The 72,089-nt window shown below is 38.1% G+C and overlaps 4 protein-coding genes across 4 annotated transcripts in view; 3 read left to right on the plus strand and 1 right to left on the minus strand.

The window, feature by feature from the left end:
* LOC149831341 (putative pectinesterase/pectinesterase inhibitor 16) overlaps window positions 1-1,195 on the plus strand; it is a 3,869-nt gene extending 2,674 nt beyond the window's left edge. Inside the window, exon 2 of the mRNA XM_090012034.1 lies at window positions 301-1,195. Within this exon, the coding sequence (XP_089868160.1) occupies window positions 301-989 (689 nt within the window). The 3' untranslated portion in view covers window positions 990-1,195. The remainder of the gene's footprint in view (window positions 1-300) is intronic.
* A 12,123-nt stretch (window positions 1,196-13,318) lies between these two features.
* On the plus strand, window positions 13,319-22,282 carry LOC149831342 (alanine aminotransferase 2-like). The gene is made up of 15 exons (XM_090012035.1): window positions 13,319-13,360; window positions 15,455-15,505; window positions 15,906-15,956; window positions 16,647-16,712; window positions 16,788-16,849; window positions 17,726-17,804; window positions 17,901-18,005; window positions 18,108-18,218; window positions 18,847-18,984; window positions 19,430-19,504; window positions 19,662-19,782; window positions 20,517-20,671; window positions 20,768-20,842; window positions 21,178-21,381; window positions 22,160-22,282. Exons 1-15 carry the CDS (start codon window positions 13,319-13,321, stop codon window positions 22,274-22,276), a joined length of 1,452 nt encoding a protein of 483 aa, XP_089868161.1. The 3' UTR covers window positions 22,277-22,282.
* Window positions 22,283-33,414: 11,132 nt separating this feature from the next.
* LOC149831343 (alanine aminotransferase 2-like) lies at window positions 33,415-45,916 on the plus strand. The gene is made up of 15 exons (XM_090013832.1): window positions 33,415-33,658; window positions 36,708-36,758; window positions 37,098-37,148; window positions 37,754-37,819; window positions 37,912-37,973; window positions 39,155-39,233; window positions 39,338-39,442; window positions 39,558-39,668; window positions 40,520-40,657; window positions 41,849-41,923; window positions 42,063-42,183; window positions 42,661-42,815; window positions 42,886-42,960; window positions 43,952-44,155; window positions 45,631-45,916. Exons 1-15 carry the CDS (start codon window positions 33,509-33,511, stop codon window positions 45,745-45,747), a joined length of 1,560 nt encoding a protein of 519 aa, XP_089869958.1. The 5' UTR covers window positions 33,415-33,508; the 3' UTR covers window positions 45,748-45,916.
* Window positions 45,917-47,186: 1,270 nt separating this feature from the next.
* On the minus strand, window positions 47,187-58,992 carry LOC149831344 (proteasome subunit alpha type-5-like). The gene is made up of 10 exons (XM_090013833.1): window positions 58,949-58,992; window positions 58,779-58,827; window positions 58,566-58,647; window positions 58,083-58,163; window positions 55,343-55,456; window positions 55,139-55,240; window positions 54,320-54,378; window positions 48,042-48,144; window positions 47,657-47,722; window positions 47,187-47,500 (listed from the first exon to the last, which is right to left on the minus strand). The coding sequence occupies exons 2-10, from the start codon at window positions 58,790-58,792 to the stop codon at window positions 47,408-47,410; spliced, it is 714 nt and encodes a 237-aa protein (XP_089869959.1). The 5' UTR covers window positions 58,793-58,827; window positions 58,949-58,992; the 3' UTR covers window positions 47,187-47,407.
* Between the last annotated feature and the right edge of the window lie 13,097 nt (window positions 58,993-72,089).

Raw genomic sequence — 72,089 nt, forward strand, 5'->3', positions numbered from 1 at the left:
GTATTATTATCAGAATGAGTGAGGTATTATTAGTCAGGATTCTGGAATACTTTTTTTTTTGTATATACTACTTAAAGACAAATTAGGGAGCATTGGTGTAAAAATTTTTCTTTATAAAGTTTAAAAAAAAAATAGAGGCTATGTTAGGTTAAAAAATCTTTTTTAAATTTGTCAAGCTCTATAAATATTGGAAGGCACTCATGCTATTTCTGAAACTTGAGGGACTAGACTGATTATATTACATAGAAGAAAGGATGTTTCTGATATTGCTTTTTTCTTATTTTCTTCGATTTTTCATAGCGGTTTCGGGTAGTGGATTCATAGCCCGAGACATCACCTTCGCCAACGATGCTGGACCCGAGAACCAGCAAGCCGTGGCACTCCAGGTTAGCTCCGACAGGTCTGCCATTTTCCGGTGCAGCATCATCGGCTACCAAGACAGCCTTTATGCCCACACCAGTCGACAGTTCTACCGCGAAACCGATATCCATGGATCCATAGATTTCATCTTCGGCAATGCAGCTGCTGTCTTCCAAAACTGTGACATTCTCTCCAAGAAGCCCCTCTCGGCTCATAAAGTCACCATCACTGCCCAAGGCAGGAGCGACCCGAACCAGAATACCGGTTTCTCGATCCAAAATTGCCGGATCGTTCCGGACCCAGGTCCAGGTAAGGGGAGTTATCCAGCATTTCTTGGACGGCCTTGGAAGGAGTACTCGCGGACGGTGGTGATGCAATCGACCCTGGACGGCTTCATAGACCCATCGGGTTGGCTCGAGTGGTCCGGAAGCTTTGCCCTAAAAACTCTGTTCTACGCCGAGTACATGAATTCTGGACCCGGGGCGGGGACCTCTGGCCGGGTCCGTTGGCCAGGGTACCATGAGAGCCTGAGTGTGAGTGAAGCTACAAAGTACACCGTGAGTCAGTTTCTCGCAGGAACCACTTGGTTGCCAAGAACTGAGGTTACATATGACCCTGGCCTGGTTTGATGACTCCCTCAGGCACGTGTGATATGGTTCTTTTGCACCTGCAGATTTATTGTAATACCCAAATTGCACCTTGGTAGGTTTGTGGATTGAATTGAGGGTGGATCTTAGTACTTGGTCCAGGATTTGTTGCCATAATAATGGTGTAGTGGGTATGGATCATGCCTCTTTCATATTGGATATAATAATGTGGTTTGGTGTTGGTTTTATTTCATGCCTCTTAAACAACAAATGGTGGGTCTGGTGGTTTATTGACTCCATTAAACAGTCAGTTTTGGGATATCAATACTTTCCAAAAGTCTGACATCAAAATAAGATTTTCAAAGACTTACCAACATATTACAAAGAGCTAATCCTGTTGATACTGATCCAATCGATACTTGAATATATCCCCTTTCCTATTAACCGAATACAATCTCCTTGTTGGTATGGTAACATTGGCAAGCCATCTACGAACACTTGATGAATGATTTTGGGCAACAACAAATTGGGTTCAGCCCCAAGATGGGTTGGATAGTGGGGTGGGGCCTTTCCCGCTAGACGAGTGGCCAAGGTTTGATTCTCATGAGCATCCCTTATGTGCAATCCAACGCCCAGAAACTGAGGTTTTTCTATCTAAAACTTCCGGATCGCTCCAGATCCGGACCCAGATCCAGGGAAAGGGAGTTATTCGGCATTTCTCGGTTGGGCTTGGAGGGAGTACTCGAAGATGGTGGTGATGCAGTTGGCCCTGGACGGCTTCATCGACCCATTAGGTTGGCTTGAGTGGTCCGGAAGCTTTGCCCTCAAAACTTTGTTCTATGCCGAGTACATGAATTCTGGACCCGGGGCTTGGACCTCTGGCCGGGTATCTTGAAGGAACCACTTGGTTGCCAAACACTGAGGTTAGATATGACCCTGGCCTGGTTTGATAGCTCCCTCAGGCACGTGTGGTGTGGTTCTCTTGCACGTGCCAATGTATTTTAATACGGGAATTGCACCTTGGTAGGTTGGGGATTGAATTGTGAGAGGATCTTAGGACTTGTCCAGGATTTGTTGCCACAATAATGGTGTAGTATAGCACTGTGGTCACAGTCATGTCGCCTTGGGGAGAAGGCAGTGGATTTGGATCGTGCCTCTCTCATATTGGATATAATAATGTGGTTTTTTTTTTTTGGCTTTTAAACAACAAATGGTGGGGTTATGTGTCAAGTTGAATGTCCAGGACTGAATCTCGTTGGTGCATGGGGCCTGCCATTGCTTTATCACGGTTGGGGCCAGTAAGGCTAGGTGTAGCATAGCACTGCATGTCGCCTTAGAGAATACTCAAGTGGATTTAGATCGTGCCTCTTTCATATTGGATATAATAATTTGGTTTGACGTTGGTTTTGTTTTTTGGCTTTTAAACTACAAATGGTGGGGTTCTGTGTCAAGTTGAAGGTCCATGACCAAATCTCATTGGTGCACTCGCTTCGCCTCTGTACGCCTCTCACAACATGAGATGATTTCAATATTTTTAATATAAGTTTATTTTTTACACTTCTTCGGTTTTTTTTTCTCGTAGGGTATGGGCCGATAAAATATTGAAGCGTACGCTTACCTGATTTCAATATTTTTAATATATGGTTATTTTTTACACAGTACCTGATTTCAGGTATTTACCTCAGGCGCATCACTGCAACGCGTGCGCTTCGCCTCTGAAGCGTACGCTTCAGGTAATGAGGCGTACGCCTCTCACAACACTGATGGGGCCTGCCATTGCTTTATCACGGTTGGGCACATGAGGCTAGGTCATAGCAATAATTGAAATTAACTAAAAAATAATAATTTCAATATTTTCATAAACTTTGAACTGTCCATTCTTTATATGGCTTTCATCATTTTAAAGATAAGGTCTCTCGAATCACAATCTAAGTAAAGTACCTAATTTGGTTGTCACGCACCAGAATTTTTAAACCAAAAATTAGTCAAAATTTTTAACTTTTTTTTTTTTTTTGAAATAACATAATTCATTTCAAACGAGGGGATCCTTAAGTAGTAAAAATCATTTTGGTTTTGAATTAGACAACTTTGGGTGAGTTAGGCAAACTACACTAAAGTCTATTCTTTTTCTATTTAGATTTGGATCCAAGTCCTCATACCAAATAATTTTATTAGAAAATCTGACTCCACATAAAATAAGAACCAGAAGTACTATCATTTCAAGCATTAATCATAATGTAACAATATTTCAAACTATATAGTATCATGTTCAAAATGTAAGGAGTCAAAAGTCTCAGTTTAACTGAGATCTAAAATTCTTAGGATCGACCATTGATAGGTTATGGTTCACTGGCCTTGCCACTTTGCTTCATAGCACAACAGCTCAATTGATAATTGAAATCCCTTAAAAAGGTCAAACTTGTGAAAGCTTGATAAGGTATACACCAAACACATAAAGATTGTACAAGCTAAAATATACAACACATTCATGTATATCATATGTATGTGCATCACTTTCATGGAATCATAATTCAATAAATAACATGTCCATGATATGAATTTAAATAAGATAAATATCAAACATGTATCACAACATTTAAGAACAATTCCAATTCACTTTGGCAGTTCTCATTAACAAGACATGTTTTCATTTCAAATTTGTGCAAGTAAGCAAATTATTGTTTCTCTTAATTACAGTTTCCTCAGATACTTGGCGACACGTAACACAACAAAAGAGAGCATTTCAAGCATTTATTATTGTATGTATTTTAATTTTTCAAAGGTTTAACTATCCGGTGTCCAACAACGGGTTTGTCCATGACCGAGAGGAAGCTCCCGCAGAAATAAACAAGAATTTGAATGCATCTGATATTAACTGCAGTAGTTAGAGACTGTAGATATTAAAATTTTTATGATGCTTGATTTCTGATATCTTTTGAAACAAGTGTTTGCAAGTACCCAACAAGAATCGAATACCCCTCAAAACTAGTACATCAGAAAAGACCTTTGTCCGTTGTAGGATGGCAGAATGGACCGTCATCCGGTATTGGGGATGGCAAAATGAGAGTGTCATCCACTATGGGATAGCATAGCCGCTTCACTGTCTATTGCACCGAATGTGTAGATAAGCCATTTGGCTTGTCCTTATCTCTTTCCAACCACCTTACACGTTTTTCAGGATGGGAGGTCTCCTCTTGGATGAGCCTTTATCCGAGAAGACTCTCTTGGATGAATATTATCTCCATCTGAAGATAAACTCAGATCCACTAAGACTGGATCCAGATCCTATAACCCGAATCTCATTCTGAGTCCTATAAATAGTGGTCGACATAGGACCCAATCATCTGAAAATTAGATACCGAAGTGTTGGCCTTGCAGAACAAGCCTACTTAAGCCCTTTTAGCACTCAGTCTCAACGCCATTGAAGAACCCTCAAACCTACGTGGAGGTGTTGATAGACCAAAATGAGCTTAAAAGCTAAACAGACCCCCGAGTCTTAAAAAGGTATTTTTCAAATCATTAATTCCTTTATTTCTATTTCATTTAATCTTTTGATTGGTACTTATACACTTTTTTATATTTGTTTGCATACTTGAAATTGCGGTGGCATGATTCGAGCTATGGAGATCAAAAAACTTGTTTTGACTTTACCTTTCTCTCAAGCAAGGGATGGTCAAGACTTACAAATTGCGTGCGCACACATCTTTCAAAGGATTTTGTGTAATTTGGGTAAGTCAATCTTTTCCAATTTTAAATTTTTATCAACAATTTTTAGCAATCCATCTTTTTATTTTTCCAATTTATCGTAGCTAGACTTGCATTATCAGAAGAGTTTTGAGTTGTAGCTCAAAAAAAAAACTCAGTTTTCGGGTCTTTTCCTTATCGGACAAAGAAACATGTTTTATCGTCCCCTAATTTTGTCATCCGATGTTGTGTCATGTGGTAGATCGATCGCCTGCAGAGCGTTCTTTCTGTCAGATCCATCATCCGTCAAGCTTTTGCCATTTGCAGACAGTGTTGATTGCTCTGTCTGTAGCATCGACGGAAATTAAGTGCTTCTGTGTCCACAAACAGTGCATCCGCAGACAGTGTCGTCTGCTCTGTCTGCAGCATCAGTGAAAAGTATTTTTGTGCCTGCAGATAGTATCATCCGCCAACAATGTCGTTCACCCTGCCTACAGTCTCAGTCAATTCTGTCATCTGTAGATTATGACATTTGACAAATTAGTCATCTGGTAGGTTTTGCTGTCTAGACTTTGTCGTTCATATAGTGTGGTGTAGATCACACTGTTGCTTGCCTTTGTTTCTATAAGTTATTTTGCATTAGACTTATGCATAAATATTAGGTTTAGGTTTTTATCACAAATTTAGAAACCCTTGTTGGAGAAAATACATGTTATATAGAAAGTAGGAAAAATACAACCTCTAACAAGTTAGGATTTGTTTGGGGTTTTTTTCTCTTTGTCCTTTAGATCAATGCTTTCGATGCAGAAGACCTTCGGCGAGACCAGTTCTATCTCGAGGAGGATGACTCGGTGGTGCTCTTTCAAGCCTGGGAGGGGAAGAACTGGACCTTTCGATCACTCGGTGGTCGGAGGCCGCAGAAGCCAGTATAGTCTCAATTTTGGAAATTGGAGTGGCCGAAATTAAGGGTGAGGCATCGTTGGGAGCAACCCTTGATCGTTTCTGCCCTCTGCAGATTGCTCACCCTCTCCACCCACTCCCTTTCTTCTTGCTTTGGCAGCCTATAGGAATCGGCCAGAACGTCGAGTTCAGACCATGGGTTTCCAGAATCCGTCGTCGAAGGGTCACTCTCCTCTTGGACCGTCACATCGCCAACGGCCTTTCCGGCATTAGCGGGAGCAGCAAGGGCATCAGGGTAAAGTGAGAGTGTGTTCTTCATTTGTTTCATTAGTTTACGTCTCTGCCAATTGCGGTTCATTTATATTTGGGAAAATTTTCAATTACGGGCAACCTTTTACCTTAATCAGAACTGGATCGTTATACCACACCACAAACTGAGTACACCAAGCAGGATCTGCTCCAATATGTACCTGAAAAACTAGAACATTCTTTCCAAACCAACAATAGTCATTGACTGCATCTTTTTGAATATCTTGATCAAATGTATCAAATGGATCGAATGGATCTAAGACTGGTTTGATCCAATCTGAAGTAGTCCACGAACAAACAATATGGATCTCTGACTCCTTCATCTCATGTTCTACATGTTGATGTTGTACCTTAAACAGGCTTAGGTTCTAAGGCAGGCTTGGTTTAGGTGAGTTGGATACGGATGAAGTTTGGGTCTGGATAAGCGGTGATAAATGGATTGGTTATTTTGGGACTAGGTCAAATGAACTCAGGTTTAGTTTCACGATAAGGTTTTTGGATATGGGGCTATGGGAGACCAAGATGAGTTTAGAAAAATACAATAAAATGAATTTAGAATTGTCACATGATTTTGGATCAAAATCTTCTTTAATTGGATCTAGGCTTGGGATGGGCTCTGGACCAGGTTTCAGTTCTGCTTCAATATCCAAGGCACCTTAAAAAGCTTGTTCTAAGGTTGTGAAGAAGATTTTATATAGTTTTAAAAAAAGGCAACCACGAAGTCCAGCAATAAACTTAACAATTTACTTGTCAAGGGTCTCACAATTCTAATTATGAAGTACATACCTTTCTATGAAACTCTTTTATGTATTCTTCCACCAACATTGAACCTTGAAATATAAACTCGGATCGAAGCTTATTTTGAGTGGGCAGTGGTTTGGAGAGTTATAAAGATGGGTGTGAGTATGGTTCAGGTGGTTTGGATAATGGGTTTGGCTAAAATCCAGTTGGATTGTGATAGGATTGGGTACATGATGAGTCGTCAGACCCGAATTAGGGTAAGACAGAGCCTGGATCAGGTTTAGGGGATAATAGGTCTGGCCTAGACTCGATCCAAGTCCAAAAATGGTTGGGTCTAATTTTGACCTGGTCCAAAATCAAACCAGAGCTCTGTTTGGGACCGATTAGGCCAAGTATGGGTCATTTCTACGTGAACAAGACCAAAATATTGAGTTTGGGCCAAATTTGGATGAAAAAATAGACCAAACTCAGAATTTTGGAGTTTAAAATGAGTCAAAATTGGGCCCAAACCCATTTGAACCGGGTCGGGAACCCAGCAACCGCCTTGCAGTGGTTGTGGGCGATGGAATTTATTCGAGAATGAACCGGTTTTACCACCTGTTTCTGTGGGTGGGACTCCCGACCCGATGCCTCCCCACCCGTGTTAGGGCACATATATGGCTCCCCCACTGGGCTTGTTAGGGCTCGAGGGGGTGTTGCGACTGGCGGCTAGGCCTCCCACCAGCAGCCAGCTGACGGTCTGGCTATCGTGCCACCCACTGTTTGGAAAGGGAAACCGTCGGTGTCTTGGTCTCCACCACCGGTTGTTTCTGCTGCATTTTCAGCATCCAAGGCATGCCGCTACACACTGTAGATGATGGCAAGAAGCTGACAGCAGCGGTACCATGTGGTGGTGGTAAGGCCGTCTAGTCGATGCCATCTTGTAAGAAGGGACAAACAAAAATGGGGCAGCCACGGCAACCGACTGTGGCTCTCCCATCGATGATGGGTCACTGGTTGTACATGGCCGATGATGGGTCACTGGTTGTACATGGCCGACGATGGGTCACCGGTTAGGTATTGTCCGGCGGCTATGGCTATAAGACATGAACGAAGAGGGATAGAGAGAGGGTGAGACAGAGGGACTGTCGGTGGGTTTCGCCCCATGGGCCAGCGGCGGCTAACCGGGTATGTTATTGGTCTGGGTTGGTCGGCGACTACCTTTCAGCACCGTCGAAGGAAAGAGATGGGTTGGCCCTTAGCAATAGGTCCCGCCAATGGCCAGGGTTGGCTAGTTGTTGTTGAAAAGAAGAGGAAAATAAGGAGGAAAGCTAAGGGAGCGGTGGTGGTGGTGGTGGTGGTGGTGGTGAGAAAGAAGAAGAAGGCCAAGGAGAGGTGACAATGGTGGGAGATGTTGGAGGGGTTCTGGCAGGGATGCAGATTGGGTAGGACATAGAAAACGGAGGTGGGTATGTAATATAAGTGGGGTTAGGGTTTGGATAATCGGCTGGTCTAATCGACGATGGTGAACATCCCTGGTTTGAGAAATTAGACGAGAAGCTATGAACCACCTCATGTGTAGGATAATTGTACCTCGAATGGAATGACATGTATCCAATGTTGCTCCTCGAGTTGAACGTCTAGCGCCCCTTAAAATTAACAAGATCTTCCCTCAATTGCAATCCAGGCGAAAAACACAATTTTGATACCAAATTGATGTAAATTGAGAGGGGATTAATTTATAAGAAAACTACCCACACTACAAATTATCCAGAAAAGACAAGAAAAATGCTGGAAAATAATAAAAAATTACAGAAACTTAATAAAAACTAAAAATAACTGGAATTAACTGAAAAATAACAATTTTAATATTTTTATAAACTCTAAACTAATCATTCTACGCAGGGCTTTCATCTTTTTATAAAGGAGGTCTCTCAATTCCCAATTGAAGTAAACTACCTAATTTGTTAAACTCCTAAAAAGATCAAACTTATCTTAACTAAGATATAGATCAAGCATAAAGATCCAATATCCATTACAAAATGACCTAAATATAAAAAATGATCTAAATGATAAGAATATCAAAAAACATTGAAATGAATCCTTATGAACATAGGTCTTCTGTTTCGCTCCTGCATCATGAGCCAATCAAGTGACCCAGTTCTCCATGAAGGTTTTCCTTGGTCATCAAAAAAATGGTGAGTCTGATATTTGATTAACTCTCTTATGTTAATAGTCCAAAAATCTGACATCAAAATAAGAGTTTCAAAGATTTATCGACATATTATAGAGAGACAATCCTTTGATACTAATCCAATCAATACTTGAATATATCCCCTTACCAATTAACCGAATATAATCTCATTGTTGGTATAGATTTTTCTATTTCTTGTATTTTTTCATATTGAGATGGATAGTTCATTACACACCAGAAATTTTAAATATTTTTAGCTGACAATTAATAAAATAAATGAAAACCATAAATCATATTACACGGCTTTTTCTTTTATAAGTAATTAACTTAGGGGATGGCAGTGTGATTGGAGACCCTATGATATAAAACTTGTGAACTTTAGACGCCATTCGTGTTGGATAGGAAAATCACCTAATTCCTGGTTTCCAAACATAGTATTTTAGTAAGTTTGTGTTAATGGTGGGAATTATGAAGCACTGGAACGTGCTTTCCAACGTCCATGACTTCAGATTCAAGTGTTTTTGGGACCACTAAAGAAGTAAAAGGAAAACTCCAAAACTTTGGATTTAGATTTCTCTAAGTCTTTTTTGGATTTCAATTTCTGAAGAAAATAAGAACGCATTGAAATGTGATTGACTGGGGCTTGTAGACCCAAAGCTTTGCTAATTCATTTTCCTTTTTTTTTTATTTAGCGTGGAGAAATTGCAGCCATGGTTTGGATATCCCACCACCAAGGGCTGAGAAGTATCTCGTTGTCCATGGACCCGACTGGTGTCCACAATATAAAACTCACAAGTACTCGCCAGGAATAGTTTTCCATTAATGACTTTGGGCCTTTGCGGCAAAGGATGCATACACCAGGTATGAAACTCTCGACCTCCTTCAACTTGAAAGCTTTAATTAAGCACACCCACCTAGATGAATCTTGATCGGGTGCAATATGATTGCACAAAAAATTGTGCATTAAGCACCCCCATCACCCTCCATTAGGTCTTGGGTCCTACACCTGACAAGCCCTGTCCCCAAGGTGGAGGGTGAATAGGTACTTAATGCACAAATATTTGTGCAATCATATTGCACCTGATCTTAGACGGGTGTGCAGAGCCCTTGTGAGAAGGAGTGCATACCGAACCGAGCTGGCTCAGGCTCGACTCGAGCTTGGCTCGGGTTTGTCCGCTTCGTAAATAAGCCTAGCTTGAACCGGTGTATAAAGCTCGAATGAGCTATCAAGCCGAGCTTGAACGACCTATCAAGATCAAGCCGAGCTCGATAAGGCTTGGTTCATTGAGTAAGGTGTTAGTATTTATTAAGAACATGTTGGGTTTGAATCTCGCATTTTGCTTTTTTTTTTAGCTCAGAATTTTTAGTATGTATAGAATGTTTTCAATAATAATATTCAAAACACATGTTTTGGCTTAATGGTAGGCCCCTTGGTTAACGTTAACCAGGTTAGGGAATTAAATCCCTCTGCAAAAACAAATTTTAATAAATCTTGTTTAAGCTCGGCTCGGCTTGGCTCGGCTCGAGCTCGAAACCAAGCCAAGTTCGAAGGAACAACGCCTTACAAGCTCAAGCCGAGCTTAGACAAAGTGATTTTAAACCGAGCCGAGTTTGAACAGCCCAGGCTCGGCTCGGGTGCATCCCTACTTATGGGTTTGGTGTACCATATTCTTCAGTCTACAAATGAACCGTGGTAGACAATATTGAGGGAGGATCAGGTGCAATGTAATTGCACACTTACAGTATGCAGCTGTGCCTAATCACCCTCTGTCATTGCTTGGGCCCACAGCTGACAGATTATATCTCTAAGATGGAGGGTGATCAGGTACAGCAGCATACTAAAAGTGTGTGCACCTTATCCTCCCTCAACAATATTCAACCCCGGCCACTTGATACAGCTTCCAGGTCAAGTAAGCATGCTGGTTACCAACAGGATGGAGGGCTCTGTCTGTTTGGTAGGAGCAGCTTGTGCAAGTCACCATGTGATGAGACGTTGTAAGTTCGAACCCCACTGAAATGGGTGGTTGAATAACTGCCTGGTCATATAGCCACTAGTAGGGATTGCCTACTAGAAAGGAGGGGGGGGGGCCTTAATCACCCAGCTTGATCATCGAAGATAAAAAAAGTAAGTGTGCTGGTTTGGACATTGGTGACTTGTCCAAAACTCTGATTAGAATTAAATTTGTTTTTCTTTTATTACATTGCCACTTTTTTTTTCTTTGATTACATTGCCACTTGCTATACGTATTGGATGAGATCATGGCATTGACAGTTTGATCTTAAATTTTTTACGGAAGCGTGGACTATACTTGTAGCCTACAAAATTATTTTAAGTAAATTTGCAAACAAACTTCCAATGTAATGACTCATGCCCCTTTTGGTTGGTTGTCATGCAAACATGGCCTAAATCCAGATCTTGAGCCTGCCCCATATCCTTAACCGTTTTTATAGCATCTGAGTTCATGATCCTGATCGTGTTTCTCATGAAATAGTTTCTGTTTCGAAACCAAATGTTCATAACAAGCAGTAATATAGTAACAGACATACATCCTTGTACATTTAAGAGGACAGATCCCAATTCAAAACCCAACAAACTTATATAGTAACATTGGGAAGCCATCTACAAACACTTGATGAATGATTATGGGGTCTGGTTTATGTAATTTTCATCAGAATTGGGTATGGTTTTCTTATAAAAAATCCCATCAGATCTTAATCTGAATCTGAATCCGATAATGATACCTTCTAGTCAGATCCGGGTCTAGATGGGGTCCGATCCGTTGACACCCCTAACAACAACAAATTGGGTTCAAGCCAATAAAAGAAACGCATCCACGAAAGGAAGAAGGGTGAATATTCATTCATTGACCTTCAGCAATACGATCTACCAGCAATATATCCGACTAAACAAAGCACTTATGGACGTCATTCAAGACGTGCATCAACTAATAAATTAAAGGTTCATGAAGCGATTTGTATTCTTTCTTTTTTGGGGTTGACAGGTGCTAAACTAAAACCACATATGTCACCTTTCATTTTTTTTCCCTAAGAACTATGAACTAGGGATGGCAGTGGACCGGGGAAACGGGCCCCCGCCCCGCCTTGCCCCGTTTGGACCGGGGATGGAGGACATGAAACATGGATGGAAGTTAAAATCAAAACCCGTGTAGGGATGGACTTATGCTTTTCTCTGCCCCGCCCCGATCCTCGCCTTGCCCCACCCCGTTCCGTCCTCAATCTTTTTTTAAGGATGACAATGGACCGAGGAAAAACTGGGTCTCGCCCCGCATCACCCCGTTTGGACTGGGGATGAAGGTTAAAATCCAAACCCGTGAGGGGATGGAAGTTAGGATTTTGATATGGGGCGGGGGTGGAGACCTTGTCCCCTGCCCGGGTCCGCTGCCATCCCTACTTCTATTTGAAAACTCAGCTTTGAATCTTATTGCTCATATATCTTGATGCAAATTGGAGTCTATGTCACAGGGACACGCTGTGGTGTGTCCCCCATGATACAAGCGGGCAATGTCGGACATGTGGGCATGGACACTGACATGTATAACTAATATATTAATATTTATGTAATAATTTTAAGTATTATTTCCATAAAAATCTATTTTTTAATATTAAAATATCAAAAGATTAATTTTTTATTTATTAAAATTTGAACAATTTCATGTCTTCATGTCATATTTTTTTAAAAATCTGAACTTACGTGTCGAATCTGTGTCACCCATCATCGTGTCCACGTGTCTTTGTGACATAGATCGGAGTTGATTAGGAGATTTATGCAACTTGTGCACGGCATTTTTTATTTTATTTTTATTTATTAAACTCTGGTTTAATAGATCTAACCCTACATGTTACCAGACACCCAAAAATATTCCATCTGGCCAAATAAGTCTACCCCACTTACAGGGGGCATCACCATCTTATGAAAATAAAATATAGCCTTTGATGACTTCATGCACATGAATTTGTTTCATACCAAAGGTAGTTGATGCGGCTAATAGGCCAAGTTATATATATATATATATATATATATATATATATATATATATATATAAAGAGTAAAGTCAATGCCAAGATTCTGTGGATCAGACTTTGTTTTTCTATATTGAGTGTCAAAACTCAGACAAGCCTTGAACCAGGCCGGCCAAGTTTGAGCTTGGCTTGGTTGTTAGTGAGCTTCATATCTCACTGGAAATCAGATTTAAGTTCATTGGTGAATAATGGTTCGATAAGAGAAGATGGGGAATGGGCTACACATAAATTTTGCCTACACAGTTTGGATCCTACCGGGTATCGAGCCAAAACCCGCCCCAGGGGATTTATGAGTAACTTGCTTAAATGTAATGGGCAAATTATGGGTACTCCCAATCTTTCCTTGCAGCCGACCGTTGACAAAGAGAAATTCCCTCCAAATTCCAGTGGTCTCTCTCTCTCTCTCTCTCTCTCTCTCTCAATTTGGAGGGTGGGAGGGATATAAAAAGCAGTAAGAGGGTGGTTGGTTTTATTGCAAAGGTCTCTACCTTCATCATCTTCGTTCTTTTCTGCTGCTGCTGTTATGGAGGGAACTAGAATTACAGTCGATACAATCAATCCCAAAGTAAACTTGTTATTCTTCCTCCTATTCTTATTTTCTTCTCTTTCTTCTCTTCTTCTTATTGAAATTTTGAATTAGATCCCGGTTGTTGGTGAAAAAGTTTGAAGCTTTTCATCAGGTGTTAGTTAGAGACAGAGATAGAGGAGGGTCTTATTCTACTGTTGAGTGGAGAGTTTTGTAAATGAGGAAGTCGGGATATTACATATTTGTTGTTTTAGATTAAAGGATTTCGACCCTTATGTTTTTGGCCTCCTGTCATGTTCTGGGATTTGCGTTCCTTGATGATTTATTTGTGATTTTTATATTTATCAAGTAATAATTTTTATGTTCTCTGGCGTATAGAAATTAAATTAACTTCTGCTGGAAGTAACTAAAGAAGTGCCTTTTTTTCTCCCTGTCGGTTTGTTTTTTTTTTCTTTTTTCTCCTTCTCTGTTTTGAGTCTTTAGTATTGGACTACATTGTTTGGAGTTGCAGTGAAAAGGTGGGTTTTGTCTTTCTTCTTTTATATCTGGGAATGATTGTTAATTTGTCGGGAATTTGAAAAAAGAAGTCCTGTTATTGTGCCTTGAGTTTCTGAAATTATCTTGACATGATTCCATGATTCGCTGGGATCTTCCTGAAATAACTATGGGAACTGTACAAACCAATTCCTACCTTTAAAATGGCAAAGCTGATTTGGAATTGAATAGAGGGGTCTGATCTTTAATGCATGAATCTATGAGAATGCTCGAAATTGAAGAGGCCATTTTTTGTCAATAATCTTCAGCAGTCATCCTTGTAGGACACCACGATGCATCCTAAAGACTCGTCAGTGCAGTGTGATTGCAAACTGGCTGAGATGATCACCTTCATGGCTGATGTTGGCATGGAGTCTTTTGGATCCAAACCTTGTGGTTAGGAGCAAAGAGCAAACATAAGGATTATGGTGTTCTACATAATGGTCTGCTGTGTTAATTAGCATAATTTTCTATTACTTGGAACAGCGGCATGTATTGGGAGGATTTCTTCATCACATATCTTATTTTGATCATCAAACGATTCAAGCTATTCATTGCTTCTTAACCCTGTCTTCTTGTATTATTTTTTATTCTGATATTCATTGTGCACACGGTATCATTCCTTATTAATCGAAGCTTCAGATTGTGAACTTGATGCGGAACTCATGGGACTTACACAAGACTCAAATCAGATATCAACCTAGGTTGCTTTCATCTATCTTTTGTATCATCACCACCAGGGTTATTAAGTCTACTCCTCCCAAGTTACTCAGTTGACTCGGTATCGGAAACTCCTTAGATGAACCCTATCGTGTAATTCCTCTCTTAAGCCAGCATGGCTGAATCAATTTCTTGCTGCTCCTGACTCAAACTTGTGTTTGAAAAGACCAATTTACCATGCCAGAAATTGATACATGTACTTCATGCTCCAGAGATTATTTGCTTTTCCGTGTGTCTGTAAGATTGGAGGTAGGCAATCATTTTGCATGACTAATTTTATTTTCTAAATCTGTGACTATATTTAACCTTTTCTTTTTGGTGGGTGTGTCTAACATACATATTTTTCTTTAGATTCTCGAATGGTTCTCACAGTTTGCATTGACAGTGGGTGCGATCAGGGGCGTAGCTAGGATTGATGTGAGCGGGGGGCAAACAGGGGTGTAGCAAAAAAAAATATTTGGTGTGATAGTCTGGGGTTCGGGGGCAGCGCCCCCGAAAAAATTTTTTTTGGGATAAAAAAAAATGGCTACAATTATTAATAAAAATCTATTTCATATGGACAAATCCAACTATTTGCTGCAGTCAGGACTGGGCTACAAAAATGGATAAAAATCTATTTAATATGGGATCAAGGCTGGGCTAGGACTGGGCTTTTAAAAAAAAAAAAAAATTAACTGGGCCGGGAGGCAGGACTGGGCTACAGCCCAGTACTGCGCCCGCCCCCCCCCCCCCCCCCCCCCCACACACACAGCTCCGCCTATGGGTGCGATCATCTGAAATTTCCTTGAATCTTTACATTTTCTTCACTTGTCTTGTACAATCAGATCCATTATTGCAAACAATATCTTTCTTGAACAAATAATGTTTTTTGTTTATCAGGTTGTTAAATGTCAGTATGCTGTACGTGGAGAGATCGTAGCCCATGCTCAGGTAAATATAATACTCTAGCAGGTCTTTTTCACAGCTTTTCCATGTGAAGAGTATTTTACTTAAACATGTGCTTCTTATTACCAATGACACTTAGCACAATAATTATCTTGAGAAGTGACTATGCAGTCAAAGTCTAGACAGTGTCATGATTTGCTAATTTTCTTTCTGGTTTTTATTGGATATTATAAGATTGCACTTTGTAGTTCTTGTGACTTAATTTGTAAAGGGAACTACTCTGAGTCTGAAATGAAGTACAGCAAGTTATGGCGTAGAGCTTTCGCTTGTTCAACTGCTTATCAGGAAACCAAATTTTGCTGAAATATTTGTACGCACTGTCTTCATATATCTAGTTTATGTTCAAATCTGCTTCATCTGATGTTGAATTTTTATTCTTTGTCAGCGTTTGCAACAGCAGCTAAAAGCAAACCCTGGTTCTCTTCCATTTGATGAGGTCTGTAATGTTTCTGGCATTCACCGATGAATTGTCTGGGTCATACAGTTTAGTATGTTCTTACTTTCTGTTTTACATATTTAGTTTTGAGATTTCCTTTACCTGTTGTCAGAAGGCATCCCTTCAAAGTGAAATCTGTCTATACAGGTTCTGTATTGGCTGAGATTCTATTTTTTACTATTTTATGATGAACGTTTTTCATGTGTAAACGTGTGTCATGCATTTACTTGATCATCGATACTATATGGTGTTCTGTTAATTAACTTAAAAGTTCAATACATTTGCTACTAAGAAGCTGTCACAAATGTGTCGAATAATTTTAAAATATTACAATATTCCCATGAGATTTCCAGAACAGAAAATAGTCAAATACCGATATTTTCAGAAGTTTTGTGAAGATTTTTTCTGATAAAAATAAAATTTTGAAAATCTATAGAGATAATCGCTTGCTGATGAAAACCAAAGAACGTCCGTGGTATAGTTATAACTTAAAACCAAATGCTTCAGTTAGTTCTGGCCCATCCCATGTGAACAACCAACATTTTCTGAAATGTTATATACTTTTTTTTTCAAGTTTGCCTCGATTGCAAAATTTTCAGTCTGCCGATGGTGCAATCTTTACACATAATGCTTTTGTTTTTTATACTTTCTAGTGACATAAAGTAGTTCTCACTTATATTTCTTTGGTAGATACTTCACTGCAATATCGGAAATCCACATTCCCTTGGACAGCAGCCAATCACCTTCTTCAGGGAGGTCTGTATTCTTCTGGATTTTTTTTTTTTGAAAAAGGATTTAATAAGCTCTATAACATACTTGTTTTTCTTGCAGGTTCTTGCTTTATGTGATTATCCATCTCTTCTAGACAAGGATGAAACTCATCGCTTATTCAGGTACCTGAATAATAATTAATGATTGATTTGAAAACCCTGTAAGTCTTTGTTTATTAGTTGAAATTTGTACAAATTATTTATCGGAAGGACTTAAAAGTTTAATTGATTCATTGACCAGTGTATATTAGATTAAACAATTCAATTTGATTTATCTAGCTTAATCACAACTAATCTTCAGCATTCCTAGAGTCCACCGCTGCAAGCTGTATATGTAAGCATTTTTGTGAAAACTGCCACTCAAGCAATATAAGCAACATACACCATATTCAAGTGAACCAGGTCTCTTCTCCTTAACATTTGACATATGCCATACCATATTCATGTGAACCAAGCCTCTTCTTGAGCATGATGGAACGATTCCACTATACTATGAACCTCATATTTATAGAGATCATGTGAGTGTCCTGGTTATTGGATATTACTGATCTCCTAGATGCATGCTGTGGGCATCACTAGAAACTTGCTTTGGCCATTTCTCAAACCTCATGATGGTCCATCCTACTGTTTAAATGTGAAGACTTTTTTCAAGGTTTCTCTGATAATGTTTGTCTCTAGTTTTGTTCTTTTGTTGATAGTTTTAGTAACTCAGACAACGGGATTGTTTCACTATTGGAGTAAATCCTACCATAAGTAGCTCAATTCCACTGCCAAGATGGACTTCAATTTCTGCAAATCATGCCAACTTAATGTGGCTTTTTGCAAGGCAACTTTGGTTTAAAGGGACATCATTTTGAAATTGATTATTTAAAAATAAATAAATATGGTTGATGGAATAATTACATTTCTCTCATAATTATTTTGTTTTCACATTTATATGCACTTCTTTGATCTCTGTATATTTAAATTATGCAATGACACCCTCTGTATGTGTTTCAGTTCTGATGCCATTTCTAGAGCTCGGGAAATTTTGGATCAGATTCCTGGAAGAGCTACTGGTGCATACAGTCACAGTCAGGTACTTAGCACATCTTAGCATGCATGCACGAATTCAAGAAAACCTCACGACAGGACACGTTGGAGACTAGAATCATATTTTCTCCATTGACCACAGGGAATTAAGGGACTGCGGGATACCATAGCAGCAGCAATAACTGCTCGTGATGGTTTTCCATCCAATCCAGATGACATCTTCCTGACAAATGGAGCTAGCCCCGCTGTATGGATTTCATTTCATTCCTTTGTGCTACCTGTATGGCATTACAATTTGTATACCAGTCTTCAGGAACTTCTAAGGTCATGCTTCTGCTTTTCTGATTAGGTTCACATGATGATGGACTTGCTTTTAAGCTCAGAGAAAGATGGAATTTTGTGCCCTATTCCGCAATACCCTCTATATTCTGCGTCTATTACTCTTCATGGTGGAACTCTTGTATGTTGCTCTCTCTCTCTCTCTCTCTCTCTCTCTCTCTCTCTCTCTCTCTCTCTCTCTCTCTCTCTCGTAATGAATCCATGATACGAGATGTTTCCAGACATGGCTTCCTCGCTAAATTTATGACACGAATAATTTAAGAAAACTGGAAGGCAAATGGGCCTTCTTTTACTCAAGGAATGGAGCTGATTTTTTCCCACATTAATGAGTAATGAGTCTAATGACTTTGGGGTGCCCCATGTTACAAAGAATCACTTGAAAAAGCTGTCTTGGCACCTTTCTTGCTCATTGCCTTTTTGTAAGCTTTTCCTGATGGTTGACTTCTTCCACTTTGACCTTTTAATGTTTCAGTGTTGATACATGGTTTTGCCTTGATTTCTGTCAGTAGATATATGATATTCCAAAATGCCAAAATAGATTGTCCACTTTTGGACGGGCTTTTAAACGCTTAGCATTTGGGTTTTGAAGAGGCATGATTCTATAGGACATTTTCCATGATTTTTCTAAAAAAATACGTTGGTAATTGAACAATTAAGATGAAATTATTATGTTGAGTCACTTTGATTTATCCTATGCAATTGAAGAGGATGCAAGGAACTATCTGATTTTAATTACAACTTTTTTTCAGGTTCCATACTACTTAGATGAAGCATCAGGGTGGGAGCTCGAGATTTCTGAGCTGCAGACGCAGTTGGAAGAGGCTAGATCAAAGGGAATAACAGTCAAGGCCTTGGTAGTAATAAATCCAGGAAACCCAACCGGTCAGGTGAGTGTCAGTATTTTCTTTATCCAAAGTTCTTTTAGAAAGCATGAACCTAATAAATGATTTTTTTGAACTATTTGTTAGTGTTATATTTTTTGTTTATTTCACTTAATGATGGAATGGACATATTTAAAGGTAAATATATTAGTTCAATGTCTATAAATATATATGCTGAGGACAATGGCTGTCTGTAAAAGCAGCTTGCAAAATGTCTCCGTCTTCAATGCTGAGTTAACCTTTACACATTTTTGGCCATTAATTTAGTGATCTCAATTGTGTATAGGCTTTTGGAGCACTGTGGTAATATTCATTCTTTGCCCTTTTGTTGACTAGTATGAGAAAAAGGAAGACTTAAATTATGTTGTTTGCTGGTGAGGTTAACAAGAAAGAAATTTGTTAATCCATCACTCTTGTCCTCACCTCTAGATTTATTTTACTGTGCTTATAGGTCCTTGCAGAGGAGAATCAGAAGGATATTGTTGAATTTTGTAGAAAGGAGGGTCTACTTCTTATGGCTGATGAGGTTGGTAACTTCTCTGATCACATGACATACTTTTACATACAAAATTTATTTATTGCATCAACCTTCTCTTTTATTGCTTTGGCTTTGTAAAATACATTGTGGTTCACACTATGCATTCTAATGGCCCATAATATTTTTGCTAAATTCATGAACGCAGGTATACCAGGAAGATGTTTATGTTAGCAATAAGAAGTTCAATTCTTTCAAGAAAATTTCAAGGTCTATGGGATATGGGGAGGGGGACATTTCTTTAGTTTCTTTGCAATCAATTTCTAAAGGTATTTATTTTTCATCAAGTATAATACTAGTGTTATCAAGGTGTTGTAATTTCCATCACTGGTAGTACCATGAGTACGCTGCAAAAGATAACCTTCAACATTTATTTTTTATTGAATTAAACATCAAACGTCCATATGTCCTCCCTCCAATGCATAGGCAAGGAGAGAGATATTGAAGAAGAGAAATATGAAAGAGAGCAGATAAAGAGAGAGATATAGGTGCACTCCATGGTGTCGAATAGAGCAAGAAAGAAAGGAGAATCTGGTGGCAGTTGAATGGAGCATTCAATATTTGCGTTTGGGTCATTTCTTCCTTTTATTAATAGCGATAAGGCTTGATTTATCCATTTTCCTTAATACAGATCTACCACTAGAACCTTTGCTATAACTTGAATTGCAACAAAGCATGAAAGGATTCAAAATTTTATATTTCTATATGTTTAGGAACCAAAATACCCTTGCACTGATAATTTTATCTGTTGCTCAAAAAACCGGTTTGCATCAGTTAGTTGCTTGCCTAAAGTCGCCCATATACTACAGCCACTCAGGTTGAGTTGCAAGCATCTAGGATATTATCACCAAGCATTCTACTTTATATTGTTTGATTTTGTCAGTATTCTTATTTATTTGGCACTTGAATTGCGAAAATAATATTTTACTTTGAAGAAGTTAGCATATGATGGTGTACTTCCTGTAAGCAATTGAGATAGCATGTGAGTGCTTCACCTTAACAGGCTATTATGGAGAATGCGGAAAAAGAGGAGGATACATGGAGGTCGCTGGTTTTAATGCCAGTGTCAGAGAGCAAATATATAAGATTGCATCTGTCAATTTGTGTTCAAATATATCCGGTCAAATTCTTACGAGCCTGGTTATGAGTCCTCCAAAGGTATTGACCATCATCATGATCATATGATCTTCTTCTTCTTCCCCCTCCTCCTCTAGTAACATTCACTTCATTGAAGTTATCCTGTTAATGGTGCAGGTTGGTGACGCATCTTTTAATTCTTACTCTGCTGAAAGAGATGGGATCCTTTCATCTCTTGGAAGACGTGCTAAGGTAAAAGCATGTTCTGCTGCTGCTGCTTCTCTGTCTCTCTCTCTCTCTCTCTTATATATATATACATGCCATCATTAACCTGTGACCATCAAATAGTTGTATTCTTCATAGTAAGAGTCAGTATTTGTATGAGAGGCCCCATGAGTAGCAAAATCTTAAAACTGTTTTTCACTTGGTCCCATACTTTTAATAGTTCTCAAATTTACTTGAGATCAATATGACTTGACCTGGCTCAGTCTGGGACCAAGTCTGGTTTCCATAGACCTGGACAGCTGCCTGAGTCTTATAGAAGGAGATGTAAAAACTTGATCCAAGTGGGTATATTGTGAATGCAGATGCTTGAAGAGGCATTCAACAATTTAGAAGGCTTCACCTGCAACAAAGTCGAGGGAGCAATGTATCTCTTCCCTCGTATTGACCTGCCACAGAGAGCAATTGAAGCTTCTCATGCAGAAAAAATTGTGCCTGATGTGTTCTATGCTCGTCGCCTTTTGGAAGCAACTGGAATTGTCGTTGTTCCCGGATCTGGCTTTGGTCAGGTGAGACTGCCTTTCAGAAATTAAATCATCTGGAAAGTTGGTTAAATAGTGAAAAAAAAGGAACCATAATGTTCCTTTTTCAGTTGACCACAATGCTTCCTTTGTGGCAATTTGCCAGTATCTGCCTGTTTCACAAGCAACAATATCTACCTTGAATGTCAAAAGCAGAGAAGATGCAAATCTCCTTATGAAACATCCTTAATACTGAGCATGATGGCACTACTTGAAGAGGGAGATGCTCCATTTTTGTGATATTCAGCACTGCTGCTCCATCTTTATCCATCCATCTTTGAAATGGATGGAGAAGACTGAAGCAGACGTGCACCATTAATGCATAGGGCTGGTAAACTAGCTGAACCAACAGAGCTTGAAGTGTTCAAGCTTGGCTCATTCTTGTGGTGAGCCAAGTCAAGTTTGAGCTCATAATGAGCCTGAGTTAAACGAGCTGAGTTCAAGCTAGCTTGTTCCTAGAAAAAAATACATTGTTTTAGAGCTGGGAGAAATAGGATCACAAAAACATACATGTAAAATATATTTCTTACTACGTAAGGAATGGCTCAGCTTGTTTGGCAGCCCTATTCATGCATGATCCATGAGCCAGGCAACTCTTGCTTTATGGACAGTAAACTGTAAATACAGTTTAACATCTTGAAATTCTCATCTTTTTTAATAGACAGTACAGAACTATGGATGCAGTTTGCTCTTTAAAATTAACATCCTGAGTGGATCTTTGCCGTTTTTTGTTTTTTACTGAAACTATGACTTGGTGCTTGCAAAGGTGCCTGGGACATGGCACTTCAGGTGTACGATACTTCCTCAGGAGAACAAGATTCCAATGGTTGTCTCAAGGTTGACTGAGTTCCACAAAGCATTCATGGCAGAGTTCCGCGATTAAATCTAAACCAAATCATGTCATCAATCTTTTCCAATTCTGTTGATGACATTCTTTGGAGATGGTATCTGAAGAGTGTGTAGTGAGGGTCCTTTTTTGCATGTAATAAATTATGTTGTGCGTTGGATAATGCTAATATTCGTTGAGTTGGACACTGATATTAAACACTTTTGCTGGATGGTGTCTCAAAACTGTGAAGATGAGCACCCCTTTTTGTCTGTTAAGAAATTATAATGTGCATTAATGGTAACGCTAATATTCGTTGAGTTTGATTAGCGTGTCACATGTCACAGATTGTTATGGAAGCCATGGCCATAGTTTTTGTAAATATCGATCTCTTGTCCTACAGGTAGGCCTGGTAAATGAGCCGAACCAACCGAACCGAGTGTGTTCAAGTCGGCTTGTCTCCTGCATCGAGCTGAGCTTGAGCTCATGAAGCGCCCGAGCTAAATGAGCTGAGCACGAGCTAGCTTATTCACCAAAGATATATTTTTCAGAGATGAAAATAATATAATTACAACCCTAAACCTACTGATTCAAGCTCGAACTGGAGCATTAACAAAATACTTTTCTGTATCGAACTTATAAGCAACAAGATTTGTAAGCCAAACACTTCAACCATCTACATGATATAAAATATGTGTAAAATATATTTATTATTAATGAGTCTATACAAGTTGAGCCAAGTCGAGTATTGGTTGTTGGTGTTTAGCTGGACAAGCATATTTCAACAGTTCAAATGAGCTCTTTATGAGGGAATATGAGCCGAGTCATGAGCAGCTCATCGTGTTTCTCAGCCCTATCTACAAGCATGTAATGCTGTGATTTTTTGGTTGTGCTGGATTGTTTTACTCTATTATAAGGTAGATAGTTGTGCACTTATATAATTGACGTTTTTGATGCATAAATTTTTCTTTTTTGATAGGCAAGCTGGGGATAAACTAGAGACGCAAACGGGTTGGGTCGGGTAAACGGGTTACGCAGGCGGGTCAATCTGTTTACCCAAACTCGACCCGCCAACCTGTTTACCCGACCCTGACCCGCCCGCCAACCCTACCCGCTAACCCACTAACCCACCAACCCGTTTACCCGACCCAACCCGTTTATTAAACGGGTTAACCGGGTCATGTCGGGTTACCCGTTTAATAAATGGGTCGGGTTAGTGTTTGCCACAGCCGACCCGTTTAATAAACGGGTCGGGTTCGTGTTGAGGTATGCTGACCCGCCAACCCGACCCGATTGCCACCCCTAGGATAAACCCCCATGGGGTTCCAACTATCTCATTTTCAGGTGCAATCACATTGCACAAAAATGCTGGTGCTACTGCACCTTATCACCATCAATTTTTCCGACACAGCCTGTGAGCTGTGGGGCCCAACAGCAAATAGGTGGTGGTCAGGTGCAGCGGCAGATGCACTTTCTGCAATGTGATTGCACCTAATCCAAATTCCTCATTGGATCCTTTTCATATACAAACATCTCTCACGTTATTGTGTTGAAAATGGTGCAATATGAGCAAGATTGCTAAAGTCTCAAAGCATCACATATTTTACCTTATCAAAAAATGAGTGTAGCTGAGATGCGTATGCTTAGATGGATGTGTGAAAATACAATAAAAGATAAGATTTGGAATGAGGAGATACGTAAGAAGGTAGGCATTGCACCCATTGAAAATAAGATGAGAGAGAATCGTTTACGGTGGTTTGGACATATCCGGCGAAGGCCTAATGATGCTCTAGTTAGAAGAATGGAAAAATGGGAAAATATATTAGTTAAAAGAGGTCGGGGTAGGCCTAGGAAGACTTTGATGGAGATGATAGGAAAGGATATGAATGCTTTGAACCTCACCAAGGACATGGCATTGGATAGAAATGATTGGAGGAGAAGGATTCATGTGGAAGACCGAGAATGATTTTCTTTTTTGGTTCATATTGTTGACCCCAATTGTTTTGGGATGAAGGCGTAGTTGTTGTTGTTGTTTGGGAGTGGGATCTTATCTCTTATCCATCAAAAGTAATAGTATCATGTTGACTTGGCACCAACTCAGGGTTGTCAATGGGTCTGGTTTATATTGAGTAATCAACCCAATCCGAACTCTAATTTTTGGGTATCTGCATAAAAAATGTCCCCTAAACAATATTTGGGTCAACCCAAACCCGACTCGAGCAATATGCAAGCTAGATTTAGGTTATGATTTTTGCCAAGTACCTCACCAGACTTGTTTTTTTTTCGGGAATTCGACCTGACTCAAGTGTTTTATATGTATTTTTAATAATAAAAAAATTTAAATTATATGAAACTTGGTTTATTCTCATGACCCGAGACAAAACTTGAACCCGACAATTTGTTATTTGGGCAGCTTCGAGTACACCTTGATGGGTTGGATGTCGGACCCATTGACAGGCCTACCAACTCATGAGCACCTCGTCAAGATGTAAGCATCTACAGAAGAAGCTTTCAAGTTTGTGCATCTTCTACCTTTTGCACTATTACGACTAGGTAATGCCTAGTCGCACATGATGCATTTGTGCAAACATGTGCTAGAAATTAAAGTGCTACCTAGCGGCCACGCAATGGCAGGCAACTTGGACCGACTCCTTTGGTTGGTGCTCTTGTCATCCCACGCCTACCCCACAACTTGGAGCGTCTTTTGCTGGTGCATTGCAAGCATGCATATAGGGATGGCAGTGGATTGGGAAAAAAGCGAATCCTTCTGAACCCATCCCGTTTGGACCGGGGATGGAGGACATAAAACGTGGAATGAACTGAGAATGAAGGTGAAAATCAAAACTTGTACGGGGATGAAGGCAGGGATGTTCTTACTCTTGCCCCCCGTCCCCAATCCCCATTAATGAAATTATTAATATACTCTTATATATTATATTATATATACACATATTTCTAACGGTCAACCTTTTCTCTCCTTATTTTTTTTATTTCTCTTAAAATAACAATAAAGTTATTTTGAGAAATTGGACCTACTTTCGTTAGTGGTTTTTTTTGTTCTGCCTCATGCTTGCTTTTCTGAGGATGACCAAATGTATATAACCTCTTGTGCCTACTGCTAGCATGACTCTCTCTCTCTCTCTCTCTCTCTCTCTCTCTCTCTCTCTCTCTCTCTCTCTCTATATATATATATATATATATATATATATATATATATATATATGTGTGTGTGTGTGTGTGTGTGTGTGTGTGTGTGTGCGTGAGAGAGAGAGAGAGAGAGAGAATGAAAACTTATCCACTAAGAAACATTTTACCAAAGTTTTTGTGTTTTTTTTGAAATTCTGACCTTATAGACGTGATCTATGCAGTTTGTTTTATATGAATCAGTTCTTGGAGCATTTGATTTTGATGCATGGATAGGTTTTTCTAAGCTTTAAAAATCAATGGTTTGCCATTTTTAAAAAATTTTAAGGGTCCAAATACCCTTTTTCACCAAAAAATGCATAATCTAAGTTCAATTTCTAGTAAATCAAAGGTCAGAATTTTAAAAAAATACTGATAAAATGTTTTAGTGGGTAGGTGTGATAGGTTTTCTAGTGGGTAGGTTTTCATTCTCCACATATATATATATATATATATATATATATATATATATATATATATATATATAATAAAAATGTTAAATAAATTTGAAGAAAATGAAATCAAGAAGGGCAGTTGGCCCAGATGGTATACCTATCGAGGCTTGGAAATGCTTGGGAGAAAAAGGTTTAGAATGGTTGACAAATCTTTTTAACAAGATTTGGCGGACAAATAAGATGCCTAATGAGTGGAGTAAGAGTACTTTTGTGCTTCTATATAAGAATAAGGGTGATATACAAGATTGCACAAACTATCGTGGTATAAAACTCATGAGTCATACTATGAAACTTTGAGAGAGGGTGATTGAGTATAGGTTGAGGAAGGTTGTCATGATATCGGAGAATCAATTTGGTTTTATGCCTGGAAGATCAACTATGAAAGCTATATGTCTTCTTAAACAACATATTGAGAGATATAGAGAGAGGAACAAAGATTTGCATATGGTTTTTATTGATTTGGATAAGGCATATGATAGAGTACCTAGGGATGTTCTCTGGTAGACAATGATGAAGAAAGGTGTTTCTCTCAAGTACATTAGTATAATTAAAGATATGTATGAAGGAGTATTAACCAATGTCCGCACTTGTGGAGGGGTGACAACAAATTTTCCTATAATAGTTGGGTTACATCAAGGATCTGCTTTAAGCCCTTTCCTATTTGCTATAGTGATGGATGAGCTTACGAGATCAAATCAAGAAAATGTGTCGTGGTGTATGTTGTTTGCTGATGATATTCTTTTGATTGCTGAGTCTAGAGCTGGGGTTAATGCCAAGTTAGAATTATGGAGACAGACATTGGAAGCAAGAGGTTTTAAGTTGAGTAAGAGTAAGATAGAATATATGGAATGTCGGTTTAGTGTGCAACGAAGTAGTGATGGGAGTGTAGTGAAGCTTGGTGAGCAAAAAATACCGGTGGATGATTGTTTCAAATATTTGGGATCTATCATTCAAAAGTATGGAGAAATTGATGGAGATGTAAATCATAGGATAAAGGTTGGGTGGATGAAATGAAAAAGTGCTACTGGAGTGCTGTGCGATCGTAGAATGCCATTGCGGTTGAAGGAAAAGTTTTATAAGATGATTATTAGGCTCGCTTTACTATATGGTACGGAATGTTGGGCTGCCAAAAGACATCATATTCAAAAAATGAGTGTAGCTGAGATGCGTATGCTTAGATGGATGTGTGGAAATACAATAAAAGATAAGATTCAGAACGAAGTGATACGTAAGAAGGTAGGCGTTGCACCCATTGAAAATAAGATGAGAGAGAATCATTTACGGTGGTTTGGACATATTCGGTGAAGACCTAATGATGCTCCAGTTAGAAGGATGGAAAATGGAAAAATATATTAGTTAAAAGAGGTCGAGGTAGGCCTAGGAAGACTTGGATGTAGATGATAGGAAAGGATATGAATGCTTTGAACCTCATCGAGGACATGGCATTGGATAGAAATGATTGAAGGAGAAGGATTCATATGGAAGACCCAGAATGATTTTCTTTTTTGGTTCATATCGCTGACCCTAATTGTTTTGGGATGAAGGCGTAGTTGTTGTTGTGTTAAATAGATTTTTATGCTTTTTCTTTGTTTTTTCGCCGTTCTAACCCTATAATTGTGTTGAACATCATTAATTTACTAGGAATTCACACCTGGATCATGTGTTTTCGATGAAAAAAAAAGATATTTGGAGCCTTGAAAATTTATAAAGATTTTGGACCATTGGTTTTTCAAACCTTATAAAAAAATGCACCCATGTGTCGGAATTGAATGTTTCAAGAGTTGATTGCTATAAAATCAAGTATATAGATCACATCTATATGGTCAGAATTTAAAAATAAAATTAAAAACACCAAAAACCTATTTAATATGTTTCGTTTAGCATATTTCATTTAGCATGGATGTATTACCACACACACACACACACACACACACACATATATATATATATATATAGATAAAAGGTCATTGGAATATGTTAACTAAAAATATGTGAACCAAAGTGTGAACTAGGCATTTTCAACATTTTTTTTTTTGCAAATCTAACCATTAGATGTATTTGGCATGATCCATTTGCTAATTATCAACTTTTGGATTATGTATTTTAAAAAAATAATATATGATTTGTAGATGATTGAATATTTACAAAGATCATGAGCCATTGATTTTCAAGCATTAAAAGATCTTTCTTATGCATAGTAATTGGATGATCCAAGAGTTTGTTTCTATAAAACCTACACCATGCATCCAACCATTCAGTAGCTTTTTCAGCAAGGCGGCATGCCACTGTTGGTCTTCTTCTTCTTCTTGTGCTTTTTTTAGGGTTTAGGGTTTTTTTATTTTTTATTTTTTATTTTTTAATAAATATTAAGGTTTTTTTAATAAGATAAATGTTTAATTAGGTATTTAAGTGTTTTTTTCTTTTTAATCAACATTAAACATAACTTCATGTGCTTGATTTTAGTTAGAAACTTAAAATTTTAAGGGTTTTAGTTTTTTTTCAATTAGCATATATATGAATGGTGTTTGATAGGAATTAAGATTTAGTTTTTTATTTGGTTTTTTAATAGCATGAAAAATTAATTAGGTTTTAAGGTTTTTGTGATTTTCAATTAGCATTTAGGACTTTGATTTTATTTTTTATTTGAATAAGATTAATTTTTCATTAGGTATTTATATCATTTTCAATCAACATTAAATATGATTCCACATGCTTAATTTTAGTTACATTTTTTTGGATTTTTTTGGGTTTTGGGTTTTGCTAGGATTGAGTTTTTAATTTAGTTTTTTAAATAGCATGAATATTTAATTAGATTTTAAATTTTTTTATATTTTTTTAATTCACATTTAGGTTTTGATTTTGAATTTGAATTTTAAATAAGATTAATATTTAATTAAATATTTATGTGTTTTTTAATCAACATTAGACATGATTCTACATGCCTAGTTTTAGTTATAATTTCAATTTTTTTTTATTAATTAGGCTATATATGAATGATGTTTGTTTAGATTTAAGGTTTTAATTTGTTTATTTTGTAAAACGGTATGAAGGTTTAGTTATGGTTTTAGGGTTTTTTTATATTTTTTTAATTACCATCTGGCATGAATCCATGAATAATTAATAGTAAATGCTTGATTTTGGTTCAAATGTTAAGAGTTTTGGGTTTTTTTATTAATTAGCATAAATGCATAATTTACTATGTTTGTATGAATTAGGATTTGGTTTGGTATTTTTCAACATGAATGTTGAATTATACTTTTAGGATTTATGTGTTTTTCTTTTTCAATTATCATTAACCATGAATCTATAATGAATGAATATATTTGATTTTGGTTAAAACTTAGAATATTAAAGGTTTTGTTTGTTATTTTATATATATATATATATATATATATATATATATATATGAATCTGTTCCTCCTACCATCCATTCTGTGTGCAGACTTCCAAAGTTTTAAGTCATGTTTTGCAAGCCAGACCTTACAAATGTATTCAATATAATTTATTTGCTAGGAATTGACACTTGGATGTGTTTTATGATAAAAATATTATTTTATTAGCTTTAAAATTTATAAAAATTTCGAGGCATTGATTTTCTAAACCTTTTAAAAACACGCTCACATGTAATATGTAAATGATCCAAAAGTCGATGGCTGCTCAGCAAACCATGCAGATCACATCTTTACAAATTAGAAAATCTCAACCAAAAAAAATGAAAAAAATGAGGAATCAACACCGTTCAATCCCACCTGCCCTGACAGAGAGAAAAGAGAGACAACTAGGTTGAAGCGGACCATGGACTGGTTTGGGGTCAGTCCATATGCAACCAGTCCATATAAGATGGGTAGTGCCGGTTCAAAACCCAATGGTATAGTTGGTAGGGGTCTGCCTAACCCAGCCTGCCTTTAAAAAAAAATATCCATCAAGATACTAAGCCAGACGCCCCCTACTTTGATATGTATGTGGTTCAGACGGATACCTAATCCATATACAAGGGTGGATCGAGTCAGAGGTACCGGATGCCATTCATCCAAGTAGGGATGGCAGTGGACAGGGGGAAAACAGGGCCCCGCCCTGCCTCACCCCGTTTGGACCGGGGATGGAGGACATGAAACGGGGATGAAGGTTAAATCAAAACCCATGTGGAGATGAAGGCAGAGATGAACTTATGCTTTTTCCCGCCCTGCCTGGCAATGGACCGAGGGGAAAACAGGGCCCCGCCCTGCCTCACCCAGTTTGGACCAGGGATGGAGAACATGAAACAAGGATGGTGGTGGAGATAAAACCCGGTGGGGGATGGAGGGCAGCATTTTGAGATGGGGCAGGGGTGGAGACCTTGTTCCCTGTCGCCTCCCCGGTCCACTGTCATCCCTACGTCCAAGTGAACAGGGCATTATATAACGAAGTTCACGAACATCCCCTATGAGATCATGAACTTGGTCATGTTTCATATGATGCCTAAACACAATAATCATAATTTCCATTGGGCGTTCGTATCTGCACATGCGTTCCTTCTAACCTGATGATTAGTTTTCAGGATCTTTTCAACTGATTAAGTTTTCAGTATAATTTAATAACCAATTTAATCTTCTTAGCTAGTGGGAGTTTGGGTGCGCCCACTTATCCAGAAAAGCAGGGAACTCATCGACTTATCCATTGTTTTGGGGATAAGTGGGTGCACCCAAGTACCTTAATGTTAAATAATTGGCATTAATTGTCGTACACTCAACTTTAAACTATCTATATCATATGCTTTTCAAAACAGATACCCTAAGTTTTGCTATATAAGATAGTTGCCTGATAATAAAATAAACTCGGGATGGATGCTCTTGGTGGTTTATCTGTTTTTAAATGGTATTTTATTGGTTCATGGACATCCATCTCGAGATAGATGATGGATGGTTCATTATGCAACATCTAAATATGACAAATGATATATTTTAATAAAGGAATATGATGCCCACCACTCTCTAGTGACAAATGTGGCCACATCGACCTCCACTTGTTTTTTAGTGACAGGAAACCCTCACCTAAGCCAAGGAAAACCCCCGGCGAGGAGGGCCCATGACCACCTTACATTACGTAGTACACTTCTGAAAGCTATGAACACAACTGTACACTAAGGAGAGTTTTGATTCAGGGTCTTCAACTCAACACCTTCACAACCACCCCACTGGCCACACGGGCAACCTTCCGGTGGCGGTGGTAGTGTCACTTTCTTGTTGTACAACTGTGAAAGTGGTTTGGTTCAGATGTAGTTTGGTTGAGTATCTTGTTGGTCCAAGTTTAGTAACAAAAGGTGGTTTTTTTTTAGGATGATCCAAGAGAAAAGAGGCTTCCCATTATCATTTGGATTAGCTTATCAGATTAACAAAATTCAATGTGCAAGTTGTGTATTATTATTTTTTAAGATGCCCAATACGTCAGACAGAACTATCTAAATAGCAAAATCACAATAGAAAACTCTTTCCAGTGGGATTCATGCTGCCCATTTAGGGGTCCTTAGCCTAAACCAGCGTGCATTAAAAAAAAAAATTGAAATGAATGGCGTCCACTACATTATACACATTTTATATCAGTCAATAGGGATGTGAGTTGGATTTGGCTTGAATCCAAACTCAAGTTGCATTCATTCTTTGGATCTAGATTTAGATATTCTCATAAGTATATTGAAATTGGGTCTGAAACTCCCAAAGCTGTCACTTATTTAAAGAGACTCCGATTAGAATATCCAAACCAACCAAAGCCTTTAGAATTGTTAAGGGTCCACGAAAGAAAGCCAAGTATTTCACCAACTCCGACTCTTCTAGATAAAATAATGGCAACAAAACTCACATGAACATAGAGGTGAAAGGATCACTAGGGCCCTGCTCATCAGGTAGGGGCAACTTGTGAATGTCACCAAATTGACAGGACGACACATGTTTGAAACCCATAGGTGGTGTCTCTTGTTGCAAGGTCGAAACTGGGTGTACCACTCGATGGGTGGGGTTTTACTAACCAAAGCCCGGCTAATATGCGGTAGGTGATGGGAGGGTTTTTCCTTGGGATTATCCAAAACATGAACATAGAGGTGAAAGTAGGGATGTCAAAGTGTTGCGGAGTCGGATGAAAGAAGATAAAACTGAATCCTAATAGGGTTCGGATTTGGATCAGGAGTATGATGGAAAAAGATAAAACCGAAGCCGGATCTGACTAGTCTAAAACCCGATATTTAATTACCCTTAAACTGATTAGGATCTTAATCATATTTAGGTTTTAATTAGATTCTGATTTAAATTTTAATAAAATTTTTTTTTAATACCGAATCTGACTTTTAACTGGATCCTAATTTGGCTACCGAATCTGACTAATCGGATTTGGATTTAAGTGGGATACCGGGTTATTATATCTAACCAATTGACAACCCTGGGGTGAAGGTCTCCTCGGTTGAAATACTTTGTGCTTTTTTTTTTTTTCTTGGTACTCCAATACCCTTTCAAGTCAATCTATTCGTCTCTTGCCCCCCTCAAGAAAGAGGGTGAATATGAAAGGTCGTTATGTCTCCATTTACCAAATTTGACATGCATCTTCCACCGTCCCCAACTAGTTTATCAACGGCTAATTTGATGTCAGATCCCGTAGAGGAACCGTTTCTTCAATGTTGAATGCAATTGTTTAATAGCCGCCTGGAAAATGATGTTACCAGCTTGCTCATCGACCCTACCCTGGGAGGGGTCAATGGTGCCAGTGCTCAAGGATAAAAAGGGAACGACTAAGTTCTTGATCTTGTTCACGCTACAAACTGGAATTCTCGATCTTGTTCATGTTTTAGCATGGATCCATATATGAGTATTGCGAACCAAGACTATCACGAAATTCAACGCCTGAGAAACGGTCAATAATGATGTCAGGGGATGCTCGAATTCTTGATCTTGGTCATGCTAGGAATACTTGAATTCTTGATATTTGTCGCGTTTAGCATTGGGACGCCTGCACTATCGGACATGACACAAGCATGGTGATCATCAGTGATGGGTGCTTAATGCACAAAATTTTGTGCAATCGTATTGCACCAGCACTTTGGCTTCATTCAACTTCAACCATCTTTGTGAATCCGGATAGGGTGCAATCACATGGCGCAAAATTTGTGCCTGATTGCCCTCCATCAGTCCTTGGCCCTATAATTGACAGGCCTGTCCCCGAGATGGAGGGTGATTTAAGCACAAATATTTGTGCAATAAGATTGCACCTGATCTTTTTCACGTATGGAACAACGACTTTTGCTATTCGAGAACCAGCCGGCAACCTACGAATGCCACATGCAATACGTAAGGATGAGTTGGGCAATGTCAGCAACCACAGCTCGAAAACGTCAATCGAAGTCAGGTAAAAAAACGCAGCGTAGAAGGACAAAAAAGTACTTCCGTCCCTGGGCTCTAAGCTATGCGACAAAGAACCTACGGAGGTTACCCAAACCAATCCGACCCGATACGGATTCCAGCCGATTACTGAGTCGACTCGGAAAGAAGTTTCCCCAGGACTTTGCTTTCAAGCCGCCCTTAGAAAATGGGTAGAGAGACAACAGATTCGTCAAAACAATCCGTGGGCTCTCTCTCTCTCTCTCTCTGAAGCATAGAATCAAGGAGGAGGGGACAAGATAAATAGCGTGATGCGGAGATTCGCAAGCGGAGGAGCGAAGAGGGTGGTGGGTTTGCTGCAAAAGTCTCTGTCTTCATCGTCCTCTGTTTCTTCTTCTTCTTCCTTCTGTTCTTCTGTGATGGAGAGAACGCCGATTACGGTCGATACAATAAATCCCAAGGTAGAGCCTTTTACTTCTTTTTGCTTGGTCGTTTCTGATTTCTTCATGATGGGAGTCTTGAATTTGGTCGGGGGATGTTTGGTTGGGCAAAGGTTGGTGTGGTCTCTGTTTGGTGTTGGGTTTGGTTTGCTCTGTGGGACGAGACGCAGGAGAGGGGAGATACCGTTCAAACTAAAAACAGCATAAACAAAACACACCACTTCTCCATTCACAAGAATCTCGATAACCAACATCAACACATCATCTCTCTCTCTCTCTCTGTTATTGTCTTTCTTATCTTCAATGATGCTAAAAACCAATCTGCCTTCTGCCAGAACTAACAAAAGTTATCTTTTGTTTGTCATTCTTTTCCCTTTTTTTCGGTCCTTTCGGTGTATTTGGCTATTTGGGATTGGACTATGACCAAAGGATTTAGACGAAGTATTGGTTTTTGCCCTTTTTTATTTTTTCCTTGGGGGAGGTTCGAGGTTTGTTGAGTGATTCATCTTTCCATTCCCCCCCCCCCTGTTCTGGGATTTAAATTATAAAATGTTTGTGATTGTATTGTAATTTTTAGATCTTTCTGACAGTTGGTTCTAAAATTGTGTGCTGGTATCATAATCTGTAGATCTTTCTGGTTTTTGGTGATCCTCTAATGTTTTTTTTTAATGTAAATGTGGTTACATATTGTTAAAATTGCCTATACTTAGTCTATTTGATGGAAAACAATTGCAGGCGGTCCTTTGGGTGATCTTTTTTAAACAGAAGTGCCTTCACGTTTTCCCAATACAAGGTTGCTTTGTGAAAATTAAAAAATTTACGTGCTAAGATTTCATTTGTGCAAGGATCTCCCTACTAAACTGTGAACTCACAAAATCATCGTCTATGTTTAAATGAAACGATAATTTCATGTTAAAGGAGTCTAAGATATGGTATCTGGATGCACATGAGTGTTGAAGAAAGCAAAGGGCGAGCCTTTTGTGTTAGTAATCTTAGTACCTATTTGTGTCCTACACTATCAAACATTTCTTGTTACCAGCTTTAGCTTTCCTGGTCTTGGTGTAACTGGTTGAACGCTATATTGCAAATCAGATATTTTCGGTCTTCACAGAAGGTTTCAACTTGTAGACTATATGTGGTATCCATTATGACCAAGCTGAATTGTTCGTTTGATGATTTGTTTTGGCTGAGAGTTCCTAATGGCGTTATCCAAAGTTATCAAATTGTTAGCAACATCATAATTAAGGAGTAAATACTGGAAATGCTGGCTGGCACTTGGGGCCGCTGATGTAAGATAAGAAATTTAAACGTTAAAATAAATTTTTTGGTTGGATTTCTGCATCAGATTGCCTAATCATCAGGCTATTATCTCCATGTTACTTTTTTCTTTTTAGTCTTTTATTCATGTTGTTTGCATCTTCTCATCGAATCAAAATCTTAAATTTCCAAGTTGTCTCGGGAGTTGGGACTCAAGACAAAACTCAGGTTGTTTTGGGTTTCCAAACCATTTTCATCTCTGTGCGATCGTAGAATGCCATTGCGGTTGAAGGGAAAGTTTTATAGGACGACTATTAGACCCGCTTTACTATATGGTACGGAATGTTGGGCTGCCAAGAGACATCATATTCAAAAAATGAGTGTAGCTGAGATGCGGATGCTTAGATGGATGTGTGGAAATACAATAAAAGATAAGATTCGGAACGAAGAGATACGTAAGAAGGTAGGTGTTGCACCCATTGAGAATAAGATGCGAGAGAATCGTTTACGGTGGTTTGGACATATTCGGCGAAGGCCTAATGATGCTCCAGTTAGAAGGTTGGAGAAATGGGAAAATATATTAGTTAAAAGAGGTAGGGGTAGGCCTAGGAAGACTTGGATGGAGATGATAGGAAAGGATATGAATGCTTTGAACCTCACCGAGGACATGGCGTTGGATAGAAATGATTGGAGGAAAAGGATTCATGTGGAAGACCCAAAATGAATTTCTTTTTTGGTTCATATCGCTGACCCCAATTGTTTTGGGATGAAGGCGTAGTTGTTGTTGTTGTTGTTGATTCTATCATTGCCATGTTTGCATATGCAGTTTAAGCCAGATTGAACTACCAGTTACTCAGAATAAGAACCAGGACCGAGCCAGGTCAATTCATGTGACTCCTTCCATGAGAGAAGAAGTGTGATTATATTCATTGTCATCCCTGATTCAAACCAGTGTGCGACCAGACTAACTTGCCTAAACCTAACTTGCAACCAGTTACATGATCTTTCTGGATGACAATTTGATGAGCTTGTAAAATGGGTGAAGATGTTCTAACTTGTCTTGTCCCATGTTGGAACCAGCTACGTGATCTCTCTGTGTGACAATTCTCTTGAAAGTTTGGAGGACATATGCTCCATATATTGGCAGCTTCAACTATTACAGATATGTACTGTGCGACCAGACTAACTTGCCTAAACCCAGTTTGCAACCAGTTACATGATCTTTCTGGATGACAGTTTGATGACCTTGTAAAATGGGTGAAGATGGACTAACTTGTCTTATCCCATGTTGGAACCAGCTACGTGGTCTCTCTGTGTGACAATTCTCTTGAAAGTTTGGAGGACATATGCTCCATATATTGGCAGCTTCAACTATTACAGATATGTAGCGTGCGACCAGACTAACTTGCCTAAACCCAACTTGCAACCAGTTACATGATCTTTCTGGATGACAATTTGATGACCTAGTAAAATGGGTGAAACTAACTTGTCTTATCGCATGTTGGAACCAGCTACGTGACATATGCGCCATATATTGGCAACTTCAACTATTACAGATATGTAGTGTGTTGTTGACCCATTAGATTACTGTAAACGTGCACAAAATATTAATTCAAACATTTATTGTAGGATGACTCTTTATACATATTTTTTGGTTTTGACTATAGATTTATAGACTCATAATGTGCATTTATAACAGTTACATGAACGTGAAATTTCATGTGGAATAACTCTTATTTTGGTTCTCTTCTACATTGGCATCCGAGATTACAACAAGGACTTTTTGAAAAATAATGTTTCTTCTTTTCATCAGGTTGTTAAATGTGAGTATGCTGTCCGTGGAGAGATTGTGACCCATGCCCAGGTAAATATAATATGCTAGCAGGTTTTTTCCCCTATTTTTGATATCATTGCCAGAATTTTTTTTCTTAGAAGAGCAGTGACTTCTTGACAGTGGGTTGGGAAAATAAGACTTGACAGCTTGCTACTTCCAAATGTAGTGTAGTACAAATTTCTCTAGGAAGCCACCTTAATCTTTTTCTTATTTCCAAAGCCCGAATTTGTGCCACCACCACAATGAAGTGATGGATTCTTGATGGTTGGTTTTTATCGGGGTCAACATATTGGAGCTCTTAGAAATATTCTTCTTCTCACGTGTATGAATCTGCTTCATATGATGGTGATTACTATATTTTATTGGCAGCGTTTGCAACAAGAACTGATAGCAAATCCTGGTTCTCTTCCTTTTGATGAGGTGCGTGTTCTTTCTGGTAGCTCAGTTGTCATCAAGAAGCATATCTGCCTGATGCCAAATTTTCTTGTAATTGTTCACAATCAAGATCTGTTTTCAAATGTGCATCCTTTTCTTAGTCATATTAGTATAAAATACGCCTTTATGATCATTCAATAGTTCATTAGTTCATTGATTGTTTTTATGCATGCATGAGCATCTATAGCGTTTTTTGGTATTTTGTCAGCTTATAGGTTTTCAACTTATGCTTATGCATTTGTTTTTATTCAGACATAATGTTAGAAGATTGTGATCTTTTATTCTTAACACCATGCATGACTAATCTGTGTAAATGTGCATCATTCATATTTTTGCTGTAGGTTCTTATGTGGTGCATCGCTGATTCTTGACATGAGTTATATTTTTTACTAAAATCAAATGTGTAGTATTTCACTAATTCTTCCTCATGACACATGGGTGGTATAACTTTGTGAAATGTTGAAATACTCAAGCATATAACTCATGAATAATTCTGAATCCAACCCATGTTGCTGTATGTGATACGCGTGGTTCTTGCTTGCTACTCAGTGTGTAAATAAAACACCTCTGAAATGTTTTTTCTTCTGCAGATACTCTACTGCAACATTGGAAATCCTCAATCTCTTGGACAGCAGCCAATCACCTTTTTCAGGGAGGTCAGTATGTTGGATTCTTGTTTTCTAATTCCATGAAGCTGCAACTTTCCTGTTTATAAGCTTTTTAACGTATTGTTTTGTTTGTTTTCTAGGTTCTTGCTTTATGTGATCATCCATCCCTCCTGGACAGAGATGAAACTCATGGCTTGTTCAGGTACTTGGTTGAAATTGGATATCTTACGAGCCTTCATTTGTTTATTCAATGTTATTCGGATCATCCATAATAAGAGAAGAAACTGTTTGGTCAACTGCAAGATTAATATGGTAGAATGAACCAAATTCTGTAATTTTTTTATCTAACTGAATTGCAATCAATTAACAATGCACTTGAAGTCCATTATTGAATGTGCTGGATCCTCTGGAGAACTGCCACTGGAGCAGTCTAAGCTGCATGTACCATATCAATGCCAATCATGCCTGTTGTTTATGAATATGATGCAGTTGCTCCACCTATTTGTTTTAGTTTGTGAAATTGTTGATCTCCGAAGTGCATGTAGAAGGCATCACTGGAAACTGTTTTTGTCTATATCTTTAATTGTAAGATGGGTTATTCTATTTGTCATGTTGAATATAAATCTTCATGATGCTCGACTCATGAGTAATTGAAGCAATCAGGCATATTTAAACCAGCAAAACTTGTCCTATGACAATCCCAACTTTGACCCTACTTTTGCTGACATGGCTCAACTTGGTTATTTCAATCCCAATTTTGACCCTACTTTTGCTGATCTTCTCAACTTGGTTATTTCATTATGGAATAATCAAATTAGCTATTGCCCAGGTGTCCTGCCACAGGTTGCCTGACTCCAATCAGGGCCAGGCTGGCACAAATAGGGCCCGATGGGCTAGACTCAAACCCAGACCCGGCATAAGCCCGCCCCGATTATTATTGGTTTCATGCCGGGCTTAGGCTACCTTGGTTCTTGTCTGGCCAAGCCAGGCCTATTCATTTTTTATCTGGGTCAGGCTCAGTTAAAGACCTGCTTAGTGGTCTTTCTGGACCAGGCCCGACTACCATCAGGCCAGGTCTGCAATATGCAGCTGGCCTGACTCATATTGGGCCGGATACCCTTGGCCATCAGGTACCCAACATGATGTCCACCCACAACTCCATTGCCAAGTTAGGGTGCCCTGACTGATCGGACTCAAGAAGTTGCTTTATGGTAAGCAGCCTTAGTTTAAGTGTGCAACTGTATTTCACCATTGTATTTAAAAGAATTATGGCTGGTTGGGAACTGTTTTTTTCTCATTGTTGCTTTATATCCATGTTTTTGTTTATTAATTTGAGCTCTGCATATTTTACTGGGCTAACATCACTCACTGTATGTGTTTCAGTGCTGATGCCATTGCTAGAGCTTGGCAAATTTTAGATCAGATTCCAGGAAGAGCGACTGGTGCATACAGTCATAGTCAGGTATTTAAACATATTTTTGCATGCAAGCTTGAATTCAGGAAACTTTTTATGGGTAAATGGGTTAACGTTGGAGATATGTGCTATTTCTTATCAATTGATTGCAGGGAATCAAGGGATTGCGGGATGCTATAGCAGAAGGAATCGCTGCACGTGATGGTTTTCCATGCAATCCAGATGACATCTTCCTGACAGATGGAGCTAGCCCTGCTGTATGCAATTTCATCCACTCCCTTTTTCTAGCAGCATAACTCTACTTGCAATTTCTATTCCCCAATTTGAGAGAATAATAACAACTTAGAGCTGCTTTTCATTGTTATGCTGCAGGTTCACATGATGATGCAATTGCTTTTAAGATCTGAAAAAGATGGGATTCTGTGCCCGATACCTCAATACCCTCTATACTCTGCATCCATTGCTCTCCATGGTGGCACTCTTGTATGTTGCTCTCTCTCTCTATCTATCTATCTATCTATATATATATGTGTGTGTGTGTGTGTGTGTGTGTGTGTGTGTGTGTGTGTGTGTGTGTGTGTGTGTGTGTGTGTGTGTGTGTGTGTGTGTGTGTGTGTGTGTGTGAAGAATCTTGTGGACGTGAATATCATGTTATTTATTTGCTATGGGAGGAGAACGTGTCATCATCCCACTAAAGTGGTGACACTAGTATTTGGGTTATAAAAAAGGGTGGAAAAAAAGTTACTTTTCCACTGAGGAAACACTTCGTATCCAGTTGGGAGGGATTCAGGGCAGTTGTCCCCACATTGATATGTTCTTAAATGTGCTTTAGGGATATTCATGTCAAGGTTGCCACCCACACCATGTCTTTTTATGCATGCCTTTGTGGTTGTGGAACTTTTTTCTTCCATATGAATGTTTGGTTATGGCTTTGGTACAACCCAATGACTCACAGAGTTTGCATCTATCCTTGCATGTTCTATACTTATGAAGTCTCTGGAATGGCAACTTTCTTGTGGTTGGCTTTTTCCCTATCAGCATTTTAGAGGCTCGCTCTTTACACAGTTTGGCCTCAAGTCTGTCTCTAGATCCATAATTTTCCAGCCTTCACAAAGTTGATGATCTCTCTGTTGTGCTGACATTTAGATTGTTGGGCATTTGGTGTTTTAGTGCAAAAGATGGTAGTTTATATGATCTTTCTAATATAAGGCATTCCTAAAGTTGAATATCTAAGGCTTGACTCTCTTTATTTAGCAATTTAGATTTGATACTATGGTTGCACACAGATGCATGGAATATACACATCTGATTTTTTAATTGTGATTTTGTTTCAGGTTCCATACTACTTAGACGAAGCATCAGGTTGGGGCCTAGAGATTTCTGAGCTTAAGAAACAATTGGAAGAGGCTCAAGCAAAAGGAATAACTGTTAGATCCTTGGTAGTTATAAATCCAGGAAACCCTACCGGTCAGGTAAGTATTATCCATGTTATTGCTTTCTGAACTATTTGTGGACCTTTCTTTTTTTCCTATCATGGTGTATGTCTATATGTTTTTGATCTGTGAGAGTGCTATCATTATAATGGAACTATGAAGGACCATGAGCTGATTTTCTAAGACAATCTTATTGATGAATGTTCAGATTATTGTAAACAGCTGAATTGCATTGTCATTACCTTAGAACCTAGTTTGTAGGCGCCAAGTTGCAAGAATCCTGTACTACTGAACTCCAGGCAAATAAGCTTTGCTTTCTGACATATACAAATATGAAAAAATGAATTTTGCAATTTTTGTGTGGAAAGTAGTGATTTAGCTATACCCATCAAGGAAAACACCAACTGTTGGTGGTGTGGCATTCTTTTTCTTTTTCAACTAGAAAGGTGAAGATGTTTTTTGTGACATATTTGTCTTCAGTCAGTTTAAGGCTGCACAAAATTTAAAGCGTATGCTTGATGAGCTTAGATTAATAGTAAAAAGAATCATTTGGCAGAGAACTATACATAATAGATTAATATATGCAATTTGGTGAATTACATAACAATCCTGGAATTTAAAGATTTAAGATTGAAATGCCTGTTGTATATGCTTATTGGTTTCACATTTTCCAACTAAAGGGTATCCTGATTGGGATGATTTCAGGAGATCCTCAGTCAATACTAGTCATCTTTTTCTATTTCAGTTAATACCATCTCCTATGTGTGGCCTTTGTAACGCGGGGTAACGTGGGGACTTCTACAAGCCCCCCTACCTGTGTTGTACTTGCACTGGTACTTGGGATTTCGGGTATGGATCAAGTGAATTTCAGACTTCACTGGACCCATGTTCTTCATTTTATGATCCAGTTAACATGTAGACAAAACTTGGGATCAAAAGTGTTCAATGTTAACATGTTTTAGACTTTTTTTTGTGTGTGTGTGTGTCCTGCACCCATCCTTTTAATTGTTCTATTGTACCCATGTTATGCCCTATACTTGCACCCATACCTATGTGACATAGTATGTAGCCTTTGGAGCGTCATGTGTTCATTATCTTTATTTGTTATTCACTTCATCATCACAAAATTTGTGTTACCTGCATCTCTAACATGAAAAAGGGTGATTATGTTGATGGTTCTGTAGAAAATCTGTTGGCTCATCTTTTTGATTAATGTTGATGTGCATCTAGGTCCTTGGAGAGAAGAATCAGTGTGACATTGTTGATTTCTGTAAGAGAGAAGGTCTAGTTCTTCTTGCCGATGAGGTGTGCTATTGTTTCTGATCATTGCAATCTAAAGTTACACTAACATATGTTCATTAATTACATCACCCTTCTTTTGAACTTTTCTTTTTTTCTGAGTAAAATAGTGATGGTCTGCCATATGCAAAATTGGTAAGTGCAGGTGTACCAGGAAAACATTTATGTTGATGATAAGAAGTTCAATTCTTTCAAGAAAGTTTCAAGGTCTATGGGATATGGGGAAGACGACATTGCTTTAGTATCATTTCAATCAGTTTCCAAAGGTAGTTGTTTCTGATTCTCTTTTGCTGTTGGGCCTTCCATGATCAAAATGTTGATTTATCTGCCATTTTTGTCCAACAGCATATAGAGTATACAAAAGTCCGGACTTTATGTGCAATGTTTTTATTGGTTTTTTTTGTAGGCTTCTATCTATGTCTATTTATTATTATGCTCAGCCCAACCTTAGGTTGTTCATGCTTGCAATTACCAAATCAAATTAGTATGGCTTTCGTTTGTCGAACATCTGACCCAAATCCATAAGATATCTCCTTTATCTTTCTTCTGGATATTTTGTCCACCATAGGGTCGCTTGGCACTATTGAGTTTGTTTTTTCAGTATTCAATTACGTGTGAGTGGCTGATTTTAAAACTTTCTGATCATTGTTTACAAATTTATAATGATTTTTTATTTGGTTGAAATTAGTAGTTGATACTTCTGCAAGGAATTAAGAGAACATGTGATATTTTGATCTCGACAGGCTATTATGGAGAATGTGGAAAAAGAGGAGGATACATGGAGGTCACTGGTTTTAGCGCTAGTGTAAGAGAGCAAATTTACAAGGTTGCATCCGTCAACTTGTGTTCAAATATCTCTGGTCAGATTCTGTCTAGCCTTGTTATGAATCCCCCAAAGGTATTATTCTTCCTTTCTGCCTCTTACTCTAGTTTTTGCTTGCAGCAATGTAACCCTGTTAAGCATGCAGGTAGGAGATGAATCTTTTGATTCTTACTCTGATGAAAAAGACTGTATCCTTTCATCTCTTGCAAGGCGTGCAAAGGTAAGAGCTGTTTCTGCTACTGTTGCTCTCTCTCTCTCTCTCTCTCTCTCTATATATATATATATATATATATATATATTTATTTATTTATATATTTGTTATTTTTCTTTGTGATAGTCAGCATTAGTATGAAGCCCCACTGAGTGACTGGTTGTGGTTATTTTTATTTGATTCTTATAGTAGAAAACATATGATGAGATTTTGATCATGAAAAATGAAATCGTCACTAGCTATCTGCTGCCATGTCTAAAGTTGTGACAGCTCTTTTACCAATATATTTTTTATTTGTTTTGTTGATTTTTAGAATACCTTGTTCTTGTTCAACTGCATCGCACTGCTGGCCTGATTTTTAGGCTAATTCTCACTGTAAGACAATTTGACTTGGGAGTGCTGTGTTGACTTCTCGGTCAGGCCAAGTCTCATTTTCACGTACTTGAGCAATTGCCTTATTCTTAATCAATTCAGGATCCCTTATTAAGGTTTGATCTGTCCAAATTGTGAGGCTAATAAACTTTGAATGTTTCTAAACTTGGTTTCCTCACACACTAAGTCACACGGACTCGGCTAAAAGGTCGATGCACCCGCGTTGACACGTTCTGTCACGGGTGCGGACACGGGTGCGGCTTCGGACACAGTCAACTAAGTGTCGGACTCGGTCAACGCATCGGGGCCGAGTCCGTCCACATTTTGGACTCGGTCAACTTTGACCGAGTCTATTTTTGTCCATTTATTTTGGTAAGTTTGTGTTGTTACTTCAATAGAATTACTTTTTTATTTTTGCTTTAAAATTTACAATCTTATTATTGTTATATATATATATAGCCGTGTCCCCGTGCCCGTACCCGCACCCATGTGACATAGCTCACACACCATCGGTGAATCAATAATGAGCTGAGTTCTAATGTTAAATCAGTACCAAGACAGCAAACTGAAAACTCTTTACATTTGTATGGTTTTCTAATCCATTATTCGATTAATTGTGGAATGACAGATGCTTGAAGAAGCATTTAACTGTTTAGAAGGTATCACCTGCAACAAAGCTGAGGGGGCAATGTACCTCTTCCCTCGCATCCGCCTGCCACAAAGAGCAATTGAAGCTGCCCAAGCATCAAAAACCGCACCCGATGCGTTCTATGCTCGTCACCTTCTTGAAGCCACAGGAATTGTTGTTGTTCCTGGGTCTGGCTTTGGTCAGGTAAAATTTGCTTATCAGATATTTGATCTTCATGATCCTTCAGTCGACCAAAGGGTCCTCTTGCAGAAATTCTATTACCTTCTTGCTTATCAAATGGTTTCTTAAGCATACACACAAGTGCCCTGCCTGCGCCAATTCTTTTGAAGCGTATATAGATTGGTCATAATTTTCTGTGCAACATATTCTTATCAGTTCACAATATGGTTTTTGTGAACATTATATATATAGGATAAATATTGGCTACTAATGAAGGTACGGAAGCTACAATCCTTTGTACTTATGTACAAACGTAGCACACTTTTTTGTTTTTTGTGGAACTGACCCTATGGATGTGATCTATATCCTCTTTTTAGTAGGAACCGGTTTTTTAACCATCCTCTTTTTAGTAGGAACCAGTTTTTGAATCACCAGAATCCAACCTGTATACATGTTTTTCTGATGATGCAAAAATAAAGGGAAATAAAAGCACTGTTTTTCCTGACTCAAAAAACCTTGTATTTTCATTGAAAATGCATAGGTGCAAGTTGTTTTGACTAAATCTGACCTCATAGGTGTGTTCAACATAGTCAATTTATTAGAGATCAACCCTTATTATGTTTTTTTGAAAAAAAAAATACTTTTTGTTAAGTCATAAAAATTTGGTATATTTACAGCGATTGATATTTGAATCGCTGAAAAACCTGCACACACACACACACTAGATTCCGGTGATTCAGAAGTCGCTTCCCACCAAACGAACCATGTAAAATATCTGTAAGGTTAATTCACTTTAAAAAACACAGCACTCGTTTCAACTCATCGATATTGTATGTGGACAGTGCTAAATGAAATATGCTATTGGATTTTCGGTATTTTTATGAAATTCTGACCTTACAAACATTATCTATATGCTTGTTTTATAGGAATCACTTCTTGTAGCATTTGAACCATGTAGAATATCTGTAAGGTTAATTCACTTTAAAAAATACAGCACTCGTTTCAACTCATCTATATTGTATGTGGACAGTGCTAAATGAAATATGCTATTGGATTTTCGGTATTTTTATGAAATTCTGACCTTACAAACATTATCTATATGCTTGTTTTATAGGAATCACTTCTTGTAGCATTTGATTCCTATGCATGGATAGCTTTTTATAAGGTTTTAAAAATCAACGGCCTACAATTTTCATAAATTTTCAATGCTCTAAATACCATTTTTTCCATTCAAAATGCATGATCTAAGTGTCTATTTGTAGTAAATCAATTGTGCTGAACACATCTATTGGGTTGGAATTTCGAAAAAAACTCCAGAAATCCAATATCATGTTTTATTTGGCTCCTTGCCCATTTAGCGTGCTCTCTCTCTCTCTCTCTCTCTCTCTCTCTCTCTCTCTCTCTATATATATATATATATATATATATATATATATATATAGTGAAAGCATTATGTTTTGTTGATCTGATGTCTGAAACTGTGGTTTGGGCTTGCCAAGTTGCCGGGAACGTGGCATTTCAGGTGTACCATACTTCCTCAGGAGGACAAGATTCCAACCGTCATCTCAAGGTTGACAGAGTTCCACAAAGCTTTTATGGCAGAGTTCTGCGATTAAGCTTCTTGAGTTTATCAGGCTTGGCCTTTTTCTTGATTAATCTGAATAAAATTCATGGCATCCATATTTTCCAATTCTATGGATAGTTTCTTTGTATCAGTGTCCCAAGTCCGTGTAATGAGTTTTTCTCGTTTTTCATCTTTAATAAATGGTAATTCGTGTAAACAAATGCTAATACATTTAGTTCTCTCTCTCTCTCTCTCTCTCTCTCTCTCTCTCTCTCTCTCTCTCTGCGGCCAGAGGCTTTGTCGGGGTCAACCTACACGTCTATCCTGGCGTAAAAGGTTATTTGGAGTATTGCTTCTCGAGTAAAACAATCGCCCGCTTGTTCTGAGCTAATGAAAGGAAATCGGTATGCAACGAGCATGTTTATAAAGAGAGGATTTGCTACCTTGGTGGGTGAGGAACCTCCTATTTATTAACTCATAGTGACAGGTTGTTTTGATCAAATCTAACCTCATGGATGCGTTAAGCTTGGTCAAGACTTTTAGATTGTATTCTGTTGACGTAAAAACATGATTTTAAGTGGGTTGAAATTTTGGTACATTGATATTGTTTTTTCTGCAAATCTTACATACACGTTGGAATAACATAATCCAAACACTGATTTCTACTTACCCAAACAATTAGATCACATTTGGAGGGTTAGATGTGCAAAAAAACATCAAAAATTTGAAAATATTGCAGATTTTTACTAGAGGGTTTCGTATCCATGAGTAGGTATATGTAAACGGTTTGGATTCAAATCGGATGTGGCAAATACCATATTGAATTATTGGATGTTGGAAAAACATTCAAATTCGGATGGTGAAAAGCTCATACTGTCTTTTCATATCAGTAACAAAAATTCAAAACCATATCCATATCAGATTTATACTCGGATATTTGGCTTACCAAATGCAACTAAACCAAATGAATTCAGCTGGATATGATAAAATATGATCCATCGACATCCATGCCCACGAGATCCTGTTTATAAATTTTATGCTAATCTCAACATTGTATAAATGATAGTGTGGAAAGTCGGCTTGATATTGACGTCACCTTATCACCATTCTTAAGTAACTGTAATACTAATATGCATGGCCTTCAGCTCAGATCCTCCGTACATGGAAAGATACCGTGCTTCAAGGCAAAAAAAAAGCACATCGAACATACCAACACTTAGAATCGTAGCATATTTTCGATATGCTTTTCTTTGAGCTCAAAGAGGTTAACTAAACCCAAGTTCAAAAGCTGTCACCATATTTTGGATAGCAGTCACAAATGCCAGCAATTTTGAAAATATCACGGTTTTATCAAAATATAATCAGACATAAAATCTTGATATTTTTCAAAATATTATATTTTACCACAATGTTATCCAATGTAAACGCTTTTTTTTCTTAAATGTAAGATTTAAGATGTTTCTTACATGACCAACATAACAGGTGGATCGATCTTAATAACGCCACACGCATTTAACATAACCAAGCTGGAAATCAAACATACCTAACAGATATACATACCAAGAAAGATAAAAAATTCTTTTCATGGAGATGTTCATAGCAAAAAACCATCATTCGACAATAATAAGAAGAAATATGGTCAAGAGAATACAGGAATAATCCAATGTAGATTAGATGAGCACAGAGGTAAATTTTGCATTAAGCCAATTCTTCTACAAGCGGCTAATGACAGCCTCAACCTCGGAAGGAGAATAGAGGTGGTATGTTGGAGCAACTTTAGCAATATCAACGTTGTTAGGTGTTACCTACATTAAAATGCAAACCATATTAACTTGGAAATTGCATAAATCATGTCACATAGTATGAAACAAGAGACTACGCAATGGCAAACTCAACAAATTTGGTCACAGAGAAGTCTCAAAATATCGACTCTATGACATGATTATATATGCAGCAATTACCTTTTCCTCCATTACTTGCTTCAAGATGGACAGAGCAATTTTCTCTGCTTCTAGAAGAGAAATATCCTGCTAACACCAATAAAATGAAAACGGTGTTACTGGTGCAGGTTGTTAACATCTTGTCAGCTATTTCATTTTCACGACTGTGTACTAAGAACGGTGATAGAGTGACCAACAGTACAACCTAAAGTTCAAGCCTAGCCGACAAGCCTTCAAATGTGGCAGCAGAGTTGGAAGGGCTTATTCTCAATCCAACAGTTTGGTCATGAAATAATTATCCAATAAGAAACGGGATCATGACACGACCTCAATGCTACATCAGGTGTATCAAAGAACGGTTGTAATTTTCTCATTCGGAATTAATGGACATGAAAATAAACAGCACCTTATTGTATTGTTCTTGCAAGGAACTATCAGCTCCCTCAGAACCAGATCCAATGGCTTTGGCATTGCACTGCCAGAATGTGCCAGATGGATCTGTGTAGTATCTGCACATCACAACCACTTCCAAGTTAGAGAGAGAGTCATAAGACTTCACATAGAGAAGAATCACTTCATTTATTTCATAAATGCCAATGCTTAGTAAGTTACATAGAAACTGTCACATAGATACGCCAAAGCACTCGGCGTACCAGTGTTGACATGGCAGGACACGGGGGGGGGGGGGGTGTTTACCGCCATGGGTCAGGTCCAGCACCGATCCGGGTCGAGTCCAACACTGACCGGGCGGGGCCATTTTGGTCTCTCTCTCTCCAAAATAACACCCCCCCCCTCTCTCGTTTTCCCTCTTCTTCCCTCTCGTTTACCCCTCATCTTCCTTTCTTCCACAATCAGCGACTGCAAGCCCACCTTCGGCGGGCGGTGAAGAGGTAGGATTCCAACATCTTTTCTCTTTTTTTTCGTTTTAGGGTGTTTTCATGAAAAAATGAGGAAACCCCTTGATTTTCATTCCCCTCTCATTTTTCCCCGAAAATCATCAGATTTACCTATCTTTGTGGGAAACTCCATATTTTTTGGGTGTTTTTGTTTTTTTATTCTAAAGTTAGAATGAGGATTTGGGGTTTTTGTTCTAGGGTTAGAATGAGGGTTTGAGGTTTTTGTTCTAGGGTTATATTCAGTTTAAATTTTAGATATATATTTTAGATTATATTCAGTTTATATTAAGTTTATAATTTAGATATATTAAGTTTATAGTTTAGATATATGCAGTTTATATTTAGTATATATTTTAGATATATATTTAGAGAAAAATTCATAGCTGTGCACCCAAGAATCACGCTGGTCGCGGGCGTCATGGACAGGCAACAAGAAAAAACGGCAGAAAAAATCACAAAAAATGCTGTTTTTGCAAGTTTTGGAATTAGCGGCGCATTTGAAGCTCAGCTAACACCACATGGGGACGCGCCTGGCATTTTTTCAAATGCTTTTAGCGGCGCTCCAGAACTGCCGCTAAAGGGTTTTGCATGGTTTTGTCCATTTTCAGCATTTTTTGCAGGGAAAAATGCTAAGTGTCCATCACACGTGCGATGGACACTCAGCAACATCCCGTTTTCAATTGCACACCTATGGATTGTGCTGCTACACATCATTCTATATTTAGATTATATTCAATTTATAATTTAGATATATTCATTTTATATTCAGTAAAGATTTAGATTGTATTTAGTTTATATTCAGTTTATAATTTAGATATATTTATTTTATATTCAGTATATATTTTAGATATATATTTAGATTATATTCAGTTTAAAATATAAGTGTATGCTTTGTATTCAATTTCTTTTAATTGTTAGTTCTTGATCTTGTCATGTATGTTGTCTTTTTGGTTTGAATTGTTTGATTGTGCGATAGCATGGCTGATAAAGGAAAGGAAGTTACAAGTGATAGTGGCAGTGCGACAACAAGCTCAACTTGTGCTTCTAGTGTGGTACCTGATGATCAGCCACTGTGGCACTGTGGGCCTGTGTAAGAAAGTTGGGAAAATGTGCTGGAGGAGGGGGAAATGTGTTGTTTAAGTGTAGTTTTTGTGATGTGAAGTTTAGTGGATCATACACAAGAGTAAAAGCACATCCATTGAAGATTAAAAAACAAGGTATTAGGTTGTGCTCTTAGATTGATGAAGCTGCGCTTAAACAGTTGAAGAAGAAACAAGAACATACAGGTACAAGAAAGTCTATGGTGGCATCAAGTTGTATTAGCATACCAACCACTATCTAGCCATAAGAGTGGTGAGACCACTGATATTAGTATGAAGAAGAAAAGGAAGCTGGAAGTAAGCCAAAAAACAATTGAAGGCTCGTTTAATACATACGGAAAGAAAGAAATGGATAGAAAAATCAGCAGATTCTTTTTTTCAAGTTCCATACCATTCAACGTAGCTAAAAATCCTTATTGGTAGGATCTAGTTACATCATTAGCAAATTCTAACTTGAGTGGGTATGGAACGAAAAAAATGGATAGAAAAATCGGCAGATTCTTTTCTCAAGTTTCATACCATTGAACGTAGCTAAAAATCCTTATTGGAAGGATCTAGTTATATCATTAGCAAATTCTAACTTGAGTGGGTGCGAGCCTCCTAGTTCTGAAAAGATAAGGACAGTCATTTTGGAAGACGAGAGAGCAAATATTGATAAATTATTGGAGTATAAAAAGTTTTCTTGGGCTGAAATTGGTGTTTTCATAGTGTCTCATGGGTGGACTGATATACAGAAGCACCCTTTGAAAAAGAAGAAAGCAACAGGGGCCGACCCACAAAGAATCCAGGTGGCAGGAGCCAGCCCCTGCCGGCCTGCCGAAAAGGGACAGAGGTGGCAGGGCTATGCCCCTGCTGTCTGAGGAACTGAAGGCGGCAGGGGCTCGGCCCCTGCCATCCTGCTGGAAGACGAGCGGAGCCCCTGCCGGAAGGGAAATCGGTAGGGGCAAAGCCCCTGCCTGACCAAGGGGAGGCAGGGCTTCGCCCGGCTTGCCGGGAGACCCAAGCGGCAGGGGAAAAGCCCCTGCCGAAACAAACAGAGGCAGGGAGGGGCGCGACCCCTCCCCTGCAAAAACAAAGAAGCAGAGCCCCTCCCCTGAAATCATAGGGAACAGGGAGGGGGCTCGGCCCCTCCCTTGAAATCAGAGGGAATAGGGAGGGGGCTCTGCCCCTACCCTGAAATCAGAGGGAGCATGGAGGGGGCTCGACCCCTCCCCTGCTGACCCAACAAGAGAGAGGGGGGGGGGGGAGGGGAGGCACCCTCCCCCCTGCAACGCACAGAGGGCGAAAAAGAAGATGAAGAAGAAGAAGACAACGCAGGGGGAGAAAGGGATCACCTGAGGGAGACGGCGAGGGTCGCCGGCAAAAGCTCAGGGGAAATGCAAGGTGGCCGGCGTGGGGGTTGCCTGCGTCGGTCCCGACAAACAGAAGAAGAGGATGAAGGAGAGGGAGCGCGGACGGGGGGCTACCTGGGAGTCGTCGGGGTCAGGGAGGAAGAAGGTGACAGAGGGGGGAGGGGGAGGGGCAGGGGCTAGCCGGGGAGAGAATGAGAGAGACGGGAGGTGAGAGGTGATGGCCGGACCGAGCTTGCCGGCGAGACCGGTGTGATCAACCCGACGGTGGGTGCGGTCAACGCACCCAAGGTCATTTATGTCCATTTTTTGGACTTAAAAAAAAACTCCCGATGAAATGGGCTGAGGAGAGGAGGATTAGGGCTACTTTTTTTTGCCCTAATCCTCTCGACATGTCCTCCTGAAGCCGACACTGAACTCGGCGGCAGAGTGTTGTAGGCCAAGTAGTTGTAGACGAAGGGCTTCAAACGAAAAACCCCTAGCCAAAAGAAAAAAAAGATTTTGAGGATCGTTAGAGGAAAATATGGTTGCACGGTTCACTGTGGGTCTGGGATCCCCGACTGTGTGCCACAGTCAGACCGTCATGTCTAGCAGCTCCTGTCGAGGGAGCTTCCTTCACGCCGACTAGCCCTTGCCACGTGCGCGCTCACTGGACAGCCCCTGTTGCATGCACTGTACCGGACGGCCCCACTGTGTGTAATTAGCTTCTTCCCTGTTGTTTGTCGCCACCGTCCTCCAAAGGATGGTTGTGCTCGGCGGCAATTGTTGTCAGAGTGTACCGGAGAGAGGAAGCTCTAGGGAGAATAAAAAAAGGGGGGAAATGAGGGAAAATAAGGGATTAGGGTTTGAGAAGGGTCGATTTTCCATTTTATATGATTTTGAATTTGATTTTACTTTTATGCCCTTTCCTTTTCTATTAATTATGGTTATATCTTTTTATTGTGTTATCACCCTCTTGTCCCTATACTTTACAGATATTACCAGTTGTATCCTCTCTACATTAAATAACCTTTTTGCCCCTGAGTTTCCTGTTATTTATATTTGTGCCATATGTTTTTACAGAACAGAGGCCTTTGTTTCTGGTAATTTCCAGAAATAGGACTGCTCACTGGAAAATACTCGAGACATCTCTGAACTTTCTAAAAATTTCATAAAGCTTCCTGAACTTAAAAATTATATATATATATATATATATATGGACTTGATTAGGGTTAACTGAATCTACTTTTGGATAGAAATAGACCTCAGTGTGATGGATTTCACCTAACACAAAGGAAGTTCTGTCCAAGTGTTGCACCCGCATGGGTGCAGGTGCGACGCAGGTGTGGTGCCCTATTAGAAGAGTCTATGTGACATAGATGCACCAGTATGTAGAGCAGTTGGTATAGCTGTGGAGATTGAGTATCCTCATATATTTTGGACTCTTTGTGTGGCACATAGTTTAAATTTGGCTTTTAAGAGTTTATGCAATTCACCAAACAAGGAACAAGATCCTATTGCTTACAAGTTGTGTTAATGGATTGATGAGTTAGAGAATGACAATAAGAACAACAAACATTTTGTTGTAAACTAACAGAGGACACTTACTATTTATAATAAACATAATAAACATTCTGATATGAAATTGTTGAAAGTTGCCGAGACTCGTTTTGCATCTACCATTTTTATGGTTAAAAAAATTATGTGAAGAATGAACTATTTCAAATGGTCACTAATGGTGATCGGCCTTTTATGATCATGTGTACAATATATTGATAACATGATGGGACAAGAGCAACACCTTTTTGTAGTGGCACATTCATTGAATCCGTAGTACTGTGGGAAAAAGTGACAAGTGAAGGTGTTGGTCAAATGTCACCACGTAAGGATTCAAAGCTAGCTCGAAATAGGGTTCTTTGTTTTAATAGGACTTTTCGGGACCCAGAACAAAATGATAAAGTGTATAGTGAGTTTTCAAAGTTTTCTATGAGACGATTTTATAGTTTGAAAGAGTTGATAGATAAGGATAATGGTTATCCTCTAAAGTGGTGGGTCACATATGGATATAACGACACTTTGCTTCATCATTTTGCTTTCAAGCTATTAGCGCAGCCTACTACATTTTGTTATGAAAGAAATTAGAGCATGTATGCACAAAGTCATAACATCAAAATAAACACGCTTACTAGCAAGCATGCAGAACACTTGGTATTCGTGCATTCTAACCTCTGATTGCGTTCACGATGCAAAGAAGAATATAGGTATCTAAATTATTAATTTTGAGTACTTTTAATTTATAATTTTGAGTTTTGTATTTACTTTTTTTGTAGTTTTGTCGCATATCTAATACATAATGATTTAATTTCTTTGCAGGTAAGGCAACACCAGGTTTTGAGATGTTAATGCTGAAGATTTTGATTTAGAATGGGACCATGACTTTGAAACTTTGAACTTGGAATTAGATGATCTTGTTCTTCCATCGTCCATTGATATGGGTGATGAAATAACCGTTGAACTATGACTTTTTTGTTATGGCTTTTTCGGAATTTGAACTTTTTTGTCTTTTTGGTAAGCATGTTAACTTGATAGTTGATACTATATTATATGAATGTTTTTTGCTAACTTGTTAATTGTTAGGTATTATCTGAATTTAATGTTTTTTATATTTTTGTTTGCTAACTTGTCAATTGTTAAGTATTATCTGAATTTAGTATGGTCAATACGTATATGAAATTGTTAATTAGTTTGTTATAACTTATTTCTTAAATTACTAATTTGTTAGTTGTAGCTTGTTGCTTCTCATTTCTTGTTATTGAATTTTGAATAAACTAACCTTGTTAGTTGTTACTAGTTTAGTTGGTTGTTAAATGTTAAATTAATTTATTGTTGTTGGAATTTGATTCTTTGAATTTTGTATTTATGTGAAATGTCTTGTAATATATGTATTTAATATATATAATAGTGTCCCGTATCCACATCTTTTGGAATTACCTTGTCGTACCCACACCCGTACCCATATGACATAGCATGGATAATACCAACTCATTTGTGATTCTATGTATGATAAAATTTCGAAGACACATAGCAAGTGGTTACTGCAAATAGACTAGATGTTCGAGTGGCAGATCGAATTTATGGGGTTTTAACTTTCCATTTTTTCGATATTTTTCAATAAACAAAAAAAAAATCATCCATCTTGAAGTTAAAGCAATAAACACTAATTTTTTCAAAGGACACGTAGAAGGTTAGGATGATTTAGGCATCAAAATTAAAATCAGTTCTGATGCCAATAGACCTTACACTTGAAAAATGAAGCAGAAAATAATGACCATAGTCAGAGAATAGGGATGAGTTCCTTACAGGCTGGGTCCATTCTCATCATGACCAGCAATCAAGAGAGATACCCCAAACGGACGAGACTGCACATAAGATAACAATAATTGGTCCTGTTAGAGCTACACATTTAGGAGGAAAAAATATCTCCTTCAAAAAGAATTCAATTACATAAGAATATAATTAATAACTGTTATTGCTGCTACTAATACTACAACTAAATTTTCACTACAAAGCACTTGTTAACAACTACAAGCTCCCTGTATTTATTCCTGTTTGGCATTTCAACTAATGGATTGAAGGTAATTTCTGAACGAGGGTTTTTCTCAGAGATATTTTCAAAATGTGATTTTTCTCAGGAAAATCTTGGAAGCTTTAAAAATCAAAAAAATATAATAATAAGATAGGAAAGTAGTAGGTTTGCTATTATTTTTCTTGCAAAAATATAAAGAAACAAGTTTTAAAAGTTTTTAAAATACAAAAGAAACCAAAAAAAAGAAAATTTGAACTTACCATTATATAAAAATAAGATTTTTTTAAAAATATCATGATAATACCATGGTATTTTTATTTTGGTGATATTTTGCTGATATTATGGGCCTAGCTGAAAATGGCGATAATATAGTGATATTTTCAAAATATTGGTGATATTGGTGACTATGATTGAAGGTCAATTACATAACCAAAATACAAGCAAATTTCACTTTAGAACCCAAGCAAGTAAAATAATATAAAATAAATAGAAGTCCACATATGAAATCTGGTCATAAAGAACTCAACAAAAATCAATAAGCAACTAGGTTGGTTGATTCTTTGATAGATATGACAAAAGGTTGTAAATATTACCATGGACTCCTCATCACCTTCACCAAATCGAAGAGCTAGATCACAAAGTGCTTGCGTAGTGGACTCCACAGTCATTTGTTCACCATATGAAAATCTATGGTTCTGTAACATACATAAATATTCAATAAGCAACTTGTAACATTTAAAGACAAAAGCTTGATGCACTCTACAATTCCTATCATCACATAATGAAGAAAAAATCACCTGAGTTTCAACCCGTGCATGTTCAACTAGTGTGCGAGCATCTGCAATCAGTCCACTCATTGCACATCCAATATGTTCATCTATCTCCATGATTTTCTCCACGCTGCTAGGTTCCTAAAACACAAGCAGAATAAGCAACATCATTTTTATTATGTATAGTTTACACATAAGCTAAGAGGTGTATTTGTTGACGATCTGTGCTTTCTTTCATGGCAAAAGGTATCCTCCAGACCCTTGGAAGAACATGTACATGAGAACAGAATTCCATTCCAAAAGATACTAATGAAACTGTTAAAACCTAAGAGATGCACAGAACTCTTAACTTAAAAAAACATCAGTAGTATAATCAATGTAGGAAACTCAGATCACAGGAAGCAAATCCAACAGATAGGTCAGATGAAAGGGTAGCTGAAAATCCCCGTCCTTGACATCATGTCTTTCTTTTTTAACACAGCAAAATGGCAAATTTCATGCCTCTTACTAACCAAGGGCCTTGAAAAGTTTTATAACTATCATCAAGCAACAATTCAAAAGGAGCCGCTTTAGGCTTGTGATTGCATTTAATGAAATTCAAAGCAAACTTACACACTAGGCCAGATTCCTAATCCAATGAGGTTTAGCCTTTGAACCAATGAAAAGCAGTGGGAGTGAAAGGCACATGTAAATGCACCCTGATACACCTAGGCAACTATATTTCTCATTTTTCATATTTTTATTTTCCCTCCACCACTGTAGATGTCAATCACATTACCTTAGGGACCTCTCCTATGCATGGGCATGCAAGTGTTTTTGACAATACAGGCATTTGCAGAATCTCTTTTCTGTGTTCTAACATGACAAGGTAGATTATGTGTGATACATGCAGTTTTGAATTTCTTCTTAACACTTCTTGGTGATTTTTCTTTTCTTTTCTTTTTAAGAGAAGAAAATCCATTACTCTAAACCAAGAAACAGTACAACGTTGACAAGAAGCCAAACCAGTACAAAATGACTTTGGTGTTTCATGTGCAAGGATGCAGTAGCATGGATAAAATGATAAAAAAGGAATGAAAGATTTTTTATCGACTCACTGCATGTCTCAATCAACATTAATCAGCACATTTTATCAATTTTCTTTTAAGAGAAGAAAATTCATTACTCTACACCAAGAAACAGTACAACGTTGACAAGAAGCCAAACCAATACAAAATGACCTTGGTGTTTCATATGCAAGGATGCAGTAGCATAGATAAATTACTAAAAAGGGAATGAGAGACTCATGATTGGCTCACTGAATGTCCCAATCTACATTAATGAGCCCATTTGGCTCTAGCAATAAAGGAAAAGTTGTGTTTGGATTCTCCCGTGGATGATGTGTAAATCTGTCTCTCTGTCATTGAATAGGCTGGCATTTCTTTTCCTCCAAATATGCTACCATGCCAGATCATCTTTTACTTCTTCCCTTTTTTACTAGACCACAGTGTTAGTATTAAAAATCCTCCAGTTAACAAAACCCCAGTCAGGGCAGACTAAGTGGAGTTTGAAGGCAGGACACACTCATAAGAAATGCCAAGATGTTTTTCCCTCCGCTTTGCACATGCAGCATCTTAAGGCCAGTGCAAACCCCCTCATTTTGAGATTGGGCCACGATGACATAATGTCCAAAGAGGCCAGTGAAGCAAAACCTACAGCCCCCAGGTTCAGGTGATGGACCCATGAAGTTTTTCTCCGGAAATGTGGAATTGGAAGGTTTCAAATATGAAAGATAGCATGATCTTATTGAAAAGGTTTTATCTTTATCACAGAGCCATTCTATTGAGCCTTCAGTTTCATTCAGTTGTGTCTCCACAAAGGACTGACATAGTAGGAGCCAGTACTCCACCTCATGGAAGTGAGGCATCTGTGAAAACTGAAAAGTAATATCCCAAGAGCCATCCCAATTGTAGCAACTTGCAACCATCCAGTCCTTTGGACTTGTCAACAGAAGCAACCTTCCAAACATGGATTTTATGGTGCCTTCTTCATGCCATGGATCCAGACAAAATCTGTTTGTTTGTTTTTTCGCTGTTACGCAGTTTTAAGCCCTTGCACTCTTTAAATTCAGGGAGACTTTCATACTTCAACAGTGTAGCATTTCACTTGGCAATGGGAAAGGCCGGCCCATGTTGTTCTTGGATATGATAAGCATGGGACTCTCCCCTCACAAGTTACACAAAAGAGTGGGGATGGTCAAGAACTGATACCCATAAAGCTTGTCAATGGTAACAAGACAGAAACTGTGGAGAATCATAGCTTGCAAATGTAACCCCCTTAGTCCCAATAGGACAGTAAGATAGAAGCCCTACGCTACAATTCTGCATTCCACCAGCAACAGTTCCAGAGACAGTTGAACTAGGGCACTAAGCACCCAAAGATTGATTGCCCAATGGAGACTCTATGGGGACAGCTAACCCTTTAGTAAACCAAAATCATATATTGCTCACTTATATGAGATTGTGGTTCAATCGTTTAAATAATCATGTTTCTGATCAGTGAATCACCTCTACCGTTGCATATTCTTTACCATTTAGTGGAGACTGGACAGATGCGAACAATCATTTCAAAATGAGGAACCAAAAGTGCAGTTATTTCTAAGAAAACATATTTCCCTTTTCTTTCCATAGTTTCATTGGTCCCAGATATCATGCAAATTGACACAAAAAAATAAAGTCCACGATTCAAGAATAATAACAAAACCTAAGATTGAGAAAGCAAGACCAACCAGTAACGGGGAAGTAATTCTCTTCTCGACGGCCAACACTACTCCTTCCTTAGTCTTTATTCCGATTGCAGTTGAACCCAACTACACCAGAAAAAAAAGACATTAAAAGCAATAAATCGGTTGCAAATACACTCAAATTCATGCAGGAGGAGGCATTGAACAATCAATCAACAATTTTAGAGTTCAATACAAGTCTCAATGTGAATACGATAACTTAAAATTGGCAATTAACTTCAAACGAACCCTTTTCGTGAAACAACAAAGATACACACCCAATTTAGAGAAGAATTAGAAAAAAAAATCAACCAAAATTCAACAATCAATCACCAGTGGACCCATTTCCCATCTACAAACTAAAATCAAAACAAACACATGAAGAAATCCCACCAAGATCTACTAAACCCCACCCAGATCGAAAAAAAAAGTTGGTTATAAAAATAATCAAAATTTACCATACACCCATTAGAAAAAATAAAAACTCACCTTGATCGCCTCGATCGCATATTCAACCTGAAACAATCGCCCTTCCGGAGAGAATGTGTTCACACCTCTATCGTACTCGGTCCTTTTCATTCAAGAAAAGAAGAATCACACAACAGAAACGATTGAATCAAAATGGGTGTTCTAAAAATAAAAAAGTTCATTGATTTGCTTCACGAAACCAACTCAGGATTTGCGTCAAGGAGATCCTTTTACCTAGTGAGGAACATCTTCCCGTTCGCCTAAGGCAGTAGAAAGCGAATATCTGCTCACAAAACCGTCAAAAAACCGGGAAAAAAACGAGAGAATCAGGAAAACGATTCCCCGGAAGAAATCGAGGAAATTGGTCAGATTTGGAGGAGCAAAAACGGGAAAGCGGAACCTACCGCAGCAGCGAAGCTCTCCTTTTCCCTCCTATAAGACTTGCGACGCAAGACTCACAAGAGGGGTTTATGAAGAAGGCACCATTACCAAAAGTCTCCCTGCGTTCTCCTAAATGACGGAGCTATCCCTCTTATTCGGTTCGGGCCTTATCGATCCGGATAAAAAATTAGACCCATGACCCGACCCAATTCGATGCAAGTCCGGGCTACGGGTCGCTAAAAGTTGAGGACCATATGGCTAGGGGTGTCAATGGGTCGGGTTTGACCCGGAACAACCCGTACAAAACTCTATAGGGTCAGGGTTTGGTGACAAATAAGAAGGCCCAATTAGAATCCGGGTCGGACCCCAAGGGTCAGATTGATATATGGAGCCAGGTATGGTTTGTGAAATTTCATACCAGACCCGAGTTTTGATTAAGATCCATAATTTTTCATTGTAAAAATGATAAAAAATATTATTTTACCAGGAATGGTCTGGGTCTGGTTCATCTAATTCTTATAGGATCTAGTATGGTTTTTCTTATGATGGGTCCGATTAGACCCAGGTCCGAACCCGGTACTATCATCTCAAATCAGATTTAGGTCTGGTTCTACCTGGATCTGGACTAAACCCAATCCGTTGACACCATTACATATGGCCTAAAGGGCTCTGCTTTATAACAAGTTGAAGGGACGTACGAGTTCAAAATCCCATAGATGTAACTCTAACACTGCTCCAATGCAACTCTCAATGAGGCTTGTTGAGGTGCAACCTTAACGTTTTCTTCTTCTTCTACTTTTTCATCTTCTTCCTCTCTTACTTCTTCATATCTTCCTGTTCTTCTGCTTCTTCTCTTATTCTTTTTCCTTTTCCTCATTATCTTCTTATTCCTGGTTTATAGATGTAGGCCAAATTAGTTTAGATTTTACTTTGGTTTTGACTCTCACAAGCCACAACTATGTTAAATTGTTGACTATTTTTTGTGTTAAAAAAATACTTGTTTGGAAGCCAACATCAATTCATAAAAAATATCAAAACCACTTGAAATCCCCAATCAACTCCCAAACATCTTGTGGAGTTGGAAATACCATGAATACCAACTCCTTGTTTTGACAACACATGGAAAACTTGTTTCCATCCCAATAGAAGGCTCCCAAACATAACCTTACTATTTCTTAGGAACAATAAGTTGTCAGGTACGTTCTCCATCTCAGTTCCTTTTTTTTTAATAAATCAGCTAAAACGACTGGCTCATGTTTGGCCCAGCTCAAGCTCGAGCATGCACTTAAGTAATTCTATCATGTTGTTTAATCTTTTACCATTTGAATATATCCTAGTTTATCTTATTTAAATTCATCATATCATGTCTTTAATAACTTCTGTTTTCAATAATTAAGGCATATGGAATTGTTGTTGTTGATGTAAAAAAAAACTCAAAGATGCAGGTCTATGTACGGCAGAAGCAGTAGCTTATTCTCCAAGGACAGAACCCTTGCAGATCAAAGGGATTATTGAAGCAAAAGTTAAAAAGATTATTGTAGACATGAATGATATTTTTTTCTTAATGTTTTTGTAGGCACCTACAAACCTACAATTCCAGTTTAATGATGTAATGTAATGTATTCCAAGATTGTCAGACTAGGAAGTAGAAGCAACAAATGATAAAGAAAGCAGAAACGAGAAGCAAGATATCTTAAAATGTATAGAAAGTAAGTATTGAGGAATCAATTTGAAAGCAAAATGAAAATTGAAAATGAAGCAATATTTGAATCCAATGAGAAGTGAAATGGGAATAGAATCAGAAGCAAATAAAAACTAAAATAGAAAGTGACTATTCTTAAATTTCAGAATTTTTTAATATAAAAATTAAAAGAAACATGAGATGACATTTAAGAAGCATGTGGAAAGCACGTGAGAATCAAGGTTTCGATCAAGTTTCAAAAGCGCGGAGTATCATGCTTTCGAGGCAAGTTTTCAAAAAACATGCTTCTCACCTTCGTGTAACTTTGCTTTATGTTATAAAACTTTATTCTTTGCAGCATCGAATCTAGTCCTACTGGGCTTTCCCAGTGCAAGCTAACAACATGTTGAACAGACTGAAATCATTCATAAGTTTTGGTTCAACCTAACATGCTAGAGGGTAAGTTTGTTAATTTGTCCATGAGAATGTTGAGAAGTATATGGGTAATGAAGGTAATAACTATTGATTTTTTTTATTAATGAGAGACCAGACAATTGATGTTACAAAATTCAATTTTGTGGAGGAATTGAAATAGACTAAAGTATATGGTGAATTTTGGTCAGGAAAGAATCAATTATCACACATTGTGCATCACTTGCCAAGTGTTTCACATCTTGGTTGCATGTGTTCTAATGATAAAAATAAGCATTCAAATTGCAAGTAAATAGTCTTTTTTAAAGTATTAAAATGATTCTAACATGAAGGAAGGTTACAAAAGTTATCTAATTAGTGGAAAAAGAGGAAAACATTCTTAATTGCTTAAGTTTTTTTGTCATTTTTATAGTTTGTAGATGGCATTAGTCAATGAACTTGGATACTTAAAAGAAGTTTCAACACTCTCACACACACAACAAACCACACAGAGACAATAAAACTGAAAATAACATGGTTCGACTCAATAGAGTCTACGTCTGCGAAAGAAAGGTTTTTCTCTCTATCTCTTTTCACTTTCCTTGAGATAAGAGGTTCCATATATATCAGAAAGAAGATTACAATTTTTATAAATTATCTTTGGTAAGTCAACTCCGCCTGTGTATAATTGTTTAGTTATACATTGTCGGTCCCAAGCCCGGATAAAGGAGGAGGGTTGCGGTAGGCCAGTGACAGCTAGCATAAAAACTTTGTCATACCCTATGAATAAGAACCAATATGAGAATTTCGTTGGGGGCGTTTCCTACTGAGCAACGCGTTGTACTCTATAGGCCCGGAGGCAGTGATAAATGGGCAAGGGTTGCTACGTCGTCGCCCAGAAGCGACGCGTCACACCAGCGCCTGGGTGTGGTGTCAAATAGGCAAGGGTTCCCTCACTTTGTTGGACGGGTGGGGGTAAAGAAGTTAGTCCAAAACCATAAAATTAGGTTAGCCACTTGAAACATAGGGTCTTTAACTGGTAAGTTGGTAGAGTTAGTAGATGTTATGTGTAGGAGAAAGATTGATATTTTATGTCTACAAGAGACCAAATGGGTAGGTGAGAAGGCAAAAGTGATAGAACCTCGGGGATATAAGATTTGGTATACAGAAATAAATAGAAATAGGAATGGAGTAGGGATTGTTATGAGTCATGAGTTTATAGATAATGTAGTTGAGGTCCGTAGAAAGGGTGATAGGATTTTACTTATTAAATTAGTATTAGGTACGAATATTATTAATATTATTAGTGTTTATGCACCTCAAGTATGTTTAGATGATTCCATTAAGTGTCAATTTTGGGAAGATTTAGATGGAGTAGTACAAGGGATATCTTATGGTGAAAAGCTTTTCATCGACAGTGACCTTAATGGACATGTAGGCATTAGTAGGGATGGATTTGAGAGTATCCATGGAGGCTATGGTATAGGAGAAAGAAATGAAAGTGGAGAAAGGATTTTAGATTTTGGTTTGTCCTATGATATGATCTTAGCAAACATTTGGTTTAGGAAGAGGGAGTCTCACCTAGTAACATTTAAAAGTGGGGTTAATACGAGTCAGATAGATTTTTTCCTACTTAGAAAGAGAGATAGGGGTTGTTGCATCGATTGTAAGGTTATACCGAGAGAAAGTGTAGCTACACAACATAGAGTTTTAATTTTAGATCTTAGAATTAGACAATACCGCAAAAGGGATAGACATATGATAGATCCTAGAATTAAGTGGTGGGCACTGAAAGGAGCTAAACAAAGAATGTTTGTAGAGCAGGTAGTTAAGGAAGTTGATTGGTGTCTCGAGGAGGATTCAGAATCAATGTGCAATAAGATAGCGGGTGGCATGAGAAAGGTGGCTAAGGAGGTATTGGGTGAGTCTAAAGGCGGTGCACCGCTAGGTAAGGATATATCATGGTGGAACGAGGATGTCAAATTAGCTATTAAGGTTAAAAGAGAGTGTTGTAGAAATCTAAGTAAGAGTCGTGATAATGAGAATTTGGAGAAGTATATGATAGCAAAGAAGGAAGCTAAAAAAGTAGTTCAAAATGCGAGGGATAAGATATATAAGGAGGTTTATGACAAGTTGGATACCAAAGAGGGTGAAAAGGATATTTATAGGCTTGCAAAGATGAGAGATAGGAAATCGAGGGATCTGGGTATGATTAGATGTATCAAAGATGAAACACAAAGGGTTTTAGTCAAAGATGAGGAGATTAAGGAGAGATGGAAAGATTATTTTGATAAGTTATTTAATGGAAGTCATGCTCAGGATCTTGAAGACTTGTCCATTCCTTTTCATGAGATGAATCGTGACTTCATGCGCAAGATTCAAAAGAAAGAAATTGCAGAGGCTTTGAAGAAAATGAAATCAAGAAGGGCAGTTGACCCAGATGGTATACCTATTGAGGCTTGGAAATGCTTGGGAGAGAAAGGTTTAGAATGGTTGACAAATATTTTTAACATGATTTGGTGGACAAATAAAATGCCTAATGAGTGGAGGAAGAGTACTTTGGTGCATCTATATAAGATTAAGGGTGATATACAAGATTGCACAAACTATCATGGTATAAAACTCATGAGTCATACTATGAAACTTTGGGAGAGGGTGATTAAGTCAAGGTTGAGGAAGGTTGTCATGATATTGGAGAATCAATTTGGTTTTATGTCCGGAAGATCAACTATGGAAGCTATACATCTTCTTAGACAACTTATTGAGAGAAATAGAGAGAGGAACAAAGATTTGCATATGGCTTTTATTGATTTGGAGAAGGCATACGATAGAGTACCTAGTGACGTTCTCTGGTGGACAATGATGAAGAAAGGTGTTTCTCTCAAGTACATTAGTATAATTAAGGATATGTATGAAGGAGTAGTAACCAATGTCCGCACTTGTGGAGGGGTGACAACCGATTTTCCTATAACGGTTGGGTTACATCAAGGATCTGCTTTAAGCCCTTTCCTATTTGCTATAGTGATAGATGAGCTTACGAGATCAATTCAAGAAAATGTGTCGTGGTGTATGTTGTTTGCTGATGATATTGTTCTAGAGTTGGGGTTAATGCTAAGTTAGAATTATGGAGACAGACATTGGAAGCAAGAGGTTTTAAGTTGAGTAAGAGTAAGACAGAATATATGGAATGTCGATTTAGTAATCAACGAAGTAGTAATGGGAGTGTAGTGAAGCTTGGTGAGCAAGAAATACCGGTGGATGATTGTTTCAAATATTTGGGATCTATCATTCAAAAGTATGGAGAAATTGATGGAGATGTAAATCATAGGATAAAGGTTGGGTGGATGAAATGGAAAAGTGCAACTGGAGTATTGTGCGATCGTAGAATGCCATTGCAGTTGAAGGAAAAGTTTTATAGGATGACTATTAGGCCCGCTTTACTATATGGTACGGAATGTTGGGCTGCCAAGAGACATCATATTCAAAAAATGAGTGTAGCTGAGATGTGTATGCTTAGATGGATGTGTGAAAATACAATAAAAGATAAGATTCAGAACGAGGAGATACGTAAGAAGGTAGGTGTTGCACCCATTGAAAATAAGATGAGAGAGAATCGTTTACGGTGGTTTGGAAATATTCGGCGAAGGCCTAATGATGCTCCAGTTAGAAGGATGGAAAAATGGGAAAATATATTAGTTAAAAGAGGTCGGGGTAGGCCTAGGAAGACTTGGATGGAGATGATAGGAAAGGATATGAATGATTTGAACCTCACCGAGGACATGGCATTGGGTAGAAATGATTGGAGGAGAAGGATTCATGTGGAAGACTCGGAATGATTTTCTTTGTTGGTTCATATCGCCGACCCCAATTGTTTTGGGATGAAGGCATAGTTGTTGTTGTTGTTGTATCTTTGGTAAGTCCTCCTTGGCTTTTTCTTTAATTATAGTGATACAATTATTGATTTTAGTTTTTTTTTTTATTCACAATCAGCTGGATTATCTTGCCTTTCATTTGATCTTTCTGTTGTATAGAGATCTATCCATTTGTTGCCATTATGGTTGGATTATCTGGCCTTTGGATCGAATTGATTGATAGTTGGAACCATATTCACATTATCTTTAACAATCCCCATTAAGCACAATGACCTAGAGAGGACATTGAGCTTGTCTCTTAGCTTTTTGAATCGAGCTTTAGAAAGGGATTTAGTCATTGCAACATCAACAACTTGGTCGATGGTGGAGATGTAATAAACTTGAAGGTGCTTCTTTTGAATGTGATCTCTGATAAAATGCATATCAATCTTGATGTGTTTGGTTCTTTGATGGAAAATCAGATTGGCATGAGATAGGCTACTCCAATATTATTACACCATATAGTTGAAGGCGATTGAGTAAAAAGTCTCAATTTCTGAAGTGGATAAGCCATAACACCTCAGCAGCAAAATTGGCAAGAGCACGACACTCTGCCTATGTGCTAGAGTGGGAAAATCATACTATGTTTGCGAGCAGACCATGATATAAGAGATTGACCAATAAAATTGCAAAGCCACTTATAGACTTCCTATCTTGCCCAATCAACATCAGAGTAGGGGAGATCTAAAAAAGTGTTGGAGGGGCAAATGAGCATGGCATGAGTGATATTAATTAGACTTGACATAGCACATAATGTGCTTGACTGCAGTCCAATGAGTGATGGTGGGAGCGTGCATGTGTTGACAAACCTTGTTGACTGCAAAACTTAAGTCCGATCGAATGAGAGTCCGATATTGAAGAGATCCAACAACTTGCTTATATAGGGTGGGATCATGGAATGGATCCTCATCCATAGCTGATAATTTGGTAGATACGGTTGGAGGGTGGAGACAAGTTTGGTGCCTATCATACCCAACAGATCAAGCATGTATTTAATTTAAGACAAGAATAACTCTTCAGTGATAAAAGTGACTTCAATACCAAGGAAAAAATGAAGTTGGCTAAAGTTTGTGCCATTTGATGAATAATATAATCAACTTGACTCTCAGAATTGCTCATAACAATAATGTCATCAACATAAATTAGGGAAAATATAACATGTTTGCTAGAATAACACATAAAAAGTGAAGTGTCCACCTTGGAATCACTGAACTCAATGTCAAGAAAAAGCTTGCTAAGACGTTCGAACCATGCTCAAGGGGCCTGTTTAAGGCCATTTATTGCCTTATGTAGCTTACAGACATAAGTAAAAAATTAAGAATCAATGAACCCCTAAGGCTGAGACATATACACATTTTTTAGACAAATTTTTATGCAAAAATGCATTATGCACATCTAGTTGCCAATTTTTTCAACCAAAGAACATAGAAACAGTAAAAATAGTGTGAATAGTGGGAGGTTTAACAATGGGGCTATAGTCTAAACCTTCATCTTGAGTATACCCCTTGGCTACCAGTCTTGCCTTGTAACATTTAAGATTGTCATCTGCTCTCCATTTGATCTTAAAGACCCATTTACACCCACAAAAACGTAGAAGGAAGAGGAAGGAACTAGGCTCCATGTACCATTTTTTAGAAGTGCATTGAACTCTTCTTGCATAGCTTATCTCTAATGGGCATTTTTTTAGCCTTAATGAAGCAATTTGGCTTGGTGTCTTTTTGAATTTGAGTGAGAAGCACAAGAGGTAGATGATAACAGGTTTAGTAATAAGTTTTAGGCTTTGGTGATCCAGTTTAGGATCTAGTGATCATATGATGGGCACAGGTTGGTTCTTGTTGAGGCATAGGAGGAGCTGGTTTAGGGGGGGTTAGGGGGAGAATCAGTGACACAGGTGAGAGCAATGAAGTTTGTTATTAAGGTTGAGATGTGGTTGGAGTGGGTGGATCAGGTTGAGGTATATGGGTGGTAGTTTATTCTTCTAAAACCTGTGGGTGAACTATGGGAATAGCGAGAGATAGAGACATAAGAGCAGAAGGAACATGATTGGGTGGGCTAGTGGTGGCATGTACTGTGGTCACAATTTGAGATTTTAAAGGAAATTGATCCTCATCAAATATAATGTTTCTGCTAACAATGATTTTCTTAGAGTGAGGATTAAGACATGGATAGACCTTGTGTTGAGCATTATAACCCAAGAAAACACACATTGTTTCTAAATTGGAGTTTATGGGTGTTAAAGGGTCTCAAACAAGGGTAACATGCACACCCAAATGTTTTGAGAAATTTGTAGTCTGAAATGTCTTGTATAAAATTTGAAATAAAGACTTCAGTTTGATAACTTTAGAGGGAAGTTGATTAATCAAATACATGGCAGTCGTGAAAGCATAGTCCCAATATTTATACGGGATACTCGACTGAGCAAGAAGGTGAGGCCAGTTTTGACAATGTATCAATGCTTGCATTCAATACACTTGTTTTGATCATGGGTGTGAGGACACATAACCCGATGTTCAATTCCACAAGATTTAAGATAAGTGGATATGGGTCAGTATTTCCCTCTCTAATCACTTTGAAGTGATTTGATGTGTCTGCCAAGTTTGTTTTCCACCATCTTTTGAAAATGTTGAAAAATCAATAACACTTCATATTTTTGCCTAATAATAAATACTCATGAGAACAAATAATAAGCATCAACAAAATTAAAACAATAACAGTGTCCTTGAATGGTTGGGACAAGAGTTGGTCCCCACATACTAGAAAATATTAAATCTTGTAGTCCTGACACTTTATGTTGTGAGTCAATGCATGGCTTTTGCCTTATTGACATTCCTCACAAATTTTATTTTGATTGGAATGATAAAATGGCAAACCATGCTTATTTACAATGTGATGAACCATCGTAAGAGAAGGATGACCCATCATTTTATGCCATGTCTTAATAAGAGTTCTCTCTCTAATGTAGGCAACATCTCCACCATCCAACTATTGCTCTTTATTCATGTTCAGCAGATAAAGGCATTTCCTACTTATACCCTCCAATATGTCCTTCCCCATTTTTCAATCTTTTACATAACATCAATTAGGATGAAATACAAAACATGCATTATTATCTTTAGAAAATATATGAAATGACAATAGGTTACATGTAATTAATGAAGCATACATGATATTATTCATGCAGAATTTAGAAATTAATGAGCCAAAAATTGAATTACCAATATTTTTAATTTCCAACCCTACTCCATTACCAATCCGAACTTGATCGCTAATCTGATTAGAGTGAGAGGTTGTTAAAATTTGCCATCACATGGTGGATAACCCCAAAATCAGGATACCATAATCCATCATCAATGGTAAAAGAAGTAGCGACATTGTAGACTTCAAAAGAATTAAAATCCTTTTTAAACTTGTATTGTAGACTTTCGAAGAATTAAAATCTTTTTGAAACTTTTAAATATGTATGCTACACAAACATGCTCATGACAGGATTTCAAGCCTAATTAGATCTGATAGGCAAAACCCAATAGTTATAAGTTCAAATCCAAATACATGAGAAGTAGGTCAAAACGAAATGGACCTAATGCAAGATCTGATAAAAACCATAAAATAATACAATACAAGTCTTACTACAAAGTAAGGCTGTGTGAATTTCAATCTCAAATGGATATAAGATTTAAGATGGATACATATCCAAGATAGGATCCATAAACAATATCTTAAAGGAAAAAATTATAAAAGATCTCAAGTGAGTATTCCACTTTAAAATTTTGCTTTCATCGTTATTATTAAAAAAACAAATTAGCTCTAATTTCAAGAAAATCAAATACCTTAAAGTGGATTAAGATACAGATCTAGATCCAAGAAAATATCCAAAAAAATAAATTTCAGATTCATTGTAGGTTCTAAATAAAAGATCATGCAACTGGTCATTTTTTAACTATCAACCATGAAAAATACACATATTTTTCATATATATTATAGCGATTTTGAAATATAAAATTGTATTAACACATTTTCAATGATTCTAATAGGTAGACTAGGCATACAACTACCCAAAACATATGACTTATATTTAGACATCTAACTAGATATACCAAATTAATTATAAACAATATAGTTGCCACATTGCAAACTATCACTTTAAAATTGTTGGTAAATTAACTCAGTGGGTGTAAAAATTAAGCTTAAACCAGGTATGCTTGGAGGTATGCGCTAGACGCACTATCTTTAAAGTGATAATTGTCCCACTTAGAACCAAGACCTTGGTACAATGGGTATTCATACAACAACGCTCCCAAGATACAATCAAGTTTTTACCTACTCGTGAAGGTCAACCCATGTCTTGCACTAGGTGAGACTGAGCAACTCGATGCAAACCACCTTGAATAGCCTATTGACTAGTTATGTAGACCCTGGGCTCAAATTAGGTATTGTCTTGACTAAGTCAAAGTTCAAACTCACTGGAGAGAGAGACTAAAAGAGCACGAGAGAGAGAGCAACAAGTTCATGGGAGAGAGACAAGAGAGCTAGAGAGAGAGAGAGAGAGAGAGAGAGAGAAAGAGAGAGAGAGAGCTTGTGAGTTGATGGAATGGGAGAGGGCTGGGGTATATATAGCAACAACCCACTGGCTAGCTACAGTGGACCCAATGGCAAAAAATAATGGTCTTTAAAAGGGTCCAACAGCTAGAGATAGGGGGTTACAAGCTGAGCTAATTCCAAGGGTGCAAATTGAAGGTCAAAACCATCCAAAAAGAGGTGCACAATCAACGAGCAATGACCTAGAATTTAAGAGGAAGGATCTTGGAATGTTGGACCATAAATGAGATGCATGCAGGAACGTTGGAATAGGACAAGGGTGGCTCCAACATTAGGGTTGACTAGGTCTTGATTTAGAACGGTTGGTCAAGGCTCATAAAAGAGGTCGGTCAAAAGCTTGGGGATAAAATTATTCCAAGAGCAAAAAAGATTGGTCAAAGTCCAAAAGTGATCATGATCGAACAGAACTGGGCTAGACCGAAACCCAAACTCAAACCCAAGTCCAAAGCCAAATTGAACTTTTAGGAAAAAATGAAAACCACTAACTTAATTAAATGAAGGTAAAAGAGTAGGCTAAGATAAGTTCTAACCCTAATAATTTTGAGAAAAAAACCCAATAAAACATAGGTTGAAAGTAACTGTTGATGGTGCTGATGTGCTGGTAAATATAACTTATGCTAGAACTTTTTCCATACTGATCAATGATGGTAGAGGTCAGTATGCTAAACTACTTGAGAATAACAGTGTCTGAATTGTTTCCCATCGAAGAGGATAAAATTGAAGATTAATTTTGCAACTAACATATCTTCATAGAGAGAAGCCAAGGGGTTTGGCGTATTGGGAGGGGGCCTTGGCTGCTTTACAGGTGGTCAAGCCATCAAGGTTTCATTGTCAAGAACATCAACCCCTTGTATAAGAAGGGGCAAGGGCATTATGTCTCTTGCTCATTCCCAAGCAAGGCAACTCCCTCGGGACAAGGGGTGTGTCATGGGTTTACACCATCGGGAAATCGATTGTAAGTACGACATACCCAGCCAGCACGATTAGGTCTTTGATTCTGATGGTGGTTTTCCACGCTCCTCATGAAAAAAATAGGGAGAACCCATGTTAATAGTTGCATAGTCTCGGCTCAACTGTACCATTTACCTGAGCCTGAGCCTATCCGTGCTGATTGATTTGGTGAATTGATGCAGGGTTGTGTCAAGTTGGCACCCGTTGACCCAATCTAAGTAGAAAAGGACATGCATTTAATTAGCCACGATGGAGTAGGAGCCATTTTTGTTCAAAACAAAGTCATGATGACCATTGAGGTGCTTCTATCACTCCATATGCACAGAGGTGGTGTTCATTCATTTGTAGCATCCTTTGATGATTCTTGGTCTAAATTATGCATCCTGTTTGTTTGCTATTTGAAATTCTAGTTCATGCATTTTAGAAATATGAACTAGGAGTACATGTTTGATTGTGCAATATGAAGTCCATTGCACACGTCATTTGATCACATTAAGCATTGCTTTATGCCAAAAAAAAGCCCATCTCAAGCTAACACTGAGATATTGGTTTGTTTGCTTGGTAGTTCCAATAGCATTTTTTGGCATAAAGCTTCTCAAACTGCTTAGTATTTTTTTAATTGCTACTTCCTCTTGAGCTGAGGTCTAAAACTGCTTGGATCATTTTATTTTCCATGTTTTACAGTCTAAAATTTCAAGTTCAATTGAAATATCTTTTTGTCAAATGGTTGAAAGTTTTTTTCTCTAAAGATATTGTTGCTTCCAGCGAAGCACTCTTTAGATCAAGGTTGTCTTTCCTCTATCGACGGGGTTCCACTTGTTTGGTAGGAGCTGTTAGTGCACATCACCATGTGTTGGGACGTTGCAAGTTCAAAACCTGATGGTACATTGTATAACTGGTGTGTGCCTTGCCAAACCCCAGCTTGCCTATAAAAAAAAGGTTGTCTTTCCTCTCTTTACATTTTTGATAGTTGAGGATCCAATACTGTGCACATCTGCCAATGCCACTAGCTGTTTCTTGGTTAAAAGAAAAGTGATAAGAGCATATTGGTTGAGTTGGACTTATTTAACAGCCAGAATTGCAGTGCCTTGACAACAGGCTTCAGAGCTAATCAATTCTTTGTAGGAGTATAAATTGTTCCGGCTTGGGTCAAATATCCAACTGAATTGGAGACCATTTAATTGAATTTGATTAGCAAAGCCATATCTAAATGTAACTGGACCCAGTTTGGTCTTAACAATTTTACACCTAACTCAAAGTTCAACAAGATTTGATTATATACAAATGTAGATCAAAACAGAGTATGTGCCCTAATCAGATTTGGATTTGGTAAAGGCTGTGTTCATTCATCTGAATCTGACTCCAAATCTGGTTGAGGTCCCTTCTGATTGTATCCAACTAGAGGCAGACCCGTGTTCAACCCCTTTACATCTCTAATTCTCTGTTCAGCCTAAGAGAGAGATCTGCAGATTTATTTTTCCATGTGTTTTCCAATGGTTTGGTTGTGAGATCTCAGCCAAGTTGGACTATTAATAATTAAGGCATTTAAGCATGGCATGTTTGGATTAATCTTCATTTTATTTTTTTTATGCCTTTTCTTTGAAATATAATTGT

The sequence above is a fragment of the Nuphar pumila genome, chromosome 7 (genome assembly GCF_984573655.1).
Source record: "Nuphar pumila chromosome 7, dmNupPumi1.hap1.1, whole genome shotgun sequence".
NCBI classification, from domain to species: Eukaryota; Viridiplantae; Streptophyta; class Magnoliopsida; order Nymphaeales; family Nymphaeaceae; genus Nuphar; species Nuphar pumila.

Coding starts and splice junctions, on each gene's coding strand:
- LOC149831343 (XM_090013832.1), top strand. CDS start 33,509: ATGCGGAGATTCGCAAGCGGAGGAGCGAAGAGGGTGGTGGGTTTGCTG. Junction 33,659..36,707: donor TCGATACAATAAATCCCAAG/GTAGAGCCTTTT, acceptor TCTTTTCATCAG/GTTGTTAAATGTGAGTATGC. Junction 40,658..41,848: donor CAGGAAACCCTACCGGTCAG/GTAAGTATTATC, acceptor ATGTGCATCTAG/GTCCTTGGAGAGAAGAATCA.
- LOC149831344 (XM_090013833.1), bottom strand. Junction 58,164..58,565: donor ATGCGATCGAGGCGATCAAG/GTGAGTTTTTAT, acceptor TTTCTGGTGTAG/TTGGGTTCAACTGCAATCGG. Junction 55,241..55,342: donor ATGCACGGGTTGAAACTCAG/GTGATTTTTTCT, acceptor TGTATGTTACAG/AACCATAGATTTTCATATGG.
- LOC149831342 (XM_090012035.1), top strand. CDS start 13,319: ATGGAGGGAACTAGAATTACAGTCGATACAATCAATCCCAAA. Junction 19,505..19,661: donor TACTTCTTATGGCTGATGAG/GTTGGTAACTTC, acceptor TCATGAACGCAG/GTATACCAGGAAGATGTTTA. Junction 20,843..21,177: donor CTCTTGGAAGACGTGCTAAG/GTAAAAGCATGT, acceptor TTGTGAATGCAG/ATGCTTGAAGAGGCATTCAA.